We start from the raw sequence: 72,089 nt of genomic DNA on the forward strand, positions 1-72,089 counted from the left end.
TATAAATACATATTTATCATTATTCAAAATATATATATATATATCTTTCTCTAGTTTACTGGGACATTTAAAAAGTAGAAATGGAAGCAGAATTTAATTCAGTGCTCTCTTTGCATCAATAGAAAAGATCATATTATATCATTTTTCTTATTTAACATATTAGCACCATGCAATATTACATATCTGAACATTAAATGACCTAGAATTTATCATTGTAAAAAGAGGAATCAAAACATAGCACTGTTTTTCAAAGTGAATTATTTGCTTTGTGAATTACCTACAAAAAATTTTTAAATGCAGGCAACCAGTCTGTAAGCTGGCACGTGGCTGGTGTCTTGGGGACCAGAGACTAATTATAATAATGCCAGCCTAGGCCAGGCAGCATTAGGAGGTCAAACCTGCCAGAAGAAATCAATTATAGGAAATGAACCTTGTTTGGATGTGTTTCATGCCATCACCCCTCTGAGGTCCAAGGCCTTGCTTCCTGCTGCAAAGATCATGAATGCCAGAGCCTGTCATTTGTACTCCACTTGGCACTGACCTTTCTCCTCCAGTCATCTTTGTCCAGCGCAGAATTAATGATGAGACATGGAGAGGATGTGGAGATAAGGACTCCTCTTTATGGAGATGCTGACGTCAGCCAAGAGAGCAGATTGCAGACAAATCCTATAATCCTCTGGCAAAAACACAGGCATGTGTTCATATTAGTACACATGTTCTCAGAGATTACACACATACTCATATACTTACACTCTTTCCCTCACATTAGATTTGTTCAGTATGGTGAGGGCTTAATTCAGGCTTCTTTCATGAATACATGAATGAGTTAGTAAACTCAGCTGTCCAGGTATGTCCTCATACTCAGCCATATACACAAACTAATGTCCACTCATAGATACGTAGAGAAATGGGAGAACGCCCTCTCCAACCTCTTCATGTACACGCCAAACTGGAAGTCTCTGCAACAGGATGCTTTCAACATCAAGATCAAAATTCGCAATCCAAACTGCCTCAACCGCAGACTTATTGCTGCACATAATGGGAAGTCCAGAAATAGAGAGAGCTCCAGGGCTGGTTGCTCCGGGCTTTCATCAAGGACTGAACATCATCCTGTCACCCCCTCTGCTATCTGCAGAATCATCTTCACCCTGAGCCTTGTGGGTGCAGCATGGCTCCCAGAAGCAATCGGGGTTATACTTTTCCTAGTTCATAATCAGGAATAGAACGCAAGAGGATTTCCTATGCTTTCTTAAGAAGAGTCAGGAAGAATTTTCCAAAACTCAATGATAAATTTCTTCCTGCATATCGAAGACCATATTTAGGATGGTGGCCTTCCTAAAACAAGGAGCTGGAACTGTACTTGTACAAGCAGGTCTGTCTCCTGAGGCAGGGCTCATTGTGATGGAACAGATGCTGGGAAGTCAAGCATCAGAATCACAGCAGCCTGGAAGCTATCTGAGCCCAATAAGAGAGGCCCCAGTATGAGCCTCATGCCTAGCAATAGGTAGTCAGGACGCAGGGTAGAGATCTGTGGGCATAGCCCTGTCTGACTCTCCTGAAATCACACCAGTGAGGCAGTTGCTTTTCATGGACACAGAAAGGCAGCATCAGCTGGTCTGACTAGATTTCATTATTTCTTTACTCCCGGGACCTGTGCTTGGAGGCTGTGAAGTGAGATCAGAGTTTCACACGCAGGGAGTGGGAAGTTCAAAGCTGTACCTTGCATTCTTCCTTTCTCCACTGCCAGCACAATTGTTCTGTTCAACTGCCCACCTCCTGCTCAAGGTAAAAGAAGTGAAAACAATGGTTTTGGTGCTGATTTATATTAGTCCCTAGCTATAGCCTCAACTGGAAAACTGGAAAACAGGGTAGTTGCTGCGGCCACAGAGCTGGTATGTGTCTGTGTGTCTGTGTGAGTGTATATGTGTGTGAGTCTGTGTGACAGTATGTATGTGAGTATGTGTTTGCATAACTGTGTGAATCTGTGAAAGTGAATATGTGTGTGTGTGTTATGTCTGTGTGACTTATATGTGCATATGCATATCCTTTTCAAAACTGTTTGGCTTTTCTGGGTCCCTTGAATTTCCATATGAATTTTAGGTTCAGTTTTCCAGTATATGTTTAGGAGTCAGCTAGAATTTTGATAGAGATTGTCTTGAATCTATACATCATTTGGGGGAGTATTACTACCTTAACCATATTGAGTCTTGTGATCCATGATCATGGGATAACTTTCCATTTACTTCAGTCTTCTTTAATCTCTTTATCCATATTTTATAATGTTCAGAGTATGTGTTACAGTTCTTTTGTTAAATTTATTTCTAAGTATTTTTTTCCTTTTAATGTTATTATATTTGGAATTTTCTTAATTTAATTTTGCTTACTAAGTGCTATTATATAAAAGTATAGGTAATTTTTGTGTATTGATCTTGTATCGTCAACTGTGCTAAACTTGGCCTTGGTCTTTTTGTTGCAAGATTTAGAACAAATTAAATTTTAAAAACCACAATTCATATATATGGTACAGTTTTTCTGTTCAAGTTCTTGATGTTCCTCAAGTTTACTAAGTGAATATTCTTTTAATTTATAGATGAAGAAATTAATCTTTAGAAAATTTAGGTAATTTCCATAAGATCACAAGGTCAAGGCAAATATCCCTTTTTTTTTTCCTGTGGGGCATGTGAGAGATGAAGATTCACCACCTTTCTTTATACAACTTCAATTCCTAGGCTTGTGTACACACACACACACACACAGAGACACACACACAGGGATTTTGTCAGAACTGTGCTACTGGGAAGGTTTTCTCTGGTTAAATTTCTGAAGTTCATATTAATATATGTCTTAACTGTATTGTCAAATAATATGTAAGACTTTACAGTAAATCTCAATTCTCCTCACTACCACGTACAGATGAAGAAGAACCAAGGAGAGAAGGTGATCGCCCAAGGTTACTTAGAAAATAATGTCATAAGAACTACCCTGATTATTTCAATCTTCTTTAGGTTTGGAGTAAAATCTGTAGCTTTTTCCTTTGCTGGATATAGAGACTATAGTACCATCTCAGAGATAAAATTGTAAAGGCAAATGTATAGTCAAGTAGTTGAATTCCCTGGACAAGACTGAGAAGGACTAACAATCATATGCTTGAGAGGATCAGCCTGCATTCATATATTCATCCATTAAACAAATATTTACTGAATGCCTATTATGCTATTATGCGCCAGGTCACAAGCTAGGTAAGGAGGTACAGAGATAGAGATATAACCCTTGCTCTCTACAAGCTTACAGCACAGTGGGGGATGCAAACAAGCCAACAATTTCTATAATGTATGATAAGCTCTGGGAACTATAAAAAAAATGTCAGTCACTCTTCCAGCATAGGCAGTCAGAGAATGAGTCTTGGGAGAGAATGTATCTAAGCTGAGTTTACAAGTATAAAACAAATCAAAGGAAGTATAAGCAGGAGTGCGAAGGGAGAAATAAGATAAAAGTAGCAGCAGATAGGCAGAGTTTGAGAGGACATGGCACGCTGGGAATGTGAAGGCAATTTGCATGGCTGGGGCAGAGGCACGAAGGACAGTGCATGAGTGATTGGTGCATACACACTCAGGGCCTGTCCTGTACTGCACTCTCCATAAATATGTGTTGAGTGAATGAATGGGTGATGGCGGTGACTCTAGGGAAGGCACAAATCAGGCTAGGAAGGATCTTGGATAACCACACAGCAAGTCTGGATTTTATGCTGAAGGTAACTAAGCCATTAAGAATTTTATTTGGCAAGTACTGTTGCCAGATGTGCCCTCTGAAAGTGTGGTAAATGGATTGGAGAAGGGCAAGCTTGTTGATGGCAGGAGGTTGTTATAGAAATAAGGTGAGAAGTAAGGAATGTGGAAGAAGGAGTGGGTGGAGAAGAGGTGCTGGTTGAGGAGCTCAAGGAGTATTCAGCACTTGGCACCTGGGTTGGACAGGGTGGGGGGCGTGGAGAAGGAGTGGAAGGTTCCCAGGTTTCTGCACTCATTTTCAGTTTCATCCTCGGAGGAGATACGGAGCTGAGTGAGGAGATGAGGCACTGATGAGAATGAAGTGGAGGTGACAGCTGAGTGAAGATGCCATCTCCCTCCCTCCCACACTCCCTCCTCGCATCCCTCCCTCTCTCACGCTCTCTCTTCTTTCTTTTTCTTCTATATCAATTTTACAGGGAGAAAGCTGGAAAAAAAGATGATGTTGAACAATTCATGTATCTTTCATAGCCCTCCACTTGCATGTTTAAATGAAGAAGCTGGATGATCACTGAGGCTTCTTACAACTTGGAAATTCTCTGTTCCATGATGTATCTTTATCAAAACCCACGCTGCCTGTGTGGGCTTCCTGAGCAAAGGGACTTAGTAGGAGACTTTGGTTAAGAGAAAGATGAGAGCTGAGAACAACTGTCTGGGGTTCTGGAAGTATGGCTCAGCCCAACGAGCTGGGGAAAGTCCATTCACAGCTCCGAGCCTCAGTCCAACCTGACATCAGAACGGAGGATGGTGGACTGAGTGAGGGAAAGAACCTTCCCCCCAGCTGCATCTCAGCCCATGGCGTGGCCTAGAGAAGGGCTCTTCCTTTGCCCTCCTTGCTCCATTTTTAATCTTCACATTATTGATTCTTCTCTTTGGCCTGAATGATTTCTTAGTATCCATTCTACTTCCTGAGGAGGACTCATCTCCACCATTCAGCTTAAGCTATTCAGGAAATTCAAATGTCATTCACTTTGACATTGAAAGAGAACTGACTGACTATGGATACATCTGCTCCCACTGCAGGGACCAAGGTCAGCATCGGATATCCCAGTTATCTGAAGTCCTGCATCAGGCACACAATGTATAACATTTATGTCAGTGGTCACTGAACTCTTCCTAGTGGGTGAACATAAACAGTGCTTCCCAAATGTAAAAGGTAATAAAGTCCTTTTTATGATAATGAATGTTATGGTCTCAGACAAAAGAGAAATCTTTAATAGCCCATCTGTATAACTTCAGATTTTACTCAAAGATGGGAATCAAATGCAGGCATTTTGTGGGGAGATACAGAATGAAAACCTTAGGTCAAGCTACTATGTATCTTGATTAAGAAGAGAATGGTGGTTTTGAATTTGTAGTGGATTATGAAACTATTATTAACTTTATAAAATGTAAACCATTTGGAATAAATCATAAATCCCTAGTGGTTTAATATTTTGTCCATTATTTGCTTTTCTCCTTTTCCCAGTTTTGGGGGATGCTTCTAGATAGATACCAGCATGAAAAAATGGGAAAAAAATGGAGAAGAGAGAGATACCAAACCACTTTGCTCAGATCACCTTAGGCAGCTGCTGCTGAGGTGGTTTAATAAGAAGGGGAAGACTTGGCTAACCTGGGTCTTTAGAGACTCCATAAAGTAAACAGGAGATAAACTTGAGTACAGCGAATATTTAATTGTTGTAGACAGAGTTGTAAATGGTTTAAAAAATATTATTTAAAGGTGGGATAAATGGTGATGGAAGAAAACTTGACTTGGGATAGTAAACACACAATACAATATACAGATGATGTATTATAGAATTGTACCCCTGAAACCTATATAATTTTATTAAGCAATGTCACCTCAATAAATTCAACAAAAATAAGTAAAAGGCCCTGACTGGTTTGGCTCAGCGATTAGAGAGTCAGCCTGCAGACTGAAGGGTTGCAGGTTCGATTTCAGTCAGGGCCATGTACCTGGGTTGCAGGTCTGATCCCCGGCCCCGGTGGGGGTCCCGCAGGAGGCAACCAATTGATGTGTCTCTCTCACATCAATGTTTCTCTCTCTCTCTCCCTCTCCCTCTCCCCCTTCTAATCTATCTAAAAATCAATGGAAAAATATCCTCGGGTAAGAATTAAAAAAATAAATAAATAAAAATAAGTAAAAGTATTATTTAGAGTGTTTTTCTAAACCTTTCCCTTTTAGATATATAAACAGATAATTTTAACACAGGGAAAAGCTGTTTCCAGTGCAGTGTTGCTTAGGAGAAAAGATTCATCATCTTCTCTCTTTCAGGAGAGCTCTCATCCTAGCTTTGCCTCCAGTGAGCCTTTGCACTTCTCGGTGAGCCCTCTAAGCTTTGCCTATGTGCACCAGGTGCTTTACTTACACTATCTCATTACAATGCTGAAAAACAAAATGCTAAGCCCTTTCCAGATCTGCTCCTACGTCTTTATTCTTTCTCCAAGTAGTGGCTGAGCTCGGGCTACACAATCCAGTACTGAGGTTTGAATCTCATGTTCACCACTTTTATCCTTGTGCAAGTTAAATAATATATACTCAAGCCTCAGTTTCCCCGTGAGTGTGTAGGTAGTAGTGTTCCTTGCTTAAGCCTAATCCATTCTCACTCTAGGAGACAAATAATTAGGATGTGTCTGGAAGGATCCACTAGTTGGAGGGGGAGGTTCTGCATGCAGTAGCCTTCTGCAGACAGACCTTTGGAGGGTAGCTTGGCAGACAGCTCAGGGGGTACATTTCTTTCTCTTCCTTCCTTATAGGCTCCCTTTATCTGGAAAAGTGGTAGCTGTGCCAGTCACATGTTGAGCAGCGAGATAAGTAGTGTCATGTAAGCTGGAGAAATGTAATGAACCGGCACACTTTCCCCAGTTAGCTATAGCAAACCGTATTGGCTGTTTAACCAACATCCATTTCTTCCAAATACTGTCCTGTTTTATCTGCGCTTGTCTATGTGGCCATGTGGATCAGAGGAGGAAGACTCTATCCTCTGAATATGAATTTTGGTTGGCCTCAGCCAGTTATATAACATCATATTATTTGCCACTGATTGGTTTGAGCATGAACAAGAGAGATAACTCAGGCCAACGGGCTATGGGGAGATATCTACCGGGGTTTCTTCTCATGATAATGGCGTAAACACAGTAAAGATGATAGAACAAAGAGAAGTAAAAACATAGGTCCATGAAGCTATCACTATGTTGCTTAATCAACTAGTCTTATGGGCTAATACACGTTCTTTCTGTTTGAGCTGCCTGGGTTAGAATTTTCAGTTACGTGCAGCGGAACGCACCGTGGTTCACACAAAAGGCTCGTGTGCAGTCACCCCCTTCGCCCTCCTGCACGGACGGAGGGAATGGCTCACTTCCCGTTTCAGCCCCTAAGAAATCTCTGCTCCTGGCCGGTAGTTGTTGGGAAGTTAAGGAGGTTGGTGATGTGAAATGTAAAGTGAGTGGTTCACATGTGACCAATCTAGAAGTCAATGTGCGAGTTTTTTCAGGTAAAATTAGAATACCGTTTATATGGGAGGACAGGTCACCACATTGGTCGCATGGGTTCAGTTGTAATTTGAGATATTTTATCTCTTCATAGGATTTCAGAATCAGATATACTTGGGTTTAATTTACTCCATTTTTTAGGCAAGTTTTCTAGTTAGAAAAATAATAATAACATCAATAACAACAATAATAACACCACATAGAATTGCATTGAAGATTGAAATAAAGCAAATAAAAGTAATAGCATAGAGCTAAGCACATAAAAATTCCCAATATCATCCTAGTTATCATCATTATCACCCTCACTTTTATCATCACCATCACTGTCATCATCCTAGGGTGAAATTAAAACTTATCTCCATAAGCAAGTTCCTGAAATGTGGTCAATTTGTGGTTCTGTTTTTATGGATAATGCTTTATCTTCTTCAAAAATTAATAACAATGGCTACGCTTTAGTCAAAGCTCACCATGTGCCAGACACTGTTCTAAACATTGTTTGTGTGTTATCTCATTAAAACCTCATCATAACTCTGTGAAGTAGTTATCAGGATTCAAACATGGCTTAAAGATAAAGAAACATACTGAGAGGTAAAAAAGATGTCCCAGGTTCCTACAGTTAGTAAGCGACAGAGCCAGATTTGAACCCAGGCTACCAGGCTTCAGAAGTCACACTATACTTGAGGTTTATTTACTGAGTACTTATCATAAGTCACGGGTCAAGGGCTTTACAAGTATTAACCCAGGTGACTTCACTCCAACCATTGTGATATAGGTGCTAGGAACAGGGATTTAACCCTCCTTGCAAGTTGACAAGTTAACCTACCACCTTTTTTTTTTTTTTTTATGCTGGTAGAAGATGCTAGATTCCTGACTTAGAGACAAAGAACGATGCATTACTCAGAGCGATAGAAGTAGCCACAGTATCAGCATTTTTGTTCCAGTTCCCACAGAGCGGTACACAGAAGACCAGATGACACCTGTACACACCATGAGTTGAATTACAGGAGATGAACTCAGACTTTCGGGAACCAGAAAGGTTTATAATGAACAGTAAATATGCCTACCCTTCACTCTGGAGAAAGACATGGTCTCTATCGTCCAAGGCTATATAAACATCTTTGAAAAGATAGTCAGAAACAAAGAGTAGTTAGTGCCTGGCTCATAAGAAGTACAGAAACTCAAGAGACCCACAGAGAACCATCTCCTGACAATAGCTACTATTATTAGCCTTATTTTATGAATGAGATTGAGGCCCAAGATTATATAACTTGCTCAAGGCCACATGGTCAGGCTTGAGTTTCCACTCTATCTCTTTGCTATATGACCTTCATTAATCTGTCAAACCTATTCCACTCCTTACTACCTTTACTGCAGTGCTTTCCTTCCTCTGCTCACTCTCTCGTCTATCAGCCCACGTGACTTCCCACCTGGCTCATTGCACCGGTTTCTAACTGCCTTCATCTTGCTTCCCTTACATCTTCCAGCTGGATCTCCTTTCTAAAATGCTAACCTGATCATTTGATTTCCCCTTCCTTAAAATAGTTAAATGACCCCTCACTCCCTGCAGTGCTTAGACAGTGTGTCAGATTCTTACTCATTTGGCCGCAGCCTGCCTTTCTTATTCAATTCCTGCAGAATTCATACTCTTACGAATTTGCACTTTTGGTTCCTTTTCCTGGAAAAGCCCTTTCTCGCCCATGCATCTGGAAACTGCTATTGCAGTTGTAAAGAACCTCATATAGCAGTGCAGCTTTGTCAAAATCCCTTCTTCTCATCAAACAGATTAGCACGTCCTTCTTTCTCTTTCCTTCTCCTGCCTCTAAGGTTCTTTTTCTCTTTGCTCCTTTCCCCCCTTTTCTTGTGTCTTATCAAATCAGGTCTTATAACCTCAACCTGCCAGCTGCAAACACTCCTGGTCCCCAGGACCGTATGTGCCTTTCACTGCGGTTTCCAGAGTCACTCTCCTCCACTTCTGTAGTCTGACCTGGCCTTTCTCAAAACAGTGATGAGTTGACCCCTTCAAAAACTGCAGAGATGAGGGGTTGCCTGGAGTAGGGCTAACAGTGGGGGTGACTGGAATGGGCATAGGAAAAAATTGGGGGGGTTTGTGGAAATAATTTGTGTATTGATTATGATGTTGGGAACAGTTCAGGTCAGTAAGATACAAGCTGAAGTTGTTGAGTGAAACTTCCAAGGCAATCAGAGTAGGCTCAGCCAGCACACATCTCTTTGCTTCTTACCCTTTTATAAAATTTCTGCTTGGATATTGGATGCCGTGGTGAAAGCAGGCAGCCATCTTATCACGATGAGGCAACAAGCACATGGGGGTCGATGGCAGAGCAGACAACAGAAGGAGTCTGGGTCCCCAGTGACATATAAGAGCTTTTTTAGCATCCTTGGTTGTCCCACCTCCAGATGCCTCATTTGTGCTTACATTGTTTTATTAAGCTATTGCTTTTCCGATTCTGGTCACTTATAGCCAGGCACAGGTCCTAAACGACATGACTGGAGCTGCCTGTCTACACTAGTAAAATCCAGAGGATCAGTGAATAATTCATTAATCAGAGCAGGTCAAGCGATTTGACATCCTGGCTGAAAGCAGCGAAAGTCCTTTGCTTGCCTCACCCCTGCAACTGACAGAATTTTACTCCCCAAATATTCAGGTATTTGCTTTACGTTTGTTTCCCTGTTGACATGGCTGCATCTTTCTCCATCTCAGGCTGCGCGGGGAAATGCGGCCCATTCCACAAGGTGAAACGGGGTCTACTGGAAGCAGCTCAGGCCAGCCCCGGAGCGTTCCTATGTTCTTTGTTTTTATATCAAAATCTGCCAACCAGAACCAAAATAAATCAATAGTAGCTAAGCATAGAGGTTCCTCTTTTCATTTCTTTGGACCCCTCAAGAAATTTGAAAAGAAGAATTAAAGCGGTCCCGTGAGGAGTCCTCGTGGAGCCTGAGAGGGCCGGCGTCTTGGGCCCCGGAGCAGAGACGAGCTGTCCCTCAGGGAGCGGCCCTGCGTGCCTCCCAGGTTCACCTGCAGGCCGGCTCAGGCCGGGCAGGGCAGGAGGGAGGTCTCGGTCCGGGCATTTCCGTCCTGATCAAAAGACCCACACACTTGTGATGGGAGCTATTCTGTGGAAAGCTGTTTCCAAATGTCCTCCAAATGAGCAGACTCCAGCACTTGAACCTTTCCCCGATGATTCTGGAAGGGAGCCTCCTCATCTCTCTTTCCTCCGGGAGGCCACTTCTGCCACCAACCCTGAGTCCCTGCTCTGTGTGGCCACTTCGCTAAGGCTGGGAACACTGAGGGGAGGGATCGGATCGTGTCCCACCTTCACAGGATCCGGGCTGGCGGAGAGCTCCCAGAGGTCCGTCCAGACCCCTCCCAGCAGCTGCTTTGGAGTCCCACCAGCAGGGTTGTGGGGAGACGCTGATGCTGCCGGTCTGGGGAAGGGAGCCTGGCTTTGTGCATTGACAACAATCCGCAGGTAAGTCTGACGCAGGCCACATCCAGGAGCCACACTTCTAGGCGACACAGAATCCTCTGGTCTGGCCCCATCACGCCAATCTCTGCCCCCTGAAGCCCTATTCTTGTCCACTGTTGCCAGGCCCTCCTCTTGTCCATCCTTATTTAAATCCAACTATCTCTTCCGTACCTAGGGCCAAATCCGGTCCTAACAGTCTCACAGAGCCCTGGGTGGCAACCCTGGTTTGCAATGAGTCTTCCTCCTCTGGTCTGTTTTATGTTGAGCCCTCTCCTCATTTGGGGTGACTTCCACAGAGCCACGAGGTTTCTCTCGTCATGAGTATGTTTTATCTCATGTATTAGAGTGTGAGCCCTTGCAGGCTACACCTCTGTCATATACGCTGGTCTTATGGTGCTTCAGATCAGGTGTGACCTGGGCACTGGTCTGGCCCAGTACCTAGTTGTTTAAACTGGGGGACCCGATCCCCAAGTCCCCTGGCCGCAGCTGCTGATGTTGCAGTATAAAGAGCTCAGCACAGAGCCGGGATTTGCGCAGTTGTTAACTAAGTGCTGGCTATTGTATTGCTAACGTTGGCTACTTCTTTCTCTTTTCATTTTTTTTATCTCCTTTACTCTTTGAACAAAATTCCAGTTGTTGGTGTGAAAATAATGCAGAGAAACTAATATGACGGTGATGTGTAACCTATCTAGGCCAGCATGGTGCGGTTGTCACAGACCACACATCACGCAACTCCATTACATTTTAAAAACGAGACAGTCACAGCATGGATATGAATTTGGTATATATGCTCAGCACTTTGGAAGCTATTTGTTGCTCCTTGGGCACCACATAAAGAGTTGGATTCTTCTGATACCAGGTGAACAATGTAGAGACCTTTAGAGCTTCTTTAGAGAGACAATGGTATCCATGGTAAATTGAGATAAGCATGTCAAATGGAGATCAATTATGCCTCTATCATAATTTATATTTATACATGGATCTAAAAGCAACTTAACAGACAGTGAAGCATAAAGAGCTCCTACAGATCTGTGCTGCGTAAAGTGTGACTCCAGCAGAATTGGCATCACCTGGGAGCTTGTCAACAATGCCGAATCCCACCTGGGATCTACTGAATTAGCATCTGCATTTTAACAAGCTCTGCAGGTGATTTGTGTGCACACTTGCGTTTGAAAAGAGGCTGCTATAGAGAACCCTTTAAAAACAATGGCAAGAAGAAGAGGTCTGACATAAGCCTGAAGGGATGTCATGCCCTGCTTGGTGGCACTTCCCTCCACACTCAGAAGAGGGTTCCCTGTGTATCTCGACCTGTGTTTCACAGGAATCCTTAACGAAGTGGAATCGGTCATTGTTCACATATCCCTGCTCCTCAGTAGCTTTGGCCACCATGCTTGCTTTAGATAATAGATTCTAAGAGGTGAGATTATGACCGTGTTCCATCCATTACCATTTATATCTCCCAGTGGTAGTAGAAGTAGATAGGCTTGCAGTTCATTTATTCATTAATGATCTCACTGAGTATCCAGGCATTGGGAGATGCCCTGAAGATAAAAATACAAACAGAAGATGGCCCCTGCTATGCTTGACAGGAGAGGCAGGTGTAAGAAACAGATCGCTGTGTCCACCATGTGGACAAAGTGATGTGGGGACAAGGGGAGGCAGCAGCATTGCTGACGAAGGCCAACTTTCTCTTCCCTGCGTGGTGGAAAGTTAGATCTGAGGCAGCAGCAGCTGGGATAAGAAGATGCCCATGAAAGACCTTTGTGAATGTGACTCACAGGATCCCCTCTCCCCTGTGTACACCCTTCTTCTCAGGTCCACGCGATTGCTCGACATCTTCAGTAAGCCTTCATTTCAGGGGCCAAAGGTGATGTTCTCTCACTTATTTCCTCCTGAACTGAGATCAACAACCTGCCTTGAATTTATTCTTCCCACAATTTCTCCTCTTTGCTTTTTCTAAGTATGTCACAGAATCTCTACTACAATTACATCAGAAACCAAGAAACATACCTTATCAGTGATTTCTGCCAATATCTGGCAATACCGTGGGAGAGATGTTTTGATTAGGCTATTTTCATTACTAAAAACACTACAGCACAATAAATTAATTCAATATTGTGCACTTATCTATTAGACACATTACTATAGGAGTATAAAAATGTTAATTATTCATTATCATTGCTCTGATTATTTGTTGTGGCTGATAATTACATTGAATATATTTTATATCAGTAATAACCTTCTGTCTACATTTACAACATGTCGTATCTTGGGGGCTTGTCAAGTTTTTTCCCCAAGCCTTTCCTTTATTAAGACACAGACCTCAGGAGTACATAACCTTTATGTTGAAGGCTGATTTTCTTTTTTCATATAAAGAGCAAATATTATAGATTAATTAATCCAGGATGATTATAATTTAATCACTCTTCCTCTGGCTTCACAGGGGATTTGGCTTTTATTCAGTTGCTCATTCATATTGTTATGAAGAATAAATGCAGTCATAAAATATTTGTGTGCTATGAATTCATAGAACAACTAACTGAAAACCTGGAGGGGAATGTGTGCCGGCCGGGCACCTGCTTGAGCCCCACACCGAGTGGCCTCAGCTTTAAATACAAGCTAATAACCCTCAGGTGAAGAGATTGAACCAAGGCAGGAGAGCTTGGCCCATAAACAATTGAATTTGAGGTAGTTCAACTACAAACAAAATATTTCAGACCCACAAAATAAACCGAGCACCTACTTACCATACACCAGCACTGTGTTAAACTCTGAAAATATACTATTTAATAATTGCTTGATGTTGGGACCATTATTTAATGTCTTTGTGCCTTGGTTTCCTTATCTGTACAGTGGGATAACAATAGAACCTCCTTCACCGGAGAGTGAGGACTAAGTAATTTAATAATAAATGTTGAAGTGCCTTGAATGGGTAAACACTCAATAAATCTAAGCTGTTGTTGTTATTATTATTATTATTATTATTATCACCATTATTCAGATGTTGTTTCTCTTGTGGGGATGAGTAAGTAACAGTTAATTATTCAGACACAGAGCTCAAAGTCTATTGAAAGGCATGAAGTAGAATGTGGTCAGTTTTCCTGGGAAGAATTTCAAAAGGAGGAGAACTTTGATGCCTCACAGAAGGAAGATGCTGTGATGTTGTGAACGTCCGCCATGGGTGCTGGTAACAGGACAGGTGAACGCTATTCAGAGAAGAGGGAGCGCTGTCCTTAAAGGATGAGGAGCTTGTCAGCCACTGGGGGGATAGAAAGAACTGGATAGGTCAGTGAGGAACAAGTGCCCTGGAGACTAACCTGGTGGGCCGGCAGCTTGGACTTCGTGTCAAAAGCCCTGAGGAGGCAGATGCCATTGAAGGATTTTCAGTAGGGAAATCACAGATCAGATTAGCATCGCAGGACGGTCCCTGCAGCAGCCTAGAGTGTAGAAGTGATGGTGGCTGAGAGTCTGGAGAGAGAAGCAATGGCAGAATCCAAGCAGGGCCCTGAGGTCTGGGGTAAGGCAGGGAAACGTGGGCTCATGGTGAAACTGTACAGAGGCATAACTAACTCCACCACCGGCCCGAGCATGCCTTCTGGGAGGACCAGAAGCTTTTGCGTTTGGTTCTAAATCGCAGCTATGTTGTTGGCTTGGCTTGGTGAAGAGCAGGCAGGGAAGGAGTACAGGTGCAGGGACAGGTGAAGAGAGCAGCGACATTGGTGATGTGCTCACTGCATGCCAGGCACTGAACAGAATACCTCACTGCTATTGCCTCATTGATCCTCAGGGAAGCTCAATGAGCAAAATGCCATCATGACCCCTGTTTTACAGAGGAGGAAACTGGGGCCCTGGTTGTTACATATCAGGGCCCAAAAGCAAGACAGTGGTAGCTCTGAATTCTAGACAAGTTCCCCGTGATTTTCTTTGTCCGTGAAATGAGTGTCGTGATTCCTGTGTCTCCGCAGGGTTTCATTCCAGGTCTGAACTGGGAAGCATGACCCCTCGGACAGGGCTGCTACCTGGTGGGGAGCTGATTGAAAACCTGCTGGGCTTTGGCGCAGCCATGGTTCCATCTCTTTACATAGGACATGGCTAATCCCCTGAGGTGAGAGTCATTCTCCCTGCGCAGGAGAAGGCCGGGCCTCTGGTGCCTGCTGCATTGTAGACCACAGGACTCACCAAGGGACAGTGACTTCTCAGCCAGCAGGTCAGTGATGCTAGATCGGTCTGTGTATCTATGTGTGAGAGTCAGAGCTGGACATGAGGGAAGGCTGAAAAGGGGTGGGACTCTCTGAATCATGGTGAGCAAGACCTGTGAGGAGCTCTGGGGGTGCAAGAAACGGCCAAGAAAACATTTGGGACCCCCAGGCTCAGGGCACCAAGGTGAAAGATGGGAGAAAGCAATTTCAAAGTTCTTTCTCTCTGGGCCTCTGTTTTCTTACATGTCTAGTGGGGTAACTCTTCACGGGACCAGTGCTAATGCTGGTTGACCAGTACAGTGACAGGCTGGGGACGCCACTAATGTTAGGTCCTGGACAGTGAGCCCACCTGGCAGTAGGGTGTGTGACCACTGGGCTCCTAACAAGGGGGTGGGCCTCCAACAAGAATTTCAACAGGAGTTTGGGGAACACTTTTTAAAAACAGACTTGAAAGAGAAGAATTCATTTAAAGGATACCCTAACTAATCAGTTCTCAACCCTGGCTGCCTGTTAGAATTGCCCAGGGAGCTTCTAAACAGAGTAATGTCCAGCTGCACCCCCAGAGATCCAGATTCCTTTGCTCTTGAGTGGGCTCAGGCACCGGTATATTTTAAAATCTCCCCAGCATATTTGAATATGTCGCCAGAATTGAAACCACAAATTTAGGCAGAGAATGAAGGCCAGCTGTTTAGGTCCCTCCGGGCATCAGCCTGAGCTCCAGGGGTGCTCCCCCCAAGTGCAGGCACATTAACAGGCAGCATTGTAAGAACAGTAACGGCACTTACAGAGCTGGGAAAGCTCCTCAGGGCCTGCTCCTGGAAGGCTCAGCTAGTCTTCCTCTGCCTCCGCTAGGAATGGGCAGTGTCCTGTGGGCCAGCTGCAAAGCTTGGGGACATTTCATTCAGAATGGCCATTATATGCCCAGCCCAGAGAGGGAAAGAAATGAATGAGAAAACCTATGACAACCCCTCAGCCCAGCTGTTTACGCCTGTGCAGCAAGGTGTGGTGCTACCCATGAGCTGCAGAGCTGAGGAGCTAAGCTGTGCTCACAGCCCAGTCCCTCCACAGTGCAGGGCAGGTCTTGACTAGCTTGGCCTGGTCTGCATCTATTTAGTCAACTCTCAATTCTGCAAGAGAGGATTTTCCTGTTTATGGATTATGTTGGCCGATTTTTAATTCCAGCCTGTTTTTTTTTTCCGCTGTTCCACACCCTCCTGGGTCTCCCCACCCCCGTGGCCTGAATGGCACATGGACAAACTCCTAAAACTGTTATCTGAAAAGACTACAATGTTAAACTGGCTACCAATGTTGGGTTTGGCTCTCACACCACAGGTACTAAATAAATGTCTGTTGACTGACTGGTTGTGGACACCAGATCGTGATGTGTAGCTCAAAGCATAAGGAAATTATTTTTGGACTGCCTTCTTTCCTCCATTGTGCTGGTGAGCAGGAGTTGACTGTGATATTTCCTAGATTGAATAATTGTCCTTCCTACAAAGGCCTCCAAGTCCAGAAATAGAGAACAGAAATTTTCTCTTTATTGACAAAGTGTTATCTTTCTCTGTCTCTTGTTATGTCAGTTATATTTTAGACTGAAAACGTAATCCAGCAGAATTTCCACAGTGGTCCAACCTGCACTTTATTTAAACCTTGTGGCACTATGTTGAATAATTATTATATCTCTATTATGTGTTTTGAAAAGTTTAGAGAGAAAAGACAAAAACAAGTATTTTTATGAGAGCAGATGTCTAAACTCTATGCCAAAATAATTTCAGAAATCATCATAGTTTAGTAAAGAGCTTATATAATCTTTGATTAAAATAAATGAGGGTGAGGTACAGAAGCCAACTCCTAATTTTCAAAAGGTTATTAGTGAGGTTTGAGATATACTCTGGGAGTCATTCTGTAAACTATTATTTATTCTAAGAGAGTATGTTTGAATTTGAAGAGAGACAGCCACATGAAGGAATGTTCTCTCCTAGAAAAGATAACACCGAATTTTTGGATCCATAGGACAGGCAAAACGTAAGCAGATACTACATTATATTTTGGGGTCATTACTACTAGCAACAATACAAAATGTAAAGACTTTTATGATTTTGCCTTTGTACTCTTATTAAACCTTAGTATTCTTTTTAAGCTGTTTCATAGCACAAAGCAACTGTAGGAAATCTGCCACTGTTCCTTCAGTTGTATCTTCTTCCAGACTAGGTTCTTCATCTGCTTCTTTGCAGTGGCTAATCCTTTCGTGTTTCATTATCCATGAGTAGTAGCAGTAGTAGCCATGTTTCTGGTGTAGTATGTTTAAGTAGTTGTGCCATTTCTTTTTATCTTTCTCATGGTTGACCTATACATGTCTGTATAAATCTTCTGTTTATTGTATGTACTTTGGGCTAGTTCTTTGAGGACTCTTCTCACCTTCTTTGTCTTTTCTTGGAGCTAAATTTGGAGCACAGAGTATTGCTTATCCATTACTTTATTGTGGCTCAATAATGCATAGATGGAGAAAGACAGATCTCAGAGGCAGTGAAGTACAGCCCTGACTAGGAGGTCCAGAGAGCTCTGACATAACACTCACTGCTTGTCATGGACAATCTTCTTTTCCTTGCCTTGGCCACCACATAAACTGTGTCAAGTTTATGTCACAAGGAAGATCGCCTCTCACTGTTTGGTTGCTTTTGGTGAGGTTTTGGAGGGTCTTAACAAAGCAGTTTTACCTTGTTTCACTAGGGATTGAGTCTGGATGAATCTGTGCTACTGCTTCCTTCAGTATCTCACCCTTAAGTAGAAAATCTTTAAGGCTCAGATTGAGAGCCATAGGTCCTCACTGAGAGTTGACCATTAGTCTCAGTGTTCAGGTGAGCAAAAACAGTCTTCCCAGGAAACCAGAGAAAAAGCAGTGAATAATTATAATTAAAAATTTGGTGAGTATTCAACTTAAATTTAGCTGTTGGCAGTTATTTAAAATCCTCTAAATTACTAAGTTTGTTATTTCAAAGTAGGAATTATAGTTTAATTAATATTTATACCTTCATTTTTATGAAGAAGTATATTTTAATGGGAAGCACATATTTGTGTAGTTTTCAATCTTACTGTCTTTCAGTTGCCTGAAGTACAGCTTATGAAACTAAAGTTACCCAGCACCATGTGGAAGCTACCTGAGTTGCAAGCATGTTGTAAACAAACCCTAAAGGATAGTTCTCAATGTCAGCTTCATGACAGAATCACCCCAGAGAGCTTTTAAAAATAACTGTTACCTCCATCCCACCTTACATTCTGATATCATTGGTCTGAGGTGATTATCCATTGTGTCTAATTGGTCATCATTGGTAATTTTGAAAGATTACAAGGTAATTCTAAAGTGGAGCCCACCTGCCTTCTCTTTTTCATTTTTCTCTACTTGATTAGCATTGTCTCCTGCCACATCCTCCCCAACCCTCCCCTTCTCTCTGTTCTACAGGCTTGCTCTCTCTCTAACCAAGTTCGCCTAAAATAGTCCAAGTTCAGAATCCTTTTCTCAATCAAAACTTTCATTCTCTTCCAACTCATGGGTATAATCAGGAGTATCTGCACTTTAAACAAAAACACCTAGGAAAAATATTACCATATATATATGGTCAACTCATTTACAACCAAGGAGCTAAGAATATACAATGGGGAAAGGGTAGTTTATTCAATAAATGGTATTAGGAAAAATGGACAGCAACATGCAAAAGAATGAAATAGAACCACTATCTTACACAAAAATTAACCACGATACCCCAAAACTAATTCAAAATGGATTAAAGACTCAAACATAAGGCCTTAACCTATACAACTACTGGAAGAATACATGGGTGGTAAGCTCATTGACACTGATCTTGGCAGTGAATTTTTTGGATCAGACACCAAAAGCAAAGACAGCAAAAGCAAAAATAAACAAATGGGACTTCATCGAACAAGAAAGCTTCTGCACAGTGAAGGAAAGCATCAACAAAATAAAACAGCAACCTGCTGAATGGGAGAATATATTTGCAAATCATATATTTTGTATGGGGTTAATATATAAAATAAAAAAGGAACTCATACAACTCAATAACTAGCAAAAAAAAAAAAAAATCCCTGACAATTCTATTAAAAAATGGGCAGAAGATCTGAACAGACATTTTTCTAAAGGACACATACAGATGGCCTACAGGTATGCAAAATGATGCTTAGTGTCATTAATCATAAGGAAAATATAAATAAAAAACACAATGAGATATCACCTCACACCTGTTAGAACGACTATTATAAAAACAAAAACAAAAAATAGCAAGTGTTGGTGAGGATGTGGAAAAAAGCAAACCCTTGTGCATTGTTGCTGGGAATGTAAGTTGGTACAGCCACTGTGAAATGCAGTATGGAGATTCTGCAAACAATTAAGAATAGAACTACCATGTGATCCAGCAATTTTACTTCTGGGTATTTATCCAAAGAAAACAAAAACACTAATGTAAAAAGATAGATGCACCCCCCATGTTCACTGCTGTGTGTGTGTGTGTGATTTTACACACATAATGGAACATTATTCAGCCATAAAAAGAATAAAAATTTGCCATTTGCAACAACACGGATGCATCTCAAGAGCATTATGCTAAGTGAAATAAGTCAATCAGGATAAAACATACTGTATGATCTCTATCATGTGTGAAATCTTTAAAACACACACACACACACAAAAGCACACAGGTTAAGAGCTACGGAAAGCAGATTGGTGGTTTCCAGAGGTGGGGCTGGGGGGTGAGAGAAATGAGCAAAGGGCACATTAAATATTAAAAACACAAAAATAAAAGTATACTGCATAATAAAAAGAAACACATTTGTTTTACCCTCAGCTTTCCTAGATTAGCAGCAGAACCTCTCTTTTCCAAAGCATTTATTAGCAGCATGATAAAATCTTTAATAGATAAGAAATGCTTTTCTAGATCTTTCCCTGGTAAGGGTCTCACCACACTCATACCCCGTGGTCCTCCTGCCGCTGAAAGCGATGCGAGGCCCATGGAATCGCAGGACCTGCATTCTGGAGTCTTCCTCCCTCCCCCTGCGGCAGTCCTGCACATTTACAGGCCTTTCTCCGTAATATATATTTTAAATGTTGATTAGTATTTTAAGAGTGAGTGGAGAAGTCATAAAGAATACCTAAGCCAGAAAAATCTTATAAAAGTTGCTTTACACCCAAGAATGCAGGAATGCAGGCACCTCTGTCTGGAGAAAAAATGACGGCTTCGTTCAGCAGCAGCATCACTGGTCATTAGTAATTGGGACCTGAGTGTTATAACTTGTATGACTCGTCACTCAACACGCTCTACCTCTGCATGTTTTTCCAAATAGCTGCTGAAGGTTTGTGAATGAAGAGCAGCTGGAGATGAGAGTCTACTAGCATTGTCTCTCTCCCTTCCTCGGTTTTCTTGCTGTTCCCTGAGAGAGCAGCTGACACCTCATCTCTCTCATTCATCCTTCCTTAGCTGTTCTCAGGACCAAGGCAGAGCGGCTGTGCAGAGCAGGAAACCACCCTATACCGAGCCTGTCTTCTCCTTTCTTCCTCCCATTGCCCCTTTGCCTGAGTACCCGCAGCAGCACCGGATTTCCCAGCAGTCAAAGATCAGCGCATGCTCAGTGATCAGCAAACCAGAGCACCAGGGGAATGAGGAAAATGCCATGAAAAGTAGAATTTGATTTTTCAAAGTCTGCAAAGAATTATGGGGAAAATCAGAACTGTATTGGATATTTTTACCCTTCTTTTATGAGCTACTATTTTCTTGAATGATTTATGTGCAGCACCACAACCTTTTTTTAGTTTTATCACAGAACACAAGTTGTTCAGACAAAGGAGAGATAAAGGGGGGCAAATGTTACCTGGGAAAGACCCCTGGGAGGACACAGGTTTGACCATGGCCTTGCAGGATGGGTTGAGTTTAGACAGAGCCAGAGGAAACAAATTTAAGTCTATCTTCAACCACTTTGCTTTCCTTTACGCTAAATGCAGCTGCAGTAAAATGAGAGGGTCTTACCCACTGGGCCTGATCTCCTGGAAGCGTCACTGCTATTCTGTGAGGGCCCCAGAGTCCATGACCTCTCTCTAGAACTCAGAGAAACACCTGGTCCCTCTGAGTTCACATTCAGAAGAATTCCCCAGCTGATAACGAAGCCCCCATGAAGTCAAAGCAGCAACTACTTTGATGCTAATGCATTGGTTGCTTTCAAATCATTAATAACAGTGACAGTGCTAATATTGTCCATGTGGGGAAAAGAGGAGACAAGGGATGGCTCTCAGCTTAGGTCTGCTAATCTGTCCTTTGGAGCTCTTCTGTTGCACATCCAGTGGAAGAGGATTTTCCCTGCTCTGTTTCCTCACCTTTGCATCCCAGATGCACACATCCAGAAGATGGGCATGCTTGCTAGTGGGCCCTGGGCCCTGGGCCTTGCGGACCTTGCAGGCATTGCCTGAGAGCCACAGGAGTCTGGATGGTGGGGATGCTTGGGGAATAAAAAGATCATCATACCTGAAACATCAACCAGGAAGAATATACGCACCCCTGTGTTTATAGCAGCACTATTTACAATTGCTAAGATCTGGAAACACCCAAGTGCCCATCAGTGGATGCGTGGATAAAAAAGCTGTGGTACATATACACAATGGAGTACTATGCAGCTGTAAGAAAGAAAGATCTCTTACCCTTTGAGATGACATGGAGACACCTGGAGAGTATTATGCTAAGTGAAATAAGCCAGTCAGAGAAAGACAAGTACCACATGATCTCACTTATTTGTGGAATATAATGAACAAAATAAGCTGTCGATCAAAAGAGATCCAGAATCATGGAAGTAGCAAACAGACTGACAAACCTCAGAGGGATGGGAGGATGAGGGGGTAGAAGGGGTGGGAAGAGATGAACCAAAGAACTTATATGCACCATCAATCAACACGTACATTAGGCTGGGGAAGGCAGAAAAGGGGTGGGAGTGGGGAAGGAGGGAGTCAATGGGGAAAAAAACAGGACATCTGTAATACTTTCAACAATAAAATAACTAATAAAAAGGAGAAAAAATTAAAACTTTAGCTGCAAAAAGAAAAAAGATCACCATAGCATGAACACATGAACCATGCTGAAGCAAAGGGGACTTAGTTTCCACACTGATGCTGAAGAGTCCCCAGCCCATTAAGTGATTATTCTGAGCTAGACGACCACCCACCCAGCCTAGCTGCCTTAGGCTGAAGCAGAATTAGAAAGTAGGGACAACTTCTTCAGCACTCCCTTTCCAACCTACCAGGGCTTCAGCTTCCATATTCTCCTCCCCTCCTGCCATGTGCCCTTCTCCTGATAGTCTGGACTCAGAGTTCGGAGGAGTCCTTCAGGTCATTTAGTTGAAACCTCTCATCACAGGTGGGAGGCACCTTGGCCAAATCACTCTCCTCACTAAGGCCAAATCAGCACAAAATCACAGAACATCTCATCCCGAACTCTTTCCACTATGTCAACTCTGCTTCTGTTCTTTTACTCTTCCATAATCTATTTCTAAGGAAGGGTGAGTCTTCCACTTCAAGGTGTAATTTACTATTTACTAAGAAATGTAGTCCTGACAACCTTATGTGCGAAAGGAATGAGGTTTCTATTGTAAGATATGAGAAAACTTCTTAGAGAAGGTAGTTCTTGAGTTACATCTGCAGTAGGGGAAACTTTAATAGCATATATCAAGAAAATGCATCCCTGACAAAGTGAGCAATTGACAAAAACTTAGGGGCAAGAAAGGGCTTGTGCGAAAGATGACAGAGGGGACGAAGCCTGGGTAACTTGAGAGGTGGGGAGGCTTAGATAGATGAAGCTAGAAATTCTGAGAACTAATTCTTGCTAAATCATCAGTGAGTTGTTCCAACCTCCCTGGGAACATTTACCAGGTCTTCTGAAGGGCAGTCCAAAGAGGTCAAAGCTCTAATGGTGGCCATCCCAGCCAAGTGGATGTCCGGTAAGAAGGATGTTTTTCATAAATTTTTTCTAACCTGTCATAGAACATCCTTAAGACATCTGTTTGCTGACATAGTTGATCCAAGTCTGAAGGGTCTGGAGGTATCTGAACCTCCTGGCAGGTGGGGTGGAGGTCTCAGAGGACTCCTTTCTGTGTAGATGAATTTTAGGAGACAACTTAGGGTGGTCAAAAGCACAGACTCTAAGGCCAGCTGGTCTGGGTTCAGTCTGAGCTCTGTGATTTACCAGCCCCACAGCCTTGGCAAAGCTACAGTGTGCCTCCATTTTCTCAGCTGTACAGTGGTGATGAAAGGTTCATATATTTAATATAGGGCCTGGTTAATTATTAGTGCTAAGTGTAAGCTGCTATTATGATTACTGTTATTGTTTGTGTTGTGGTTGGTGATGCATTTTCTTTCTTGCTTTCCTACCTTCATCTTCCCATCCCTTTCCTTCCAACCCTTCTTTCCTTCTATGCATAATAAACAAATGATGATCCTCTTTTTAATTTTTTAAAATTTTTTTTCTTTATTGATTTTAGAGAAAAAGGAAGGGAGAGGGAGAGAGAGATAGAATCATCAATGAGAGATAACATTGATTGGCCACCTCAGGCATGCCTCCCACTGGGGATTTGGCCCACAACCTGGGCATGTGCCCTGTCCAGGAATCAAACCAGTGACCTCTTGGTGCATGCTCAACCTCTGAGCCACACCAGCCAGGCATGATCCTGCATTTAAACAACACTTTATAGTTTACTAGTGCTTTTATATACATGATCTCATTTGGTTCTTAGTAGAGGTGTTAATACTTTCCACATGTGAAAATAAGTAAAAGAGCTCCAAGCATAATAAATAGACTTATCCAAGTTCACTGTGCCAGCAAGGGGCAAATGAACCAGATCTGGCTTCATACATTCTTTTGTTCATTCATTCATATGTTATTCACTCCCCACATTTTTTGAGCATCTGCTCTGTGACAAGGATTGGGCAAATTATTGGTGATATGGGTATAAGACATGCCTTCCTGTTTAGTAGGGAGTGGGAGGTAATGGAAACAGTGTGAAGATGTGAGTGGAAGGGAACACAGGTTGCCCTAGAAGCCATGCAGGAACTAAAGCAATGGGACCCACAAGTGAGTCTGGAAAGACAAGAGAATCATCAAACATAGAAGGGAGGATGGGAACTCCACCTCTCCTACTCTCCCAACACATACTATTCTCTTGGATTAGCAACATCTTCAAGTTAAAAAACACACAAGACTGCTGGTATTTGCTGTGTGCGTGCCTCCTATGTACCCAGAGCATTGAGGTTCAGCTCACCATCTACCTGAGCAGCGCAGACATGAGAAAACAAGGGCACTCCAGACAATAGCTGCTGTGTGTAAGGTGCAACTGTAAGTGTACACGGCCCAGGTGATGTGCAAAAATGCCCAAAGGGGGTCAACCTACAGAGAGTGACCCTGGCTTGTCTTAGTGCCCCCCCCCCCATAATGTTACATTGGCTTCCTTTTAGATACCACAACTATGCAGAAAGCCCTTTAAATCTGTTATCTGAAAACTCTTTAAGAGCAGACTCTGGAGAGAACTAGGAAACTGGCAAAAAGGGGCCTGAGGTGACTGAATTATTTATCAATTGCTGTGCAACAGATTACCTCACAATTTAGTGCCTTAAAGCACAATAATCACTTTCATTGCTCACTGTCTCTGGGCCATAGCTCACTCAGGGCGGGGCCGAGGTAGCGTACCCCACTCTGTGTTATCAGGTGCCTCAGCGGAAAGCCTCCAAGTCTGGGGACTGGATTCATCTGCAGGCCAGCTCACTCACACGTCTGCAGGCAGATTCTGGCTGCTGGGGCTCTTAGCACACTTACGTGTGGCTTCTCCACGTGGCCTGGGCTTCCTTCCAAGGTGGTAGCTGGATTCCAAGAGCAAGTGTCCAGAGAGAGAAAGCCCCAGGTAGAAGCTGTGCCTCTTATGATTTTACCTCAGAGGCCACGCAGCACCACATCTGCCACATGCTGTTCACTGATGCAGTCACCAGTGTCTCTCCAGGTGCAAGAGAGGGAAAACAGACCCACTTCTGGGAGATTAATGGCAATTCCACATTCAAGAGGAGCACCTGGGAAGAAGTACATATTGGACATCTTTGCAAAAACAACCTCTCATAGTGACATAACTGTCAAATGGCAGATTGGGGTTCTTTTCTAGATACGGCTGCACCAACACCACCACCAGCTTCTCCACTGGAGGAAGACACACCTGTCTGTTGATGTTTTGGTACCCAGAGGCATGTGCTCAGGCTCGGGCTGAGAGATTGACCTATAATATGGAGAAGGTCGCCATTCCCTGAGCCTTGTCATTTTTTGACTTCCTTGTCCCTGGGATCTTGGCCAAAGCTTTCAGAGGAATACCCATGACAGAACCCCACGCTGACAAGGATCAGAGTGAGCAGTAGGTTATTCACCTAAGCAAGTTTGCCTTCCTGACTTAGTGTTTTTCGGGACATCCCTAATCTTGCTTCCAACTCTTTCTGCATTTCTATGCTGCCTATCACCTTTTAGACCCAGATGCAGTATGAATTATTCATCTGATTTGGGGCAGGTGCACCCATTTCCTCCCAGAACCCCAGGGGCAGGCATAGGAAATTAATTCATAATGTTTGTAGCTGAAGTCATTTGCAATTTCCACACCAAGGAAGAAATAAACTGAAGATGTGGGACTTGAGAAAGCTCAAAGGTGTTGAGAATAGTCATCAGCAATTCTTCATTGCTCTGTAAAGATTAAAAAAAAAAAAAATGGGTGCTGATCACCACATGAAAGGTTTATGTTAGCTATCCAAAAGGGCTCTCAGTCCTAGAGGTGACAAGGACCCTTAACAGTGACCAAAGCGGGTCACAGAAGCTCTTCCTTGGAAATATAAAGCAATGACACAGAACTTCCGAGACAGAGGGGGTAGACCTTTGACTTCTCACGGTTCTCCCCAACCTGGCTCTTCTGTTACTCACTGAGTACTACAGGACTGATGAGCTGTGGTTCTGACCCTGAAGAGGGGAGACTTGAGGGTTGCTCACCCCTGGGCATTACATGAGCCTGAAGGGCAAGCCTTTATAGATGGACATCGATTATAGCACCAACTGTGGACCAGCCCTCACCACTCTGGGCTCCCCAGGAGCCATTTGGTTGTGATGTGCTCTCTGTATCAGAAGTGTCATTCATTCTGCCATCACCAGCATTTTGGGACTGGCTTTCCCTTATGTTAACTTCAAAATATTCTCTAGATTCCTAGCCCTCTAAATGTGTCTTCAAACTTGGGAAATTTCTGATGAGGGAGGATTGTTCTTGAGTGCAAGAGGAGAATATCTATCAAATATTAAACCTGAGTGCAGAGAGAAAGTAATTTTTTTGGTGGTCTCTACTGAGTTCTAAGAATTCCTCTGAATTTCCTTTGGGTCCCCAGGTGCGGGGGTGGGGGGGCAGTGAGTGAAGTAGCCTATGCACCAACTAGAGTAACTCTGTTTATCTGGTTTATACACTGAATCAAGGAGTCCTCATTAAAAAGAACAAACACTAATCCAACTCCCTTGATATACAGAAGACAAGGTGGATGTTGAAAGAAGGCCATTTCTTACCCACAAAATAGTAAATGTGTTTTACACAAAGAAAATGATCTAGCAACTCAAAACCTCAATCAGTCACATTTCCTTTCTGAAAAGTCACCTTCACACGAAATGTTTTGACTGTAAATCATGCAGTTTTCCATGACTCAAAAGCCATTGTTTGTGGGGGAGCTATGGAAACAGAAGGTTTACAAGGTGCTAAACTGTCTTTCCAGAATTACCTTGGTAGGACGGTTCTTTTTTACATTTTCTCTTTTACATCCATTTTTGTTATTTCAGTAATTGCTCTACCTGGACTCTTGGGACAGTTAGGCACCTGGGCTGAATTGATTCTTTTCACACTTCAATTTGAAAAGTGTCTTATGCCATGAAGCACATCTACCCTGATTCTTTTCTTCATTGCCATTTTATTTGGGGGTTGTTTGGACTTAGCAACCCCTACTGATTGATAAGTGTGAGCTATAAGGAAACCATGTAACTACAATTCTAAGTGGTTATAGTTATTTATGGCATGAAATTTAGCAAATGCATCTGCTGCCAGAAATATTTGACATAAAATTTCCAGAAGAAAAATATTCTCTTAACACTGAGGGTTGATTTTTTTTTTTTTGGTTAAGATTCTTTTATAACCATCTCCTAGATGGTAACTGATATGATTATTAATTGTTTCTATCATTTTGAATTTTAATGTATTTTTGTGGTGATGTTAAGATTGGGCCCTCAACATAATTAAAATTTTCAAATAAAAATAATATACTGTAATGAATAAATTCCTATTCTATGCCTAACACCTTATTTACATAGCACCATTTAACTTAATCCTCACAATCACCACATTCTTTAATAGGTGAAGAAACTGAGGCCCCACCATGTCTGGGCACATGTCCAGGGGCTCACAGTTGGGAGTGAAGGGGCTGGCTTTGTCTAACTCCAAGGTCCATGTTGTTTGTCACCCTACCATACTAGCTATACTATGAGATAGAAGTCCCTTTGGTTAGAAATCTACCTCTTTTTCTTTTAAAAGCAGATTTAGAACATATTTAAGCTTTTCTTGGTAACACTGAGCTATCATTAAGAATTTCAAGTTGCTATAATAATACAAAAATTTCTGTTCACTAAGCATCTATCTACACCACCTATGGGCTAAGGGCTTTGGGTATGTCAGATCTGCACAAGATCCCTTCAAGGTGGATATCATTTCATCAACTTTATGGCTGAGTCAATAAAGGCTTACAGAAGTTTAAGGCAAATTATCCATAGGAGACAGAGTTGAGAAATTAACCTGGTCTTTCTGACCCCAGAGCTTTTGTGTCAACCATGCCAAGCAGCTATACAGCAATAACAACACACAATGACAATGTGGAGGCACTTTGTGTATGTGTTTAAATGATACAAGATCAACTGTGTGGGTTCAAGAAACAGAAAAGAGAGTGAATTAGAATCATGGTGGCAGTTTGTCAGCTTTTCGAATTAATGAGCACACGTGTGAGACAACCAACAATAACCTGCTATCGCCTCCACCCTGTCAGATCAGCTCCACCTCTCACAGTACCGGCTTCTCTAGAGGTAGAGGATGACTCTAATGTTAGAATGTGTGTCTTCATAGAGATGGACTTTCAACTCCAAGCTGCTAATGCTCAACTGTCCCAACATGGCAAGGGGCGGGGATGTAGGGACCTATGTTGGGTTGGACCTACTGTGTGATAGTATCTTAGTTGCTCTGTGGCATCTTCTTCATCATAAGTGAAGAACATTGTACTATTTTGTTCACTTTTCTAAACTCTGTGCCTGGTACATAGTAGGACCTCAATAAATATTTGTTGATGTATAGTTATACTAAATGCAAAATAATTTCTAAAATTTCAAATTTTTTAATAATTTTAAAGTGAATACTTACAGACTATAAGAATTTGTGAGGAAGTTTATCTCCATGTTGGATAATCCTAAGTTAGATATATTTAGTGTGTGTGCCTTTTTATTTTCAGTAGCTTCTCTGCCTTCTCTCTCTCTCTGTGAACTCTCACCTCTGGTTTGGGAAGATAACTTGCCATGCATGTTACGTCTAGGTACAAAGCATCAGTGAATAGATTCCACGTCAGAACAACTGAGTTTTAATGTATGAGCACTAGCACATCTCCATTGGCTACTCAAGACTTTTGGTTTTCTCTTGGGTCCTCAGCTGCATTTCCGATCACTGGCTGTAGGGCAAGTGAGTTCGCGTTAAAGATATATTATTATAATTATCATGACTGCTGCCATTATAACTACAAGAACCTTCTTATATCTTGTCAAAACTGGAGATGCTACCTAATACCCTTTAAAGAAATGTTGGTTTCCAAAAAAACAAAAGGCTTTGTTACTTGATGAGCTTATTTATAGTTTCCCATTGCAAGCATACCCAAAGTTATAATGGTGCTCCCTGATTCTGTGGTAAGTTATATTAACATACTACTGGTAGTAAACAATTATTGATTCGTTTATTTATCAAGTGTTAATTAAACACGTACTCAGTACCAGGTACTTTTTAGGGCCTATAGGATTATAAAACAAAGTCCCTGTCTTCATGGAGCATATATTCTCTCAGAGTTTTCTATTTGGACTGCAGTTAAAAAATTTGATCACATTTATCATCACATGTGACCTTCAGAAAAACTCTGAGAACCAATCAGGACAGGTATTGATTTTCCTACTTCAGAAATAAAGAGATTCACATGGATTCTCCCGTTTCTCTCTGGCAGGATCCAGAAAGGACTAGACTTAGTGAACGTTGTCAGGGGAGAAAAGACAAAAGGGATGGAATGTGTGAGGGAGTGTACACAGGTGTGCACACCTGAGTGACCACGACTGCAAAGCCGGAAGTCCCTGAGGTGAGCCAGACTGTGGATACAACCTGTTTTGAATCGTCTCCATTGTTGCTTCCATACTGTCTTCTCTCCAGCTTTTCATTACTGTGGGGACATGTAGCAAAGACTAAGTAAGGAGCTGCTGGGCCTGGAGGGGCCCCTCCTCCCTCAGCTCGAAGATGGTATGTGGGGGGACCCGGCTGGGAGTGACTATCCCCACGTGTGAGGGCTTCACATGAGAGCAGAGCCGTGACACATCTACCTACAGAAAGGACATATTCATCACAAACAGGACATCACATCTCTGCAGAGACTCACTGAAAAAGCATTTACTGCAAGACACAAATTACTGTTTCTCATCTAGAAGCAAGTCCGCGTCCACTGAATTCCCGGCGGTGGAAGGTGTGTGGTTAGGGGCATGGAACAGCCTGCTTTCGGGGCAGCGACTCCCTGGCCTCCCGCCCCCGTAACCTCTGCCCTGGAGGACAGTGGGGAGGACGGGCCCTGGTAGAGGGGTTGGAGTGCCTGCCTTCAGGATGTCTCTGGGGCAGAGAGTGGTGGAGAAGTTGGAAAATCTCCCGCAGAAGCCAGCGACTCCTCACTGGCTCAGGCCAACAGCCCTTGATCCTACTTCCCACCCAAACCCAGACGACCTCACATTTTCTCCAAGGAATGTTCCAAAATATCCATACACTAAAATAAATTATATTTTATTTTTATGGCTCCTCATGATCTCAACTCTCAAATGGGAGCCACTCTGCCAGTTGCTGGGAGGCGGGGGGAGGGGAGCAGAGGAAGGTGCGGTGGCTGCACCCGGACCAGGGTGGCTGCGGGCCGGCAGGACGGGTGCCGAGCAGATAGGGCCCAGGCGGAGCTGGGTGTGCACCTCGTTTCTGCAGGAACCTTTGTGAATTGACGCTTTCTGCCCCGAAAATGGGTGAGGACACTGCTCACGCCCACGACACGGGGCTGGAGCGCGGAGTGAACGAAGGATGCGTTGCTGCCACGCGCAGGACTGGCGCAGGGGAGGTGCTCAAGCAGTTAGCGCTCAAGGGGATGACGTACAGCTGATTTCAGATCCTTGGTTTTATCCACAGACCACGTGGATTAAAGTTAACGTAAATCTGTGTAGCACATTAGACATGTAAAAGGGCAGTCATTTCCATTATTTAATTAGATTATTATAGTTTTAATGATAAAAGGTATTTATTTCTTTATAATCTCTTATCCTAACAAACGAAATTTTTTTCTATGACTATTCAATCATGTATTAACTTAAATAGAAAAGCACTACACTCAGTTTTTTCTTCTGTAGCCAGAGGAAGGAGTTGCTAACGCTGCCACCATTTGAGCATGAAAACACTGAGGGCTGGAGGTGATCAATGAGACAAGGACACAGGCTGGCTGGTCCCCAGCTGCCTCTTCCTGGCCTAGGGCCTAGACTCTAGAGGATGCTCCACTCACCTGCGTCCCGTTCACCACCAGCTGTTGTCTAGATCAGTCTGTTAGATTCTCTTAGTTCCAAAAACCAACAAGAATTAATCTATTCCCAAGTCTTCTCTTTTACCTGCAAAGGGTGTTACAAAGGTGGACAGCTCAGGAGCCCTGGTGGTGAAACAAACTTCACAATGAGATCAGCAGTGTATCCCAGGCTTGGTCCTCGCTCACTGACACCTGGTTACAGTCACCACCAAAGTTGGGGGGGGCGGGGTTAGACACTGCGAACAACAGTCCCGTACCTCAGTCCTTAGGAAAGAACATTCGGGAAAGACACCGACCAGTTGGGGTGAACAGAAAACAGGGAGGATAAATAAAATTGATATTTGTTTGAAACAATTTTAAATTTGCTCTTTGGGTCTAAAAACCAGGACTGGCTAATGATATTTGTATTTAAGAGAACAGTCTCCAAGGGCGGGCAGTGGCAGGAGGCTGCAGACCTGGAGAAGGGGGGCTGCAGACCTGGAGACAGGGGAGCTGTAGACCTGGGGACAGGGGTCTGCAGACCTGGAGAAGGGGGGCTGCAGACCTGGAGACAGGGGGGCTGCAGACCTGGAGACAGGGAGCTGCAGACCTGGAGACAGGGGAGCTGTAGACCTGGGGACAGGGGTCTGCAGACCTGGAGAAGGGGGGCTGCAGACCTGGAGACAGGGGGGCTGCAGACCTGGGGACAGGGAGCTGCAGGCCTGGAGACAAGGGGGCTGCAGACCTGGAGACAGGGGAGCTGTAGACCTGGGGACAGGGGTCTGCAGACCTGGAGAAGGGGGGCTGCAGACCTGGAGACAGGGGGGCTGCAGACCTGGGGACAGGGAGCTGCAGGCCTGGAGACAAGGGGGCTGCAGACCTGGAGACAGGGGAGCTGTAGACCTGGGGACAGGGGTCTGCAGACCTGGAGAAGGGGGGCTGCAGACCTGGAGACAGGGGGGCTGCAGACCTGGGGACAGGGGGCTGCAGACCTGGGGACAGGGGGCTGCAGACCTGGAGACAGAGGCTGCAGGGCTGCCTGACTGCGGCCTGCCCTACGCCTGTTTTCCCAGCTTTCATTGGCCCTCACTGGCTGTAATTTGTTGAAAGAGGGCAGGGAAGGAAACACCCCATACCATCTGCTTCATTGTTTTCTGGAAAACATTATTTGCCCAGTCTGAAGCTTCTGGTGCTCCCCAACATCTATTTGACCTGAATATATTAAATATTGTAATGTTTTGTTACATGTCCCAGGGCAAAAAAAAAAAAAAAGTCAGGCTATCACTTATTAGCTTTCTGTTCCTGGCTCCTTCCACAGTTGAGTAGATAGCGCAAAAGATAGTGGGGAAATCCAAAGGTAAAGGTTAAACTCTGTTTTATTATGTTTACAGGATTTAAAGGGTAAGTCAGGAAGTGCTTACATAACATCAAGTGAAAGTGGTGGATTAGTAACCAGAGCGGGACTTGAAAGCGGCCTTAATCCTCTGAATCTCCAGGGGTGAAAGGTCAACCTCTAACACCAGGTTGTGTAAAGAATGGAGAAGGCTCCGGCTTCTGTTTCATGGAGGCCTTGCTAATCCACTGAGGAAATGAGCAGCGGGCTGGGGAGAGGTGCCGCCTCCTCCCAGGGAAGCCACCTGTGAATTCAGCCAAGGAGGCCGTAATTAAAGTCCGAAGGGCCCGGTGCAGGGGGAGGCTGTGAACAGACACAGCCCCCGTGCAGGGGGTGAAGGCAGGGCTTCCTCCGCCTCTGAGAAGTCAACCATGCTGGCCCCCTGCCAAAGCCGGGGAGTGACCACTGCTTTCCCAGACGGGCTCTTGTCATCCTGAAAAGTGCGCTGGCAGACCAATGGCAATCACACCCACACGCACACCCCCAGCCCAGTGGTAACTATGAAAGGGGTTCGCTGACATACTAAATAGTCAGCTGCCAAGAACGGGCCGACAAATACGAATGCATCAGCCTTCCTCATTTGTTCTCTTGCTTGCTCTCTCTCCCTCATCGAAAACGAAAGAGAAAAAAACTTTTCTCACTCATGAATATAGTTTTAAATAGATCCTCTAAAAGTATACTCAGCCTTGTCCCCTAGGATTTTAATACTTTTGGGAGTAATTGCCTGTAATACATTGAAGTGTGTTTATGTAGCTCCCCGATGACTGTCCCTCCATGACCTGTCTCACTGCATTGGGACTGGATGGGTCGTAACACCTCTTAAGACACAAAGATGCATCCGAAGGCAAGGGGAACATCAAATGGACATAAACACTTTAAACGAGAAGCCTAGGATGAGGATTCAGACTCCGTTTTCCTCTGTCTCCCTTGGTAGACATTTCAGCCCCCAAAACAAGTCAACTTTCTAATCCCAGCCCCCGGCTGTGCCCAAGGGAACATCTTTCCCTAAATTCCCCGTTAAGCCAGAGCGTGTTACATGGACTGTTTCAAGTCCACGACTTAGTAAACATCTTTCTTCCATGCGTGGACAAATTGGAATTTTGGATACAATCAATTTATGGAAGAAAGTTCCAACACATTTCAGCACAGAGCTACAAAAGCTTTCAGAGTAGCCGTTCCATATTTATTCCGAGCTGGCCTTTATTAAATCACTGGTGAAAAATACGGAGATTCGTCTCAGCTGTAGTTTCATCGTCTTAAAACAGCAGAGGCATTTATCTTATGAAATTGCAGAAGCCGAGCGGGCGCAGACGGATGGCTCCGAGGCGCTCCTGGCGTTGGTATCTGATTGTCTCGCCTAAGGTGTTTATGACGCGTACAGCTGTTAATAGCCTATGCTGTTCATTTTTTACAGAATTTGTGGTTTAAGCATTATGCTTAGAATATCTAAAATATTTCTTTCGTTCTTTTAAAAAATGGTATCAACCTGTTTAATGCGAAATGTGAAAAGTGCTCAGTTGCATATATTCGATTCTCTGCCACTTTTTTTTTCCCTTCAGAGCCCTCAACTCCTTTCTTGGTGCTTCAGAAGCTGGCTTGTTCCCCAACTCTGTTCTTCATTAAGTCAAAACGAATAAGCGAACTGCATCTGGAAAATGAGAGGGAGGATGGAAAAATAGCTCAAACCTGAGATTCAGGTGCACTCCGTGAGGACGGGGCCTGCCTGCGTGGTACGGGCCCCAGGACAGCAAAGTCCCCCCAAATCACACTCATTCTGACACTGACCTGGTTCCCCAAGGCTCAAACTGTGCCTCCTGAGATGATCATTCAGTAGAGTCGAATTTAATGCTAAAATGGTTCCCCAAGATAGCTCACAACATCCATCAGCCCTGCGACGGCATTGTTATAGTGGGGAAATGAAGAGGGTGGAGGTCTCTAAAAACTCAAAGTCAAAATAAAAGCAACCTTTAAACTGGAAATTCCACTCACAAGGAGCCAGTTCGGGAGTGAACTGAACTGAAGAAGCTGAGAAAAGAAACCGGTTATGATAAATGGGTGCAGGGTCAAAAGCCAAGACACAGTGATTTATGGAAGAAAAAACAATTTCTAAGTTGTGGCCCCCAAACTAAGTCTTGGAGAGAATGGGGCACCAAAAAAGAAGTTGAGACCAGTGTATTTATGGGACAGAAGTCGTGGGAGATCTCAGGACACATCTGGCAAACCCAGCCGGCACGTCCTGGTGGCCTGTGGGACAGGAGCAGACAGGACTCAGGTGCACTTCTTCTTATCAGCAACCTGTACACCTTTCCTCATCTCCAGACCTGGAGTCCAATGTTAAAATGAGGGCAAGATTAAAAGGGAGAGTTTTTCTCTTTTTATTTTGCCTAAATACAATCAAAGGGATCTGGAGAGAAAATGGCTTCATCCTATTAAATTTCCAGTTTGAGGCAAACTTTGGGAAAGCGAGATCTGAAAACAATGTCTTAGACCAAGAGCTTTATACTCATAGTTTGCGGTTGTCATAATGCAGGAAACATACAAGACAGAATAGGCAGAATTCAAGAAAATAGATCACGTCTAATCCCACAACTAGCAGAGGAACCGCACAGTCTGTGCAAAGCCAGGCAGGGCGATGCTGACAGAGACGAGGCGTTAGAGCAGCTCGCTCTCTAGGGCTGAAACCCACGTGCAACTTCTCTCTCTCATAAAGGAAGGAACCAGGGGGAAGGAGACGGCAGCTGTGTCGCCCTGAGTCATGTGGAGGGGGGAGGTGCAGGCTCAGGAGCCAGCTGTGCCCCTTGCTGGCTGTGCACACTGGGGCCCAGTTCTCCACTTTGCGGTGCCTGTCTGGGAACCGGGGCTGAGGATGTCTCTCTGCAGGGTTGCTGTGGGAGACCGAAAGGGACCATGTGTGGAGATCACCTGACTCAGTGTCAAGCACAATTAGCCCGGCAAGCCAAGCATGTTGGTCTGGCTGATTTTCTAGAATCAGCTGTACTGATCTAGCAAAAGCCTGTAAGCAATAGCGTCTTCATGCAGGGGAGAGTCAGGCCACGTCCACAGAGGTCGGCCACATGCACAGGCCTCAGCCACCCTTCGGCCCCCCACAGATGCCCACTGACTCCCTCCACGTAGAGTCCCTGCAGCTTCCTGCCCTTCCAGAAACATCGTCCTGGCCTGCAGCAGGGCAATGGCATCTTCATGGCACAGGGAGCACAGAGTGGGGAGGACGATGGAGCTGATTACGGGGCTTTGGGGCGGGGAGGAGGGCAAGAGCTGACTACTCTCCAGAAGCCAGCAGGAGATCCGGGTGCATCATGTGTGTATGTTAGGAGTGGAATCTGGGAGGGTAAACACAAACCTATGCTCATTTTCATAAAGCAAATTTCTTCTTTTAAAACCACAAATTGTATAAAACCATACGATAGGAGATGCAGAGAAACCCTTGATCCTTGTAATGAAGCACAACAGGTGGAGGCGCCGCTTCGCACAGGGTGCGAGGGCTACCAGTTATGTGCATCCGATATCCAGTTTCTCAGTGGGAAGAAGGTAAAGATTTTCCTGTAAATTAAACTGCTCTCTCACAATCCTGTGACCATGGCCCCGACCCTGCTTGGGCCGGCCCAGTTTCCTTTCCTTGTCCAGACAGATACAGTACAAAACCTAAGGCCTTCCCCGGCAGACATCTCTACTGGCAATGCTCGCTTTCAAAAGGCTGGCCTTTGGAAGATTGGAAATCTGGAAACTGTGGGTGACTTGCATTCCTGTTACAGATTTCAACACACGAGCCACAGTTATTCTGCCACCCACATCTTCGTCCCGCTGGTCAGCGCTGAAACTCTCCGGAGCCGCCTTCTGCGACCAGTAACATTCTTCTGGTTACCGGGCAGCAGAAGAAGGAACCCTCTCCGGGCCCAGGCCCTGTTCTGTACATCGTGCGTTTGACCTCCCTCGGTCTTCGCAGGACCCCGAGGGCAGTGCTCTGCGGGTGCACTGGGAGCTGTGGCTTTCTTCGGGTACATCAGAGGACCAGAGGGGCTCACACCCCCAGGCTGGGGGCTAGTGCAGAGCCCTGGATTCTAGCCCCAGCTTTGACACCAACAATGAGTGACACTGGCAAATTACTTGAGCCCTTTACCTTTAATTTGCTCAACAGGTAAACAAAAGACAGGAAGCATATGATTTCTACTGCCCCTTGGAAGTCTGTTTAGTCCCTGCTTTGCTAGAACCCAAGGCCAGGAGCCTTGAAAAAGTCGTGTGTGTTTTCTGTTTTTTCAGTGAAGTCAGCTTGGATTTCAGGCTTGTTGTCTCTCCTGTTGGAGAAGTGTTATTCCAATGACCTGGGGGTCCTTGCACACTCGTTTGCTAGGAGAACAAGCAAAAAAATAAAAAGCTTGAGAAGTGCTGTTTGCCGACTTGGATTTGACCACGTGTGGCCCCAGTTACCTCAGGAGTGTCGAGAGACTTTCAAAGTCAGATTAACTCATTCACATTTTAAAGTGTGGGGAAGTCATTTTTCTTTCTAAGGTGGAACAAACAAATAAATATCTGATCCTTCTTTACCAAAGAGATATCTTCACTGTTGTTGAGTCTTCTATTTTTACTCTTTCAGCGTGTTGTTCACTTAAGCTATTAAAAAAATAAGGCTGTTATGTTTATAATGACCTAGGAAGAAAATTATATCCAAGAAGCTTTATAGCCCCTAAAGTATGTCATCCACCCCTGTACCACACCCTAATATGAGGATAATAATTTACTCATAAAGATTGATAGCTGGCATTTGTATGGAAGTTATTCAGCTATTGCATGAGAATTAAAATAAAATTATCTTCTCACCAAAGGAGGTAGTAATCACCCCAGGCTAAGGCCGAGGGAGAGTCAGGAAAATCTGGGTTCTGAGGATCTTTATTTCTCTGCAAAATTAGCAACTTCCTTTCACATTAAATGAATTACACGCAACTTAAATACCAATTTTCAAAACATAGCCCTGCCCAACCTGGTCTAAAAATAGATCTTTCCTCTCAAAAATCGACCTATTTTGACTAGTTTTGGCTTTTGTCATTGTCAGAAAGATTTCTCCAAAGCGCCGATTGCCTCTTTCCAGCCAGCAGACTGCCCAGGGATGGTGCTTCTTAGTGGCAACAGCCCCCCGGGGCTGGACGACTCATACATTCGTCAGAGAGGAAGAGACAGGAGAGGAAAAGTGTGTGTGTGTGTGTGTGTGTGTGTGTGTGTGTGTGTGTGTGTGTGTCAGAGACAGAGAGACAGAGAGACAGAGAGACAGAGAGGAAGTGGCAAAGAAGGAACCCACAAACAGTCTCTGGTGTCCGATTTCTTTCTCTGCGTTCATTTCAGAGAGAGGATGTGTTTTTGATGGAATGTCCTGCCTCCCTCAGTGTCTAACACACCTTTGAACATGCCAGCACACACTAGGGTATATCCTATTCTATCACCCACCAGTCTGGCCATCTGGCCATCTGCCCCCATCCCAACTACATTCTGATTCTCTGTGTGTATGTGTGTGTCTGTGTATTATAAGGATATACACATATGTGATAAACAATACTCAAGTTAAATAATAGATTCACACACAAACCCCACAATTGTATGTATATAAAATATGTTCTATATCTGCTGAGTTATCAAAATTAGGAGAGAGAAGGGATACTTATGCACATTGCAGTAGAGATCATAAATATAAACTCCAGGAGTCGTCGCTTACTTCCAGAAAGCACTTACATTAATGTAGATATAGTGTACAATTTAAATCTACAGTTTTATTAATTTTTCCATGACAAAGATTTTTTATGGTCATAGAAATTTTGAGAAATCCAGAAAAATAGAACAAATCTAGGATTTAAGAGTACTACTACTTCTAACAGCCTGGTGTGTTCAGTCCTAGTCTTGACATATAGTTTTATTTGTTATAATCTTAGGTCCTATAAAAGTTCTATGATTGTGTTTTTCACCAAAAGTAAAAGGATTCTATCTTCTTCTGAGATCTTTGTAAACCTATTTTTAAGTACCTGTGATGGAGTATCATAATTTATGTAACCATTTTATTACTGTTGGATCTGTAGTTTGTTCCCAGTGTTTTTCCAACAAAGCTTTTGCTACCCGTCTTCTGCTTGTGGCTTTTTAGTTTCTGTCTCTGTCTCTGTCTACCTAAAACAGTTTCTCCTTCCTCCCCAGTAATTCACACCATTTCTCTCATCCTTCCCAGAATGATTTCCGCATTTCATTCATTTAACCCATGCTGTTTGGGGGCAGTTCCCATGACATTTGGCCAGGCATGATACATCTAAAAGTAGATTAATTTTTTTTTTTTTAATCGAAGTTTCTATAGCCATGGGACTTGCATTCTGTTGGATCCCTTTCACAACCTTCCTGAGGGTGGTCTCCGTGCTTCTGGAATTGCTCTACCCTGTTGATCAAGCTGGCACTATACCCTCTCGCTTAGATCCAATCAGACTGCTGGTCCCTGGGGTCAGAGGGCATTCCAGTACGTTTACTCTAACACTCTCCACAGTGCTTAACATGAGGCTTTGCAAACTGGGAGCACTTAGAGCCCAGCAGGTGTGAACAGAGCCCCACTCCCTTTAATATAGGGCAGCCCCCTTCGTCCTGTGCTCTCTAACTTACTACTTGTTCCTTCCACATCTGCTGAGCACCTACCACATTCCAGGCACTGGGCACGAGGAAAAAGCAAAGCATTATTTAACAGCATCCTTGCCCTGGTCCCTCATCTAAGAGGGAAAATAAACCAGGTTCAATGGTAACTATAATATGAGAGTTTGTCAGGCAATAATAATAACATAACAGATGCTACTAATTAGGTGCTTCTCGTGGTCTGTCAAAGTGCAATATAACTTACACAGCTTATTTTCCAGGTTGTAAAACTGAGACCCAGGGCACTCGGAAACAGTCGGGAAAATAAGACACCGGGAACAGAGGGAAGAAAGCAACTTACAGTTGGAGAAGATTCCCAGGGTAAATGCTACCTGGACTTGGAGATGTCCAAGGCTTCGGAAACCTGGAAATAGAAGAAAAGGGCATTTCAGGTAGAAGAAACCTTATGGGCAAAGGCCTGGGGTCAGAAATATGATGGGTCCTTCAGAAACAGTGACCACACATGGTATGGACAAATACGCCCGTGGCTAATACTCAAAGGTAGGTTTTGGAAGACTGGAGAGGAGCAGATAGCGACATTTGAGCACCTACTGTAAGCCAGAGACTTTACCTGTCTATCTCACTGTGGCCCGCACACCCCTGTGCGGTCAGTACTGTTACCTCCATTTTAAGCATAAAGAAACTGAGGCTGCTGGTAAGTGGCCAGCTCTAGGAACAAACACCCTCCTAAGGGGCAGCACAGGAGGGGAGCTAAGGGCACAGGTCTGTCCCATCTTTCTGCTGGGTAACTGTGACCCCAGGGCCATTACTTCCTTGTGCCCCAGTCTCCTCATCCATGCAATGGTCATGATAGTGGCACATTCCTCTTAGGGATGCTGTGAAGACTGAATGATTGTGTGGCCAAGAAGAATTGCTCATGAGTATAATGACCCTTCCTGTGCACACTGTTTGTCACCTGTCTTTCCATCCACCACATCTTATGTAGGGCCATCTGTTGCCTTCCTGGTCTGCTCATGGCACTCGCTGCCAGGGGCAAGCACTTAGATTTTGCAAACACTGTGCTTTTTGCTCTATTGGCTTATTTTTGGTTGCACCTATTACCTAGATCTTTTCTACCTTCAACTTCTTTGTACCCTTAGAAAACAGTAACAAGTCAATTATTTCTCTTACATCCCACAGCAAACTACCACTCCAGCCCAATATGACACAGGCCCAGGCACACATTCATGCTTATTGATTAACATCATTTCCCAAGGTCTTCAGTGTAGAGAACCCACAGGGTGCGCTGCACGAGGAAGATGCAACATCACTTTCATCATTTCTCAAGGCAGATCTCAAGTCAAACTGGCCCCTGGGTGGGCTGGCAGCAGGAAACTGGATTTTCCTGGCCCCGTTGGAAAAGGCAGGAGGAGGACCCAGTCAGAGCTCCCGGGGAAGATGGCGCCAACAGGAGTGCTCTTCTCAGAGAGCCACAAGGAGACAGGTGATGACAAAGCAGCTCCCGCCTGGGGCAGCACAGCTGGCACCAGGTGGCTGACACCCAGGCTAGGAGAGGTGGAAACAGCCCTACCAGAGGCAGACTGCGTGTCTCCGAAGTGGGCCTTCTGCCAGCAGGGACTCCAGCTCCAGGCTGAGGCATTTCCAGCCTCAGTTTTGGGGACCCCATGATCCTGGTGGCTTATTTTATTGGTGCCTTAGATCTCATCTTTGCTTACCAGAGGCTTGCATTCTTAATGTTTGTGTGGATGTGTGTTTATTTTATTGCAATTTATTTGTCAATTCTATTTTCATGTTTTTAAAATTTGTTTTCTGACTTTATTTTATTGTCGTCTACCTTCTTTCATTGAGGTTGGTTGTGTGCATGTGTTTTTTTTATTATTATTATTATTATTATTTTGTTATTTAGGATTCCTTCAACTAGGTTTTTTGCCATTAAGGATACTTGAAAAAAAAAGCAAAAACAAAAAACAAAAAAAAAAACACAGTGTTTGTATAGTACTGACTATGTGCCAGGCTTTAGATAGCAATTTGCACATATTGACTAATTTAATTCTCACAACAACTATATGCTGTAAATACCATTGTTACTCCTGCTTCCAAGATGAGTAAACTGAGGCACGGAGAAGTTAATTAACTTGACAAAGTCATGCAACCAGCAAAGGGCAGAGTCTGAGTTCGAACCCCAGGCATTCTGCCTCGAGAGCTCGCACTGAAATCACTGCCTGTGATGCCAACCCATAACAGTAACAGCGAACATCCCGTGGGCTCACTGTTCGCCGGCTTTATGTTTGCTGCCTAATTTAACTCTGAAATACAGAATGCTATTATCCCAGTTTCCAGATGAGGACACCAAGGCTAGAAAGATCCGAACCCTGCCTCTGCTGGTCAGAGACAGGCTCGCTGTGCAGCCAGGCTGTGTGGGCTCCAGGGGCTTCATTTTCTTCATGTCTTTTAAAATCGCACAGACTTTCAAATTCAGGATGTACCTGAATCATCTTAAAGGAGAACTGTAAAATCCCAAAGGGAAAAAACAAAGCTAAATTCCCTCTAACATAAGTAACAGTGAGCTCTTGCCTCTCAGCGTGGTAGGAGAATCTGGATCAGGGCTGCCGGCGGTCTGCACTCGCCGAGGCCGGGCTGGCGGCGCCTTAGCAGACGGGAGGTTTCCAGGCCCCTGGCTCCCTGCAGACTGGGACCGGTGCCCATCAGGTCTGATTGAGCTTCAGTGGCTCTTTCCTGTCGTGAGGCCCGCGGCCAGAGACCTCCAGGTCATAGGCTATGTCTTGTAAATCAAATGATGAAGAAAGAAGGACTGGCGAACACCAGGCTCCCCGAGAACAGCTTCCAGAAGCCCCTCAGCCACTGGGACAGTGACACTCCCCAGCTCAGGCACCTCGTCATTGAGAGACAGACTAACAAATACCTCCACTAGATCTGGGGGATGTAGCCCTTTGAAGGTTGTCGATTGCTAAATCATGTCACAGGTCTGATTGTCACCACTGAGGGGTAGCACAGTAGTTGCCATCCTCCCCCTCTCGCCACCAACCGGAAGGAAAGGAAACAGAAGTGAAGGGGAATACAGAGCAAAGCCGTACCTTACCTCTCTGAACGCCTGCGGCAGAGCTGGGGAGGTGTCATTCCCATTTCCCTGCTGAAGGTATGAACTTGAAGAAGTGAAGCAGACTCATCAGCCAGCCAGAGGCAGCACCCACGTGTAAACCGACTTCCAAGTCAGCTGCGACCGTGCTGTGCGCCTCCCTGGGGAGCCAGGTGGCGCGGAGCTCACTCAGGAAGGACAAGGCTGGAGGAGGCCAGTGTGGCTCCGGCTCAGGAGAGTCCACAGCAGTGCTGGTGGCTAGAGAAAGGGCGGCCCGGAGCCCGGCAGACGCAAGAGATGGAAGCTGCTGCGACGGTCCAGTCAATCCAGCCACAGCAACTCCCCACTTGTGCTGGCACCTGATCTATAGGCTCGGGAGGGGAGGGGTGGTTCAAACGTGAGGGGAAAAAATATGAGACCCTGCCCTGCCCTGCCGGGAGGGGCTGGGGCAAGGGAGTGGTCCTCAGCTCAGTCACATCGGGTGTTCCGGGACCTGGACAATCACGCGAAACTGCTGTTGTCACGCTGGGTCTTAAATAAAATGTGCCTCCCTTTTGAAAATAGAAATCACCTTTGGAAACAAATAAAAAACCTTTAATCCCACAGCCCCAAATAACCTCAGTTGTCATAAGGGGAAAATGAAAATCATACACGTGTCTGCTTAGGAAATTCAAAGGCAGAAAACGGCAAGTAATCTGAGTGTCAGTTCTCAGGGGTCGCTCTCTATATATAATGTTTGCATAATCATTTAGTAATTTCACGTTTCATATTGATGTATTATATGTGTATAAACATGCATTTTTACAAGACACCACTTATCTCTTGATGTTTTCACTCCGGTGACGTCCCCTCGAAGGCTCTCCCGGCAGCAGACTGCTCGCTTTCCCACAGGTTGCCCATTTGTTCATCACACTGATAGATCATGAATGTTTCAATGAGTCCCCTTTTGATGGACACCCCCCTCCAAATTATAAACAATACTGTATAAGTAACCTCGTACATCTATTTTGTCAACTGTTTACAAAATATACAGATATTCCAAAGATGAATTCCTGTAAGTGACCTTAGTAGTCTAAGGACACACGCACGCACGTCCAGTTGCGGCCAATATTACCGGGTTGTCTTCTAGGACGGTTATCCCGACCTAGCTGCCCACCAGTGGCGTGTAAGGCTGATTTCCCCACGCAGACGGCAGCTCCAGACATTGTCAGATCCTTAATTTTTTGTTTCATCATTTGATTTACAAGTTATAACAATAACCGTTAATTTTATTAAATTGTAAGTAAAGTTGTTCATTCTTTTTCTACTGGTCGCCTATTCACAAACCTCATACATTTTTGGATTGGCTTGTTACTCTTTTATCTGATTGATTTTTATGAGATGTTTGTTCACTTTAAAAATTAGCTCTTTGTGAAATGTGTAACAAATATTTTTCCTCCGTGTTTTTGTCTTTCTCTCTTTCTTTTGCCTACAGACATTTATATAATTTTGTTCCAAAAATTTTTAAATCATCAACATCACCATTATATTCTTTTATGGTTTCTGAATTATGTATCTGCTTTATAACAGCTTCTCATACTTCTTGTTTCTGAAAGTTATGTAACTGTGTTTTTACATGTTTAGATCTTTGGTCCAACTGTAACATCTTTTGTTAAAAGGATTTGTCCAGATTATTATTTTCCAACCAATTCTCCCAAAACCATTTAAAACAAAAATCTCTTTTTTTCCAACTGACTGTAAATGTCTTTTTATCTTCATTTAATACCCACATATATTTGTTTTCTCCATCTTATTCCACTGACTTTTCCCCCCTGGAATTATTATCTCCAGGTCCAAAGCATGTTATTTATTGTAACTGTATAATGCACTGTAATATCTGGTAAAACTAGTTTCATCTCATTCTTCTTCTTTTTCAGAAAGTTTGATGTTTATTTTTCTGGACAAATTTTAAGTAATAGTATCATATTATTTAAAAATCTTGATATTTTAATTAAGATTGAGACTTAGATGTTAATTTTTTTTAAAAAATTGATAGCTTTATAAAGTTGAAATTTCTACCTAAGAACTTAGTATATCTTTTATTGGCATGTAACTCTTTTTGTGACTCAATGTTTTCAAATTTTCTTCATTGAAGACCTGCACATGTGTTAAATTAGGTCTACTGATGTCTATTATATCTTTGGTTGACATTGTTAGTGGAACTTTTATTTTACTTTATAATGATTTTTGCACATTCATTTGTTAACCAACACCCTATTAAATTTTTTTTCTGTGTTGAATTTTTTTCTAAAAGTTTTAAATTATCTTAGATTTTCTCAGTCCATAATTACATCATCTGGAAAAAACAAATTTGCCATCTTCTTTTAAGTATTTATATCTCAGATTTCTTTCTCTCTTTTTTTTCAATTGTATGGTTAATATTTATGGTAAAATATGAAATAATAATCAGCCTGGTTTCATTTCTGGTTTTAAAGAAAATATTTCGCCCTGGCCGGTTTGGCTCAGCGGTTAGAGCGTCGGCCTGCGGTCCGGAGAGACCCGGGTTCGGTTCCCGCTAAGGGCACGTACCTTGGTTGCAGTTTGTCCCCGGCCCTGGCTGGTCGTGCGGGTGGCAGCCACTCGATGTGTCCCTTCACGTCGATGTTTCTCTCTCTCTCTACCTCCCACTCTATCTGAACAAAATATGGAAAAATGTCCTCGGGTGAGGATAAAAAAAAAAAAAAAAAAAGAAAATATTTCTATTAGTCACCACTATGCATGATTCTGACTTTTGGTTTGGGACAAACACACAAGGATTTATCTAATCCTTTTTTCTAAGACTTTATTTTTGTTTTCATAATTAGGAATAAAAGTTACTTATGTATTTTATTATATTAAGGAATTATATATTCCTGCTTTTACTGTGTTTTTTATTTCAGAAATAATATTTAGTTGATCAAGTTTCTTTTCAATGCATGTTGAGATTATCAATTTTTTTGATGTCTTATAAAAATTTTCTGATGTATCATATTAGTAGATATTTGCATTTTGAATTCCCTCTTGCATTTCAGGGTTGAATCTTAATTGGTTGAAGGATATTATTCTTTTTGTAGTCCTGAATACTTTTCTATGTGTTAACATTTTATTGATTTTTATTTCTATATATGTATTCAAATTCATAAATGAAATTCATGTACAGTTTTTGTTCGTGCATGTATGAATATTTGGGTGAGTATGTATGAGTTGTCTCGTCAGTATCCAGGTTTATTTTTATTACTTGCTTACTTATCTCCACCTTCACTAATCTTTGAACCCCTTAAGGGGAAAAGCTGTCTGATTCATGCTGACTCTCCACACCACGCAGGCAACACTGAGCCCTGAGCGAGCACTCAGTATGTGCTTACAGAGTGGAGTAGGTGGTAGATTTGACAGGCTAAATAATATTTAGTATACGCTGCTCCAAATGCTGTATGGGGCACACTGATACTAAACAATTATGTGTTGTTTATCTGAATTCAGATTTAACTTGGCATCTTATACTTTCTTTTTGTTAAATCTGGCAACTCTAGTTTTTGGAATAAAGAAAGACTGTGGTCAATACCATACACCAAAATGACAGCGACTGACATCACAATCACACATCTCTTGGAAGTGCTCTGAAAAGGGTTGTGACGAAGGTTTCCCAGGCCCAGGAGCCTCCGGAGATGACGATAGAGGGGCTGTGCATGGGCATTTTAACCAACATCTCTGTGTACCTGTTCTAGGTCTCTCACGCATTGAGTGCTTACTTGGCATTGGAATGTTACTAGAATAAAGGAGGGAAAAAAAAAGCAGACCACGCTGGTTTATAGCAATGACTAATGCAATAAAATAGAAAAACAAGTAAAAGGGCATGTTTAGTGTATGAAAGTAGTGATTTTTTTTTTTTTATTTCTTTCCCCTTTGGCACTTGGCTGAGACACCGAGAATAAAGCTTCTAGGACTTGTCACGCTCAGTGAAAACAATCGCAGGCCAACAAAGACTTAAGTGTAGCCGTGTAGACATCAAGTCATCCTTAATTAGACCCAAAGAAAACCATTTGCTGGGCGAGCCTGGTGGAGGCCAATGCTGGTGGCCGCCCTCCCTCACGAGCTCCACCCTGGGAGACGGGGGCTGCAGCTCCATGCGGCCCCTTATCACATGCTGATGGGCCAGTCAGTAAGAGGAGGGGGTGCATTTAGCCAGAAAATGGACGTAGACTTGTCACTGGAGAGGATTTCCCAAGCAAGAAAAAATTTGGGAACCTTGGAAATGGGAAAGAAGTAAAGATGCCAAAGCTTTCTGTTGGCTGGGGACATTTGGATGTGATAATTCCTTAATCTCATTTGCTTCTTTTTAGTCAGAAAAATTTACATTTTCATAGTTCTTTAGAACACGTCTCCTCCCTGCCTTTCAGTCGCGTCCCTGAACATGACCCACCTTGCGGAGCACACTTGACCCACAGTGAACCACTCTCACTTCCCAGGAGGCGCCATGTTCCACCTCTTGTTCCTCAAGCATGCTTTTGGCTCCTCTTGTAGGTCTTTTCCAGCCATTATTGCCTCAATAGTGGCCATCTCTTTAGAGAGAAGTCTCTGACCCCCTCCAGAGGTAGTAACATGTGCCTCTACACTCCGACAGAAGACTGGCTGTGACTACAATCCAGCCTTCAGCATGTACTTTGCACTCTAATTGCTTAGATGTCTGTTTATTTTGAAAGCAAGTACCATGCCCTAGCTATGTCATACCCCTGGCACAGTAGGGCCTCAATAAATAATAAATTTTTTAAATTTATTTATTTATTTTTGTTACAGATGTTTTTCCATTTTCCCCACACTGATTCCCCCTTCCCCTCCCTCCCCGCCCAGTCCCCAGCTTTGTTGTTCCTGTCCATTGTTCATGCATACATGCATATAAGTTCTGTGGTTTATCTCTCACCCCCATCCCCTCCTCTGGGGATTGTCAGTCTGTACCCCACTTCCACATCTCTGGGACTATCCCATTCCCCAGACTGTTATGTTCATTATATTTCACAAATAAGTGAGATCATATCATACTTGTCTTTCTCTGTTTGGCTTGTTTCACTTAGGATAATACTTTCCAGGTCCCTCCATGTCATCTCAAAGGATAAGAGATCTTTCTTTCTTACAGCTGCATAGTACTCTATTGTGTATGCGTACCACAGCTTTTTTATCTATTCATCTATTGTTGGACATTTGGACTGTTTTCAGATCTTAGCTAATGTAAATAGTGCTGCTACAAACATGGGGGTACATATATTCTTTCTGATTGGTGTTTCAGGCTTCTTAGGGCATATTCCTAGAAGTGGGATCACTGGGTCAAATGGAAGTTCAATTTTTAATTTTTTGAAGTAACACCATATTGTTTTCCATAGTGGCTACACTAGTCTGCATTCCCACCAGCAGTGTATTAGAGTCCCCTTTTCTCCACACCCTTGTGAACACTTGTTGTTTGATAATTTGTTGATGGAGGCCATTCTGACTGGTGTGAGGTGATACCTCATTGTTGTTTTAATTTGCATCTCTCTGATGATTAGTGATGTTGAGCCTTTCTTCATATGACTCTTAACCATTTGTATGTCCTGTTTGGAGAGGTGTCTATTTAGTTCCTCTGCCTATTTTTTAATTGAGTTCTTTGTCTTCCTTTTGTTGAGCTGTATGAGCACTATATATATTTTGGAAATTAACCCCTTATCTGATATATCATTGGCAATTATGCTCTCCCATACAGTGGCTTGCCTTTCCATTTTGATGATTGTATCTTTTGCTGTATAGAAACTTTTTAGTTTGATATAGTCCCATGTGTTCATTTTTTCCTTTGTTTCTGTTGCCTTAGGTGATGTATCAGTGAAAATTTTGCTGCGTATGATGCCTGAAATTTTGATGCCTACATTTTCTTCTAGAATTTTTATGGCTTCACAGTTCATATTTAAGTCTTTTATCCATTTTGAGTTTATTCTTGTGTATAGTGTAAGTTAATGGTCTAGTTTCATTTTTTTGCATGTAGCTGTCCAATTTTCCCAACACCATTTATTAAAGAGGCTGTCTTTACTCCACTGTATGCTCTTGCCCCCTTTCTCAAATATTAATTGAGCATATTGTCTTAGGTCCACTTCTGGGTTCTCTATTCTGTTCCATTGATTGATCTGCCTGTTCTTGTGCCAGTACCAGGCTGTTTTGATTACAATGGCTTTGTAGTATAACCTGAAATCTGGTAATGTGATCCCTCCAACTTTGTTCTTCTGTTTCAAGATTGCTGTGGCTATTCAGGATCTTTTCTGGTTGCAATATAAACTTTTGAAGTATTTGTTTTAGTTCTGTGAAGTATGTCATTGTTATTTTGATGGGGATTGCATTTGAGTAGTATGGACATTTTAATGATGTTAATTCTTCCAATCCATGAACAAGGTATGTGCTTCCACTTTTTTATATCTTCCTCTATTTCTTTTTTCAATGACCTGTAGTTTTCTGCGAATATGTCCTTTACTTCTTTGGTTAAGTTTATTCCTAGGTATCTTAATTTTAAACAATAAATTTTTAAATCCAATAAATAATAGCCCAGGCTTTTCCCAAAAGATAAAGAAGAGAAACTGTTCAGTGAATGGGGCATAAATCTAAACTGACTGAGCCAGTCTGAAATGGTAGACATTTTACTTCATGTTTCTTTGACCAATTGTAAATTTTAGAGTGGAATTCTCAGTGTAACATGTAAAGACAGAGAAGAGGCACCCATGACATTGAGCATATGGTAATCTACAGTCCAGTAGGGTGTACTTCAACATGGAAACAACTAAGATTAAAATTAAGGTAATCTATTTTTTAAAAATTACAAGATACTGCATAAACACAGTTACAGTGGACAAGTAAATGTACAGTGAATTACCTAGATTTTTTTTTTTTAACGTACAAGGTATTGGCAAGAAAACAAAACCAGGTTTGAATACAGGCTCTATGGCTCACAAAATGTGTGATTTTAGGCAAGTGAAGAAAACTCATTGAACCTCAATTTCCTAATATACAAAATAGGGATAATAATAATATTTTGTGTTGCAAAATTTGTATTGAAAGATTATTAGGGACTTTGATCAAGATGGCGTCATAGGTAAATGCAGTATTGCATCCTCCCACAACCACATCAATATTACAACTAAACTACAAAACAACCATCATTCAGAACCACTTGACATCTAGCTGAATATGAATGCTACAACTAGGTATGTAAAGAAAAAGCCACATTGAGACTGGTAGGAGGGGCAGAGGCATGGAATGGACTAGTCCCACACCCACATGTAACAGATGAAAATCAGGAAGAATATCTCACCTTTGGAAATACCTCCTAAAGAACAAGGGGTCGCAGCCCCACACAAGGCCCACCAGCCTAGGTTCCAAGGCTAGAAGGAAAAGTCTCCATAGCTCTGGCTATAAAAATCAGTGTGTATTGAGGCTGAGGTAGAAAGAATACTTCTGGAGTCCCAGGCAGTTCCACTTAAAGGGCCTGAGCATGAACTTCCTTGGACTCACTCCTTCTGAGCTACAGCACTAGAAAAGCAGCTTCAAAAAAAAACAGGAACATGCACAAAGGACCCGAATTATCTGGCATTGGGGCAAGAGCTGCGGGGACAGCTTTCAGCCAGACAGAAGTGCTAGTAGAGGCCATTGTTCCTTTTCTGAGACTCCCACACACTCCAAGAGCCAGCAGGTGGACACCATATTCATCACCTTGGCTCATAATGTTCACCCTGCCCTGGTGATTCCCTGAGACTCTGCCCCACCCAAATTGGGGCCCATCCATGCCATTTCCAGTGGCTTTTCTATAAAAATAATTCCTCTTGCTTCACGGTTCAGACTTTCTTAAAATCTTTCAAACAAACAGCATCTGGCCTCTGCATACTCCACACTTCTTGCCAAGTCACCCCAGGCATGGCACTAGCAACAGCCAGCCTTGGTTTATAGCTTGGCCTTTGCTGGGAACCTCCAAACCCAGCACAAGCAGCAGCCACCTGCAGATTGCTCTGTAGCTTTTGCCAGGTGGCTTCAGGCAGGGCACAGGTGGGGGCTAACCTTGCACCTCCTGGGAAAACACCTTCCTGTTCTATAGAACTCATGCTGGATTATAACCCAACACCACCACCAATGACACACATTTGTGGTCAGACTCATGAGCACCAAAGCCCACTGAAGCAAATCCTGCTCTATAGGGTCAGTTCTTGCTTAGAAGCTCCTCCACTGTAGTCACAGCAGGTCTTCATAGCAGCCAATCAGCCTGTGGTCAATCCTTCCCAGTGATGCCAACAGCCATCAAAGCTTAAATACAATAGACCAGTACACACAGCTCACAAAGGGGCACACCTGGAGTGATCAGTTCAGATGAACAAGGAGTCTGTGCCACTAGACCCAACAGCATACCTACTACACAAGGCCACTCTACCAAGTTCATGAGATATAGCATCTCTACCTAATACATAGAAACAAATATAGGGAAGCAGCAAAAATTTGGAGACAAAGAAACAGATCCTAAATGAAATAACAGGAGAAATCTCCAGAAAAAGAACTAAACAAAATGGAGGCAAGCAAACTATCAGATACAGAGTTCAAAACAACAGTTATAAAGATGCTCAAGGAACTTAGTGAGAACTTTAACAGCATGAAAAATAAACAGTTAGAAATGAAGAACACACTAACTGAAATAAAAAATAATTTACAGGGAATCAACAATAAAGTAGATAAAACCACCAATCAATCAATTATTTGGAACATAATGAAGCAAAAGACAACCAACCAGATCAGCAAAAAGAAAAATAATCCAAAAAATATAGTGTAAGAAGCCTTTGGGATAACTTCAAACATTCTAACATTTGCATCATGGGGGTGCCAGAAGAAGAAGAAAGAGCAAGAAATTGGAAACCTGTTTTTAAAAATGACAGAAGTCTTCCCTACCCTGGCAAAGGAAACAGACATATAAGTCCAGGAAACACAAAGAGTCCCAAACAAAATGAACCCAAAGAAGTTCACACCAAGACAAGACACATCATAATTAAAGTGACAAAAGTTAAAGACAAAGAGAGAATCTTAAAAGCAGCAAGAGAAAAACAATTAGTTACCTACAAAGATACTGAAGACTGTGAGTTGATTTCTCAACAATAACTTTGCAGGGCAAAAAAGAGTGGCAAGAAATATTCAAAGCAATGAAAAGCCAGAACCTACAACCAAGAATACTCTACCCAGCAAAGCTGTCATTTAGAATTGAAGTACTTATACAGAACTTCTCAGATAAGAAAAAGCTAAAGTTCATCACCACCAAACCAGTATTACATGAAATGTTAAAGGGTTTTCTTTAAGAAGAAGAAGAAAACAAGATAAAAATAAAAACAATAAAATGTCAATAAATACGTATCTATCAATTGAATCTAAAAATCAAAATAAACAAACAAGCTGAATAGAAGCAGACTCATAGACACAAAGAACATTCTGATGGTTGCCAGATGGGAGGGGAGTTGGAGGATGGGTGAAGAAGGTAAAAGGATTAATAAGTACAAATTGATGGCCCTGGCCAGTTTAGCTCACACAGGCTCAATTTCTGATCAAGGGCATGTACCTGGGTTGCAGGTTTGATCCCCAACCCTGGTTGGGGTTGTATGGGAGGTAACCAATAGATGTGACTCTCTCACATCCATGTTTCTCTCTCTCTCTCTTTTTCTCTCTCTCTCTCTCGCCCTCCTTCTCTTCCATTCTATCTAAGAAGCAATGGAGAAATATCCTTGGGTAAGGAAAAAAATAAAATACAAATAAATAAAGTATAAATAGATAGTTACAGAATAGTCATGGTGATGTAAAATACAGCATGGAGAATATCGTCAATAATATTCTAATAACTATGGATAGTGTCAGATGGGTATGAGATTAATTGGGATGATCACTTAGAAAGTTATATAATATCTAATCACCAGGGTTACACCTGAAACTAATATAATACTGTATGTTAACTGTAATTGAAGAATAAAAAATGATTTAAGAAAACAAGAGTAATTCTGCCAGCACTGGGCATGGATGATGATGGAAATTGATGCTGTGAGGAATAAACAGGTAAAACCCTAGGTGCTTAACAAATATTATGTATTTATTATTATTATTATTACTACTGGTTACTATTATTATCATTATAGAGCTTTATTTATGTATATATTATCTATATAAATATAAGTATATTTCTGTTCTGTAGAGCTCACAGTTTGTTATGGTAGTCACTAGCCACATGACACTGCAAATTTACATTAAAGTAATTAAAATTACATTAAATTTAAAAAAGAAGAGTACACATATGACAATTCATCTATTAAGAGTCATTATGCTGGACAATAATAACAGTATGATAGAATTTTTATGCATGCCTGAAAAGGGATTCCAAGTATCACAAAAAACTAATAAAATAAAAAAGAAGAGATTAAATGAGATTATGTCTATAAAGCACTTAAAACAGTACCTGCCAAATAGTAATATCTCAAGAAATGGCATCAAATACCATGCTACATGATACCCAATGGCAGGATATTTCATGTTACATAAACAAAAACATTAGAATATTTACTTTTTTTTTCCTGGTGGTTGGTTTTTTAAATCATGGGGCACAATATGCCACACTCTTTATGATAATAGAGGGTTATTTTTAGTACTCATTCCTTCTAGATCCTTTAAATTGGTGAGAGCAGCCTAATTTGAGTTCCTAGAGGCCCTAATCAAGCCATTGCATGTGTGGAGAAAGGTTATCGATAGCCAAGTTCCAGTTTGCTCAGGCTCTACATGCCCCATACATGTTCATCCACCTTGCTAGGGAGGTGACAGTAAGAGGATAGGAGGCAGGGAGATTGATTTTCCAAAGAAAAGCAAAACCTCTGAGCTTCCCACTGCTGCTTGCAACCGACATGAGGATTCTCCTCACAGCTCCACAGTTTCTTCTCACATCGTGAAAGAAAAGCTCTATTCTTCATCTCTCTTCAGGGAAAACATAAAAGCAGCAGCATGCTCTGGTGTCTGGGTGAGAATTCAGTCCTTCAGCATTCCTGGATATAGTCATTATTCCCCCGTCTTGTGGGGGACATTATGGGCTTTCAACTCTTCTTGATACTTCCTTGTTTACTTGTTCATCTTCTCCAGGGGGCTGAGAGCCCCTTGAGAACAGGGACTGTATCTCGTTCTGTATTTCTAGCACCCAGCATAGTGTCTAGCACTATAGAAAGTTCTCAATAAATATTTTAAAGCTAAATGAAAACAATGAACAAATGAATAAATCAATAAAGAATATTTTACTTTTTTTTTTACAATTCTATGATACATCATCTGTATATTTCATTGTTTGCCCACCATCCAAAGTCAAATCTTCATCACATATATTTGACCCCCTTTACCCTTTACTTCCTCTCCACCCCACTTCCCTCTGGTATCCAACACAGTGTAGTCTGTGTCTGTGGGTTTTTGTTTGTTTATTTGTTGCTTTCAGTTTTAGATCACATATATGAGTAAAATCATATGGTTCTTAACTTTTTCTGTCAAACTTATTTCACTTAGCATAATATTCTCAAGATCCATCAATGTTGTCGCAAATGTCAGTATTTCATATTTTCTTACAGCAGAGTAGTATTCAATTGTATATATGTGCTACATTTTCTCTTTATTCAATCATCTATGAAAAGACACTTTGGTTGTTTCCATGTCTTAGACCATCACAAATAATGCTACAGTGAACACAGAGGTGCATATATCTTTGTCAATAAATGTTTTCAAATTTTCAAGTAGATACCCAAAAGAGGGGTAGCTGAATCATATGGTAACTTTATTCTTAATTTTTTGAGGAGCTTCCATATTGTTTCCCATAGTGGCTGTACCAGTTTACATTCCCACCAGTGGTGAATGAGAATTCCTTTTACTCTTCAGCCTCTCCAACACTTCTTATTACTTGTCTTGTTGATAACAAACATTCTAACAGGTGTGAGGAGGTATCTCATTATAGTTTTGATTTGCATTTTCCTAATAGCCAGTGAAGTTGAGCACCTTTTCATATATCTGTGGGCCATTTGTATGTCTTCTTAGGAAAAGTGTCTATTTAGGTCCTCTATCCATTTTTAAATTGGATTGTTTGTTTATTTGTCTGTTTGTTTGTTTGGTGTTGAGTTGTATGAGTTCTTTATATATTTTAGATATTAACCTCTTGTTTGCAAATATATTTTCTCATTCAGTTGGTTGCCTCTTTCTTTTGATTGCAATTTCTTTTGTTGTACAGAAGCTTTTTAACTTGATATAGTCCTATTCGTTTGTTTTTGCCTTTACGTTCTTTCCTTTTGAGGTCAAATTCATAAAATCCTCTCTAAGACCAAGGTCCGTAACTTTAGTATCTATGTTTTCTTCTGTGTAAATTATTATTTCAGGTCTTTGATCCATTTTGAGTTAACTTTTGTGTATAGGGCAAACATTAAACTGGTTTCATTCTTTTGCATATAGTTTTCCAATTTTCTCATCACCATTTGTTGAAGAGTCTTTTTTTTCTCCATTGCATGTTTTTGGCATCTTTGTCAAAAATTATTTGTCTACATACATGTTGGTTTATTTTGTGGCTCTTGATTTTGTTCCATTTATTCATGTGTCTGTTTTCTTTTAAGCTTGTTTTTATTCTATTTCTGGGAGATTGTTTGCATTTGGGAGCAGTTAACTCAGAACTGTCCCATTTCTGCCCTTTAAAAAACTTTGGAAGATACCTCCTATTACACCAGAACCAGTAACCATAAAGTGTGCATACAATTACTGAGATATTCCCATGTTCATCCAGGGCTAGGCAGATGGGGAGAAGCTGGGGGAGCTGAACATCCCAGCCATCCTGGTGCTGTGAATCCCAGAGCCTGGACACCTCCATCTGTGTGGGGGCATCTCCACACACATATCTGTACATACCAGATGCTACATTCTGAGACTCCAGGTCAGAAATGTTCCTGTGCATAACTGTAAACTTTCCTCAACTTTTCATCTGAGACACATCCTCCCCCTCAACCTTGATGTTTTTTCTCTCTTCTGTCACAACAGAGAGGTGCTCTCTCATCATCGCCTGGAAATCCAAGGCCTTTCTATATGTGTTACTAATACCCTGCTCTGGACATCTCCCTCCCATGCTTGCTTCTGTTCCCTCCAAGTCAGGATTAAACTCATCTCTTCCAATGTATTATAGCTATTAGACTTTAAAAAAAAAATCCAGTAGGATATTTAACTATAATTTTTTTTTTCCAAAAGAAAATGATGATGGACATTTTATACTAATCAAGAAAGAGATATTGGGGAGATATTTTTAGGGAAGCAACATGACAGTTTCCTGAATGGATGTCTCCTAGGGTCCCTCTGCCAATGTGCCAAGAAGACCCATCCCGATCACAGTGACTGATGCAAGATGAGTGCTCCAAGAGCAGGTATAAAAATTAAAGATATCTGAAAATTTTACCAATTGGCCAAAGAGAAAAGTAACTTACTTCAAGATGGGCTTTTAGTTGTTGATGACAAGGGTGAGAGAGAGCTGGCCCAATGCTTGGTATGTAGTATAAGATGTACATTATCATCATCAGAGGGCACATAGAGACTTCAATGGAACCTTCCCTACTTTGTTCAGAAAATCTGTGGAGAGTTCCACTAATCACTCACTTTTGTGGAATTAAAAACTACATTCTGAAAAAATGACTGATGCTGGCCTGCTCGTGCGACACTGAGGGCTTTGCAAACACAAAGGTGACAGTGGGAGGTGTCCTGCTGGATCCAAAAGAAGGTACTGTGCACCAGGTTTTAAAATTGCAAAAAAATAGGGCTCAAAAAATCTCAGGTTCAACTTTTGAAGGAAATTGCACTGTGCTGTTATGCTTTGAACATGGCTCTCTCTCACCTCACATATATAGCTAAGAAGATAAAATACTATAAAAATGAAATTTGAAAAGACATGCTCAAAAACATGCTGGGTATCACCACAGAACAGTACAAAAACAGAAATACAAGTCAATAAGCAGGTGTGAAGCAGGAGACCTGCTGGACTCCAGGTCTAGACGAAGATAAAGGTGGGGAGGAATTCACACCCTGTGGCCAGCAGGCTGAAAACACTACCACCACCGCCCCCAGCATACACACACATGCACATGAAGAAGGACAGCAGAGATAAACTCACTGGCTGGAACCAGAAAACGAATTCAGATCGTCCCTGCCCCTACCAGAAAGCTGAAGGGGTGGTTGTCCACATTGTTGTAAGGATGACGAGCAAGTTTACAATCAAGAGTTAATAGAAGCATCCTGTTGGCTTCTTATGGAAGCTTCTTGGGAAAAGGGAACCCCAAACCCCCACTCTAAAATACTGCCCTGGTTCAGGGCTCCTAGGAGGAGCAAGGGAGGAAACTACACACCATTAGACACTAAGTGATAAGCACAGGCTGTTCAACATGAACCTGCAAACCAAAATCCCCACATGAGGAAAAACAATGATGAAAAATGACAGGTAAAATAAATCAAATTAGATTTTTTTTTTACCCCAAATAAAATGAAAATACAAGAGAAATCTGAAAATGATATTAAAATATAGTTATGCTTCTGGGAAAAAAATGTAGTGGTGGCAGACCACCGATTTCACTGCAACGACTTAAAAATCAGATAAATTGCAAAACCCCATGTTTTTAAAGATTGGAGAGCTGTAGAAACAAAGGATTACATGAGCTAAAGTTTCAGAGAAGAGAGACTCCTCTGATGTGAGTAGTCAGTTATAAGTTGATTTCTCCTCTGGGTGCATTTGCCGATTTTGTGTTTGGTTGAGAATTCCACCCAGTGAACACAGGGGATCTGTTAGAGGAAAGGGAAATGAGCAAAGCTTTTAGAGCTTGCACAGGGTTGGCATGGCAGTTTGGAAACCTCAGAAGCCATTGATTCGCAACCGGCTTTCCCCATGGTTCATTTCCAAAGTGTGAAGAGAGGAGGGAGGAGAGGGGAGGGGGGAGAGGGGAGGGGAGGGGGGAAGGGGAGGGGAGGGGGTAGAGGGGAGGGGAGGGGAGGGGAGGGGAGGGGAGAGGTGAGAGGAGAAGGGAAGGGAGGGGCACAGATGAGAGAGGAGGGGAGAAGGAGAAAAAGTAAAAAGGAGGTGTTTCGTTAAAAGTCGGGAACAGCACAAGACACCTCCCATCATCCTCTACATCACATAGTACTATTGATGGGAAAATAATAAAAATAGATTATTGCTATCAGATTCTTTACAGATTTGTTGAAGTATAAGTGACATATAACAAACTGCACATATTTAAATTGTACAATTTGCTAAGTTTTGACATATGCTGACACTCAGGAAACCATCACCACAATAAAAACGAATGTATCCATCACTCCCCAAAGTTCCCTCATATCCCTTTGTAATCCCTCCCTTTCCCCTCCCAGACCCAGCACCCAGCCCATGTAACCACTGATTTGATTTCTGCCACTGTAGATTATGTTGCATTTTCTAGAATTTTATATAAATGGAATCATACAGCACACACTCTTTTTTGTCTAAATTCTTTCAGTCAGCATAATGGTTTTTGATATTCATTCACGTTTTTATATGTATGAGAAGTTCATTCCTTTTTATGGTTGAGTAGCATTCCATCATATGGATGTATCCCAATTTGTTTGTTCACTACCTTTTGACAGACATTTGGGTTGTATCCAGTTTTGGTCTATTACAGCAAAGCCTGCTATGATCTATAGATTAAATATAATCCTTTTCCAAATTTCAGCAAGCTTATTCTTTACATAAATAGACAAGCTGATTCTAAAATTTATATAGAAATGCAAATTACCTAAAATAGTCAAAACAACATTTTTAAAGAGAAAATTTGGAGGACTTAACTGATTACAAAATTAATTATAAAACTATAGCAATCAAGCCAATGCAGCTTTAGTAAAAAGATAAGCATATAGACCAATAGAACAAGACTGTGAGTTCAGAAATAGGTCTCATATTTATGGTCAAATTTTCAACATAGTGCCTAGGCAACCTGACAGAGAAAAGATAATCTTTTTAGTAAATGGTGCTGGAAAAATTGAATAGACACATGAAAAAAAAAACTTCTTGTTTAATGGCAAAATTTTACTCAAAATGAATCTTAGGCTTAAATATAAGAGCTAAAATGATAAAATAAAACTTCAAAAATAAAACAGGAGAATAATCTTGATAACCTTGGGTTTACAAAGATTTCTTAAATAGAACACAAAACATGAACTGTACAAAAAAAAATAACAATGCACAGGGCTTTATCAAAGTAAAAATTTTCTTCTCTTCAAAAGATGGAAAGAAAATGAAAAATAAAAAGCCACAGACTTGGAGAAAATAGTTGCTAAACATCCATCTAACAAAAGACGTTTTATAAAAATATTTGTATTACTTTTTGGAGAGAGACAAATGAAGAGGGAGAAAGAAAAAGAAATACAGATGTAAGAGCAGAATATCGATCTGCTGCCTCCTGCTGCCTCCTAAACACTCAGGATGGAGCCCTCAACCCAGACTTGTGCCCTGACCCAGAATTGAACCAGCATCCTTCTGGTGTATGAGGTGATGCCCAACCAACTGAACCACACTGGCCAGGGCACAAAGGACTTTTATCATATATATATATATATATATATATATATATATATATATATATATATATATATATATAAAACTTCTACAAGTTATTTATAAGAAGAAAAACAACCAAATTTTTAAAACTAGGCAAAAAATGTGAACACACACTTCATCAAATAAAACATTCAGATGACAAATAAGTGTGTGAAAAGGTACAAACCTCATAAGGCATTAGAGAAATACCAGTTAAATTACAATAAAATACTATACACTGATTAGAATGTCTAAAATTTTTAAAGGCTGAACATATCAAGTGTTGGCAAAAACGTCAAACAGTGGAATGTTTCTATACTACTAGAGGGAAAAACAGGTGGGAAATCATGCAACTATTTGAAAAAACAGATTGGCAATTTCTTAAAAAGTGCATCACATGTATACTTACCATATGACCAGTCATCCCTCTCTTTACTTAAGAGAAATAAAAACTTTTGTCACACCAGATATTTGTAGTTATTTTTAAAATTTTTTTCAATTACAGTTGACATTCAATATTATATTAGTTTCAAGTGCACAGTATACACTGTACTGTACATCCCTGTATTTTGTAGCTGCCAATGTGTACTTCTTCATCCCTTCACCTTTTCACCCGTCCCTCCAACAAGCCTCCATCTGGCCATTGTCAGTTTGTCAAACTAAATGTTTGTACGTGAATAATCACAGGTTTCATTTGCAATAGCAGAACACTGCATGAATTTGAGAGTAATGAAGTAATCTTTATATGCATATCTAGTTAGAAAATCCAAGCACAGTTTTGAAGCAGTAGAAGAGCTCCTAAAGTTTTCTAGATTGACATACAAAATCAGTGGCATTTCTGCACCAAAAAATAACTAGAAAATAGTATAAAAAGAAGATAATATTCTGTTTTTAAAAAACTATGAATTGTTTAAGAATAAGTATAACAAGATCATTTCAATACATTTAATGGAGAAAATTATAACATATTAAAGAAATCAAAGATAATCTGAATAGAGATAGAAACTTTATTAAATTATTTGAAAGTTCCAAACGATGATAATCCTACCCAAATTAGTCAATAAATTCAACATAATTTCATTCAAATACCAACAACAATGCTTTATGGAGTTTTAAAAAAATATATGCTAAAACCCATTTCAAGGAATTAAGGGCCAATAGTAGCCAAGTAAATTTGAAGAAAAAGAGGGAAAATTGGCCCTTCTGTGTATTAAAATCTATTTTAAAACTATAGTAATTAAAACAGTATGGTATTGCTACAAAGATAAATAGGGCAATAGTTGAGAGAAATCTTAGAAAGAGACCTATGCATTGATGAAAACTTTGCAAAATAATAGAAATGGTACAGCAAATAGGGGAAAAGAGGAACTGTTTAATATATGATTTGGGAACAACTGGGGAAAAGTTATTGCAATTCCTACCTCTTCACATACTGGAAAAAAATATTCGCTATTTATATAACTAACAAATGCTTAATACACGTATGCTTGGTATACAGAATATACAAAAATAATATAAATTAATAATAAAATACTTGATAGAAAAATAGACCAAAAATATAAAAAGTCATTTGACATATAAGTAAGTCTGATCGATCATTATATGTCACATAAATGTTCTGTTTCTTTAATAATTATGAAAGTAGTTGTTTGTACAATTTCACACCAGATTAGCAAACATTGTGTTTCACAATACCGTGTTACCAAACAAGCACATGGGGACTGGGAACTCACCTACACTGCTGCTGGAACGGTAACCTAGTGTGTTTGGGAGTAATTTGGCAACATCAAGTAAAGCTGGAGGCACTCACAGCCTATGACCAAAGATATGAGTCATAGACTGGGAAATACTGTGAATTGGCATGTTGCTAATTTCATACTTTAATCTTTTTCCAAAATCATTTCTCAAACATAGATACAAAGAGATAAAGACAGATAGAAAGGGAGGAGGGAGAGAATTTTAAAAGGAAAAGAATAAAAAAAAGAGCCCTGGCCTGGTAGTTCACTTGGTTAGAGCATCATCCCAATATGCCAAGGTTGCAGGTTTGATCCCCCATCAAGGCACATAGAAGAATCAACCAACGGCCCTGGCTCAGTGGTAGAGTGTCAGCCGGTGGACCAATGAGTCAAGGGTTCGATTCTGTCCAAGGGCACATACCTCAGTTGTGGTTCATCCCGGCCCTGGTCAGGGTTGTGTGGGAGGCAGTCAGTCTATGTATCTCTCTCACGTTAATGTTTCTCTCTCTTTCCCTTTCTCTCCCTCCCACTCGTCTGAAGAAAAATCAAAAAATATGCTCAGGTGAGGATTAAAAAAAAAAAAAGAATCAACCAATGAATGCATAAATATAAATATAAGTGTAACAACATCTATCATCTATCTATCTATCTATCTATCTATCTATCTATCTACCTATCTTCTATCATTTATCTATCCATCTATCTCTATCTCTCTTCTCTCTCTAAAATAAATAAATTTTTTTAAGTTTTTTAAATTTCTTTTTTCTTATTGATTTTACAGAGAGAGAAAGAGAGATAGAAACATCATTGAGAGAGAACATCGATTGGCCACCCCTGGCATTCCCCCCACTGAGGATTTGGCCTACAACCTGGGCATGTGCCCTGACTGGGAATTGAACTGGCAACCTCTTGGTGCTTAGGTCAATGCTCAACCACTGAGCCACACTGGCAAGGCTTAAAATATTTTTAAAGAATGAAAAGAGAAAGTTTGTGTCCTTCACCTAAAAGTACTTTAACTTAATGATTTTCAAACTGCCAGTATCGGTATTTTGTGAAAATCAATTTAGTATGCTACAACTTTTTAAAATATTGTTTGTTTGGGGATAGTTTTTCTTTCATATTTTGGTTATTTTTTACATTTTATCACACTTAGCAAGAGTATTATTTTGTGAAATTTTGGTTTAAGATGTGTGTGTATGTATTGATTTGTGATGTAAAATATATTTATTTCTGAGCATTGAAGACCCCAAAAAAGGTTTAGAAAACATTACTATAAGATGCCACTGAGAGTATTTGCTTATAGAAAGAATGGTGCCTGCCTACAAACCTGTCTTCTGTGCAGACCAATGACCATTCCCATCATGCTCTCGTCCACTGATGAGGACTGATCAGAGAAGCCATGTGCTCACCAGACTGTGGCCCCGCAGCCCTGGGAAAGTGAAGGGCAGGTGTCCTACTGATGTCACTGTGGAAGGGATACTGAAGGTAATAGACATGGAATCCACCTGCACTTAGAAAATACGCATTATTGTACATAATTTCCTCCTCAATGGCATCAGCACACTGTGCTCTGATAGCACAGAGGGGGTACACACCCTAACTACCACATTTCCCAACTGTGCACCATTGCGTGAAGGCCAAAATAAACGAGAGAGAAGAATTTCCCCTTCCTTCTTCCTAGCCCAAGGTATACTAACCTGGGAATATTGCACACTCTTCTGTCCTCGGCATTTAGAAGAGGTGGGATAAAAGTGAGAGGAATTTGATAATCAGTAGGATTGAGACACGGGCAAATGAAGTCTGATTAAAGTTCACAGACCTTTTAACTCTCAGAATAAAGGCCAGTGAGAGATGAAATGGACATTAATAAAATTCAGAAGGGCTGAGCCACTCACTCCCTGAGTTCTGAAGTCACAGTACTTCCCACCAATGTCACAGGGGAAATGAAGACCTCCTTTATCAACATGGGCTAAAGAAATAGAATCTCACCTGCAGATGATACAGAAATGCACTACTTTGAAAGGGTCTGGAAGAGTCCGTGAGTGATAAATCCACTCCAGGTTAATAAGGGAGACTAGAGCTCCTGGAGCCTCGTCCTTACAGATGCATGGGATACACTCTCTCTTGGTGGCCCTCCTCGGGGAAAAAGTCCTGGCTCAGTGAACCTGATTGTGTAGCCTTATAAGATGCTTCTAAGGCCCTTAATATTTAACAATAGAATTATTCAGACCAAGGACATCATTCCACTAAGCAGTCAAAACCCACTACTTTTCTTCAAGTTCTGGATGAGTGGCATTCTCATCTTTATTCCTCCTGACTCCAGCAGCACCAAGAGCACTTGTCACCACCCCCCAATCCCTTCCCCCAACAAATTCCCAAAGGCCTACCAAGGCCAGATGTGCAAAGAGGTGAGACACAGATGCAAACATGGATTCTTCCCTCCGTTACAGTACCTGCTTGGCCATGCATGCTCCCACCCCAGCCCAACACATGAGTCACTCAGAAAAATCAAGGGAAATGGTGTTGACATTGCTCAGGCTCCAGAAATCGATCTGGGAGAGCAGGCCATATGTCTGGGATGCCCATTCGGTGGTGTAGCTCGAGGAATGTGGTCGGTTGGCTTGTGTGACTTTATGGGAATTAATTTTAATTTCTAGTTAGAATCGTAATAGAGGGCAATTAGAGGAGGTAAGGGCGGGGTACAAAGGAAAGTCAGGGAAGGTAATAACACTGACCTGGAGTCAGGGAGAGACGAGATCATCTTCTGATTCTATCCTAAATGCATGGCTCGAGGTCAGTCTACAGTCCTCTTTAGATTTTACTTTTCTCCACTGTTAAAAGATGGAGTGGGAAGATTCTGACTACTGCAAGACTCCATGATTCACCTCGTGCCTAGTGTCAGAAAAACATGCTTTAAAATTCTGCCATGCAAAAGCCAGTGTGTGTATGCCCAGCCTGTTTAAATTGTTACTGGACGGGAGACGCACCATCCAGAAGAAAGATCGGGTGTTTCTCGCAGGTGCTGTCAGTGCCCCTCTCTCGTGGTACTAGTCCAGTTACTTTGCTGGCTCCTCCTGGTCCTTCCCCCTCAGTACCCACTCTCAGTGTGATTAGCAACTCCTCAACTGGTCTCTCTGCATCTCCCAATGACCTCTCTTTTTTTTTAATTTTTAAAAAACTTTTTATTTATTAATTTGTTTTTGTTACAGATGTATCTCATTTTTCCCCCATTGACACCCTCCTCCCCTTTCCCCCTGCCCCATCCCCAGTTTTGTTGTCTATGTCCATTGGTCATGCATACATGCATGTAAGTAATGGTTTGTCTCTTTCCCCACAACTCCCCCCTTCTCTGAGGCTTATCAGCCTGTATCCCACCTCCATGTCTCAGGGTCAATTTTGTTCATCAGTTTGTTTAGTTCATTATATTCCACAAATAAGTGAGATCATGTGATATTTGTCTTTCTCTGCTTGGCTTGTTTTGCTTAGCATAATACTCTTCCATGCTATCTCAAAGAATAAGAGATCTTTCTTACAGCTGCATAGTATTCCATTGTGTACATGTACCACATCTTTTAATCCACTCATCTACTGATGGACACTTGGGTTGTTTATAGATATTAGCTATTGTAAATAGTGCTGCTATGAACATGGGGGTATATATATTCTTTCTGATTGGTGTTTCAGGTTTCTTAGGGTATATTCCTAGAAGTGGGATCACTGGGTCAAATGGCAGTTCAATTTTTAACTTTTTGTGGTAACACCATATTGTTTTCCATAGTGGCTGCACCAGTCTGCATTCCCACCAGCAGTGTACTAGAATCCTCTTTTCTCCACACCCTCGCCAGCACTTGTTGTTTGATGATTTGTTGATGGCGGCCATTCTGACAGGTGTGAGGTGATACCTCATAGTTGTTTCCAGTGACCTCTCTGAAGGCAACTCTGACTGTCCCAAGATTTTGCTTCTTGGAGCCCAGAGAGATTTTCTACCATGTCCCCCGCTTTGTCCCTAATTTGCCTGGTGCTGAGTTCAGAGCAAAGCCTTGGGAGCAAATTAACAAAACAAAGACTTGCCAAGCAAGCTAAGCCTTCACATTCCATCTCAACAGCAAAAAATCCATTTCTGCTTTTTAAAAGATAAACTCATTTTGTTCTTAACTTTTCTTAGACTAGTCTAACTATAGGGTATCCCCCAAAATATATACATACAACTTTGAATAATTATAAAGCCAGTGTTTATTAAAATACATTTTATTTTCAAAATATAATAGAATCTATAGACAACCTGTGTACATTTTGGGGGGACATTCTGCATGCAACAAGAAAAAAACAAAATTGTTTTTAGGACTTTGTATCAAGAAATTTGGGTTCTTAGTTCTAAAAATGATATGGTTAGAATTAGTGCTTAGATTAACAGAACCCTTTTTTTCTTTGACTAGTGTAAATGCCACCCAAAGAGCCAGTTAACAATAGAATTACACAATCAAGATTTAATGATGCTCCTGCTGCTGCTGATGATGACGATGATGTAATTTATTGAGCAATTACCATGTACTCTTCTAAGCACTTTACATGTACTAACTTATTTGTCCTCTCCCCAGCCCTATGAAAATAGCTACCATTATTATCCTCATTTCAGAAATAAGTAAAGTTTGGGGCTCTGATAGGTTAAGCGACTTGTTTCAGATAACACAGCTAGTAAGTGGTAAAGCTATGTTTCTAACAGACAGTGGCTCAAAGAAGTTTCTTGCCTTTGGTATATTTATTTCCTTCTGGCATGTATCTAATTATCAAATAGTTATTGAGTTTTTTTTCCTATGTGCTAGGTAGGCACTCATCTCATAAAGTATTTTGTCTGGCAGGAGAGATACAAATTAAGCAAACGATTATACAAATAAGTATTTTAATTACAATCGTAGTTAGTGCTATAAAGAGGCAGCTCTGAGTGCTCCTTGGAGAATCTATAATGGAGAGAATGAATCTCTGCTGGGGTCAGGGAGGGCTCCCTGAGAAAGGGACATGTAAGCTGAGAGTCGAAGGATAAAAAGGAAGGAAAAAATATATACGCTGTATCAATGACAGCATGTTCAGGGCAAAGGCCCTGAGTCAGGACTAACTCAACCTTTGGAAAACTAAAAGGATGAGATGGTGGGGTCAGGTGAAAGGGGGAAGAGAAGGGAGCAGGGCAGGCACCCAGTTGTGTAGACCTTCATGAGCCAAAATCAATCTTCGACCCTTTATCCCAAGAGCTCTGGGTAGTGCTCTTGGTTATTCTTGATCTGTCCCTCTAAATCCACTCTCTACCTTCCTCACCTGCCACAGGCCCCAAAGGTTGCACTGGATGGTCTATGCCAATACACTCCATTATGCTCTGGCTTCCAGATGGGCTCAGCCCATGGAAAGTACATGCAGATGTTCAGAGGACAGGTAAGGAGTGAGGGTGGGGTATCTGCTCCCTGCTCCCTCCGTGCAGGTTGTGGCCACCATATTGTTTCACATAAAGCCATAGATTGTGTTAGGTGGCACAATCCTTCAACCACAACAGTGCTTCTCAATCTTTTGATCATTATCACCTCCACTAAGAAATATTTTTAAACATTTTTTTTCCTAATCATTTGTTAGTGAAATCTGTTTATATACTGCATGTACATATTGATGCACTCTATGCATATCTGTGCTCTCTATATAAAAAGAGAATTTTTTTTCATACCCCACCTTCAACCAATTTTCCCCCTTAGGAATGATATCACCCCTATTGATAATGTCTGAGTTACAGCTGTTCGAATTGGCCCTTCAGCCTAGGGGTGGTGATGGCTCTCCTGTTGCTATCCTGGGGGTACACCACCATCCCTTGCTGATTTTCTTTACTCCATCCCCACTTTTGTAAATAACCCATGTATTGATCTCCCTGTTTACCATTTCCATGAGCTGTCATTTTTTACCAGAATGCTGACTGGAACAGCAGCCATTAAAAATCTCCGTGGAGGAGAATGACATTGTCAGATCTGCATGTTAAAAAATGTGGGAATTGTGGGGAGAGTGAATTGAAATGGGATAGGAGTAGGTGACTGATTTTAAGGCCATTAACATGGTGACAATGGCAGGCAGTAGCATTCTAGTTACTGGAGTAGATTTTTCAATTTTATTCAGATGATTGGTGTCACTACATTAAACTCAGATCTCTGTGTCAATACCGACAGTAATGACCATTTGAAGGACAACCATGATGGGAGAATCTGCCAATTCATATTATTATGTAAGTGTTTGTAAAACTTACAAGGAGGCTGAGGAAGGACACAGGTGAAGTTTCCTCACCATTTAAGAATCATACCTGGAAAGAGAGACAGGTTTAAGCTTGATCCTGTCTAGATGCAGAGTTATAAACCAAATGGATTCTCAAGCTTGTTAAGGCTCTAAACCAGTCGCAGTAGGAGCGACAATTTACTGAATATCCCCAGTACTCTACTAGGCACTTTAAATATATAATCTCATTAATCACTCCAATAGTTCAGTAAGGTCTGTCATTTCTCCCCTTCAGAGATGAGTAAGACAAAATTCAAAAAATTAGTTAATGTTCCTGAAGTCAATCATATAGTGTATAGATGGAGCTTTTCATCATTTAAAAGTTGACTCATTTTATCTATCAAACAATACTGAACTCAACATGATCCTTCTGTCTATAAAAAGAACAGAGTTGGCAAATAAATTTCATTCTTCACTCCAGCCCCGTCAGATTGGAAGTGACTGCCTGGAGCACTGCACTGAGAATTCTGAGATGAGCCAGGCAAAGTGGGAAACATGAATATAATTGATTAGTGATGTCTGTCACAGATAAGAGAATGGGAAATGGGGGCATGCCTGCCACTTATGTTTTATCCCCCCCAGACTTCTGCTACCCAAGAAGATATAAAAGCCAGTAGCTCCCACCTCATGCTCACCCTCCACCCCCGCAGGCACAGCTTGCACTGACTGTTCTCGGGGTGCAAGGAAGCATGATGCCATATTTTCAAACAGGATTTTTATTTCTACTAATATGCAATGTGAGCCAATGAGCCCATAAAAATAATGTGTAGGAACAATCCTCTCTCATTACCTGTCATGCACTCAGCCTGCTGACATCTCCAAGACTCGAGAAGCTATTTTCACATCCTATCACTGGGCCAAAGAGACCGGAACTGAACTCTCTGGCATCCTCCCTGCATAAGTTCTAAGGTCTTTCATGGAATAAAGATTAGAAAGACAAACACTCAAATGCATGTTACCCAGGCAAGCACGCTAGGATCCCAGAGGGTGTTAACAATGTTTCTGGCAGAGGGATATGAATTCACTGATAAAATAGAACAGAACCCTGAGCTCCCCCAACAGAGATGGAACTTGAGAATGGACATCACAAACATTTCATTTAAGTTCAATGGAATGATCTAGGAACAGATCTAGTAAGTCATGAAACATTTTCGGATATACTATGTATTCTTATATTCATCTATCAATGGTGTGATGAAGACAAATATGAGGCAGAGTATCCATTCCAGGTAGTGGATGACCTGTGGGCCAACACATCATCCACAAACAGAAAGGAAGCAGAAGAAAATACTAGAGCAATGGCGAACGCACCTGTGTCTGGCCAGCTGAGTTACAACAGTCAGAGTAAGTGGGTACTGTGGCAGCCTATGCTGGTCACTGGGGGCCCCACAGAGGGAACAGGGCTGCTCTGAGCTCTGAGGGTGGGAAGATGTTGAATTCGTTCTGCTAAGACTACTTTACAACAAAATGCCTCCTAAATCTCAAAACGTATCATGGGTGAACCAAACCCACTGTGGTCAACGAGTTCCAAAGACACCAGGGCTCAAACTAATTTAACAATAAAATGAGTATATCACAGTACCTACCTCGGAGGCTGATGTAAACGATCAAAGGAGTGGATACAGTGCCTACAACCTTATAAACATTCAATAAACATTCGCTATTATTACTATTATTATTTCTGAAATAATATCTCAAGGCAGATGATATTCACAGTGAAGATTAGTTCACTCTTAATGATAGTAACAAATATTGGAGCAAGTCAGATTATAAAATGCCCTGTCTTTTGCTGCACGTTCTTGTTTCTCCCTCAGAACTGCTGCATGCAAAGAGATACTACTATCCCCATTCTACAGACCGGAGAAGCGACGCCCCAAGAGTAGAAGTGGACTCCATCCCGGTCTCTCTGCCGCCAGAGCCTTTTCTGTTCATTATGACCTGGTGGGAAAGTAGGGTATCACTGACGTGTGCCCCGACCCCGGGGGTGGGGTAATTCTCCAAGCCCTTAGATTTCCCGGGACACCCCAGGCAGGATCTAGGGTTTTAGGTTCCCACCTTGGTCCCGTGGCGGTCAAGGGCTGACTGCTGGGGCGCAGATTCTGCCTCTGCCCTTCGGTAAGTGTGTGAGTTTGAGCAAGTGCCTGGATTCTCACGGCCTCCCTTCCTCATCTCTAGAGAGGAGGAAACAGGAACAGTGACAGCTGCATCACAGCTTTTTGAAAGGTGGATAGTTGTCCGGGTGTGGCCACTCTCTGGGACTACTTTCTCTGAAGTGGGGTGGGGACTCCTCTCTGTGCCGGCCGCATGTTTTCCCCTTCCTGACACCCCACTCCCCGTTTCGTCACCATCTCTCCAAACTTAACCCCCTCCCACTGGCCCAGGGGGCCCCGCATCCCTCCCACCCCCAGCCACCGCGAGCTCACCTACAAGTGGCCCTTCTGGTGCCCTGTCCCCATCCCAGGTGGCTGCCTCCCCGTCCTCTCAGTGAGGTGGGAAGTCTGAACACCCACACAACAAACATACGACAATTTCTCTAGCCTCCCGGTAACATTCCTTACCTTTTTCGTTTATTCCACAACCTTGGAGATTTTTGGTTTGGGCTCCTGCTCTGGTCCCTCCGACCTGATTACCTTCCTGTCTGCCTCCCCCACCCCCCACCTCCACCTTCCCCCCACCCCCGCCCTCGTTCCTCGGTGTTCCTGTCCTCCTGGGTGGATTGTGTCTCACCCCTTGTCTGCTTCAGTTCTGTCTCGCTTCTGACTTTGTCTCTCCCAGGTGTGCACCGGGGACCCTGGGCTGCTGGGCAGCGGAGGCATTTGGCGGGAGTGGGTTTATGGGTCACAATTTCTCACATGCACAAAGCTGTGAGCACCACGGAGGAGTAGGAAGGAGGACTTTGCAAGTGTAGGGTTGGTTCTGTCTTTATTTAAAGTTTTGATGATGTGTTCATCACACATTATTTTGCATCACTTTTTTAAAAATTTATCTTTACTGTTGAAAGTATTACAGATGTCCTCCCCTTTTCCCCATAGACCCCTTCCGCCCCCTCCTGCCTCTTTCCCCTTCACCACACTATCATCTGTGACCGTGTATTTCATATTACTTTTAATATTTTAAAATTTTATATTTAAATATTGTTTATATGGATAATTTGAGGTTGCCCTCTTAAGTTTTGCACGCGGAGCTGGGTATCTCATCTGCCTCATCCTAGTCCTCCTGGGTGCTACTAGCCTTGTAAACATAAACAGGTGATTCATCTCTGGGCTTCGGTTTCCCATCTGTAAGATGGTATCATAGACTCTCCCTGCAAAGGCTACTCTTGGGGCTAAATGAGGGGCACAGCTGAGAACTTAGCACAGTGCCCAGAGAACTGTCAGCACCCCAGAAATGTGACCATTATCACGTGTGGAGGTGGACCCAGCGCAGCCATGTTCTGCTCATATTGAGATGATTCTCAGAAGACTCCTTAGCAAGCTTCTCTCCCTCCCTCCACACCCTCCCCTCAGGGTATTTCACCCCAAGAACCACTGCAGCGACCCAGCAACATGTCCACTGAAGACATGTCCATTTGGAGAACTGAAAACTCTCCAAATGAAATTTCCATTTTTACTTTAGCTAAAATCATCATGCGTGTGATGCCTGTGGCAGAGCCTAAAATGACAAACCAAAGAAAAGATGCTGTAACTTTAAACATCACAGTTTTCATCTTTGTCTTTGAAAAAAAAATTGCCATTAAAATCAGTGTGTTGAAAATTCACTGAAATGACAGCCAAAGGGTGGTCCTAGAAGGACCATAAAAAAGACCTACAATGAAGACATGGCTGTGGAGGTGGAGGGGTGCAGGAAGGGGTGGGAAGTGAGTCCCAGAACATCTGTCATCTAGGGAGCAGTGACAGCAGTTTGACTATCAGCTTTCAGTTAACTGCCTGTCACAGGAAGACCTCTCCCTGTCAGTCAGCTGAGAGAGTTCTCAACTATTGCTTCCCACTATTTTCCCCACTTGAAAGGAAGTTTAATCCATATGTTTCTGATTCGTTTATACCTAACTCATCACAATCTTATTCTGAGAAAGCTTTCACAGAGTCAGAAAAATTCCTATCTTTCTTTTATTTTCTCATTCCACCTCCTCAGTTCCCACCTCCCTCGCTGTGGACCTGGGCTTTTCCTTTGGTCAGCCATAAATCACCGCCACTCCAAAGGCTATCGCTCAGTTCCCCACTTCCAGCCCAGGATATTTCTATGGGCTTGCAATTTGGCAAACACAGGTTCTTTCATCCCTATAAAATGGAAATCCAAACATATCTTTTCTAGAAACCCCACACCTCTCGATCCCCCTCCTGCTTGCTACCCCCTGCCCTGCTACAGCAGCCGTCAGACTGATATGAAATAAAACAGATGTGCTCAGAGAGGCACCACGCTCACTCGTCCTTCCGCACCCTCCTCCCCAGCACCCACGGCCGCTCAGTGACTCCAAGATGCAGGTGAGCAAACACTGGAGCTCGGGCTTCTCCACTTCTGGGTCCTGCTGGAAGTCCACTGGTGGCACATGCCTGGCTTGGGTTGCAGGGTCAAATGACAGCTGCTAAAAGGTTTAAAATAAAGTTCAGCCCCAAAGCTCTTAGAGTAGTTGGGATAGGAGGGTCAAGGGTAAAGAGACATAAAAGCACATTAAAATGGACATTTTAAAGCCTGCAATTTGTGGCAGTCAGAGCTCATTTACTCAGCTAATGTCTTACTTAAAACAACTTAAGTGTGTGTGTGTGTGTGTGAGTGTGTGTGTGTTAATCCTGTTCTCAAAGACCCATGAACTTATCATACACATATCTTTCCAGGAATAAGTTATCAGTTTCATGGTTTGACCATTAAACTGAGAAAAACAAGTCATTTGTAAACCCAATACAATTCATAAGTTCCCAGTTATAAAGTAATCCCTGATATCCACTCCAAAGCCCCAGGGACAGCTCAACACAAACAGTTTTTGGTGATCTGGTGATGAAAGATATATTATTGAAATCCAGGAAACCTTGGGAAAAAATGTAGAGCAAAACTATCTAAATTGAAATGAAATGCAGATCGCTTGGCTTCCATCAGAAGTTTCTTCCTTCCTTCCTTTTTATTTTTTTCCCCAAAACAATTCCACATAAATGTCTTAAGGCTTAGGACACGCAATTAAAAGATTTATATGTAGACTAGAAGCAAAACAATTGCATGGGTTTCAGGGTCTGTGGCATTTCTGAGATGGATTGGAGGGGCTGGTGGAGGACACAGACTGACATATGACCCACTCCCTCTGCCCACCAGCCGGCCGTTCTCTGGGTGCCACTCTCAGACTCATTTTCCCAAGCTGTCTAAGCCTGTCCTGCTCTCCCATGACTAGAATTACTAGAATGTCCACCATGGACGGTGGTTGGTGAAAGCTA

Source organism: Molossus molossus, unplaced genomic scaffold, assembly GCF_014108415.1.
Source record: "Molossus molossus isolate mMolMol1 unplaced genomic scaffold, mMolMol1.p scaffold_m16_p_11, whole genome shotgun sequence".
In the NCBI taxonomy this organism is placed as follows: Eukaryota; Metazoa; Chordata; class Mammalia; order Chiroptera; family Molossidae; genus Molossus; species Molossus molossus.